Source organism: Megascapheus bottae, chromosome 22 (genome assembly GCF_031878675.1).
Source record: "Megascapheus bottae isolate mThoBot1 chromosome 22, mThoBot2.hap1, whole genome shotgun sequence".
Classification (NCBI taxonomy): Eukaryota; Metazoa; Chordata; class Mammalia; order Rodentia; family Geomyidae; genus Megascapheus; species Megascapheus bottae.
The window spans coordinates 30,779,391-30,833,400 of NC_143530.1; the positions used below are offsets into that span (position 1 = coordinate 30,779,391).

The 54,010-nt window shown below is 40.1% G+C and overlaps 1 protein-coding gene and 2 pseudogenes across 1 annotated transcript; 1 reads left to right on the forward strand and 2 right to left on the reverse strand.

The window, feature by feature from the left end:
• Window positions 1–7,632: 7,632 nt before the first annotated feature.
• LOC150048466 (large ribosomal subunit protein uL15 pseudogene) lies at window positions 7,633–8,079 on the forward strand (annotated as a pseudogene).
• A 998-nt stretch (window positions 8,080–9,077) lies between these two features.
• On the reverse strand, window positions 9,078–48,940 carry Bloc1s5 (biogenesis of lysosomal organelles complex 1 subunit 5). Its single transcript, XM_090356450.1, has 5 exons — window positions 48,787–48,940; window positions 39,431–39,513; window positions 29,047–29,176; window positions 23,784–23,842; window positions 9,078–11,030 (listed from the first exon to the last, which is right to left on the reverse strand). Exons 1-5 carry the CDS (start codon window positions 48,902–48,904, stop codon window positions 10,851–10,853), a joined length of 570 nt encoding a protein of 189 aa, XP_090212576.1. The 5' UTR covers window positions 48,905–48,940; the 3' UTR covers window positions 9,078–10,850.
• On the reverse strand, window positions 34,882–36,971 carry LOC150048468 (adenosine 5'-monophosphoramidase HINT1 pseudogene; annotated as a pseudogene).
• Window positions 48,941–54,010: the final 5,070 nt, after the last annotated feature.

Consider the following 54,010-nt stretch of genomic DNA (forward strand, 5'->3'; position numbering starts at 1 on the left):
GTTTGGTAGAGTGCTTGCCTAGCATGCATGAAGACCTAGGTTCGATTCCTCAGTACCACACACACAGAAAAGCTGGAAGTGGTGCTGTGGTTCAAGTGGTAGAGCTCTTGCCTTGAGAAAGCCCAAGGACAATGCTCAGCCCCTGAGCTCTGTCAGGACTAGCAAAAAAAAAAAAAAAAAAAGAAGCATATATATGTATACACACAAACTATATATAGTCTTCATGTATCTTTTTCATTTCATTTATAAATTATAAAGCATGGATAATTTAATTTTTTCTTAACCAAACTTATGATCAGCCTTATCATGTGGCAAGAACTTCCCTTTTAAAATATAATCAGCACATGCCCAAAGTATGGGATATTTTTTAAAAAAGCAAAAAATATTCTTTGTCTTTGAACAATCCGGACATCTGGGAAAGGAAGCAGGAAATTCTTTAGTGGGCAGCTGTTTAATAAAAACCCTATGGCATTTTCTCAGCCATTAAGGAAAGTGAAATCACTTTCTCAAAGACATAAAGGCCCCTAAATGACTTTCTGGATGGTGTTCTTAAAAGCAAAATTTCAATCAACAGGGATTAATGATTACAAAAATACATAAAAGGAAAATAAGGTCATTATCTAAATCCAACGTAGGGCCAGTTATTGTTAGAAATATAAATAATATATCTAAATGTGGATGCTAAAATTCCCATAATTTTACATTCCAAAGTAAGATCTCCATCTCTATTCCTAATCTGTCTAGACTAGGAATAGCTATTTTCAGCTACATTCTGAAAAATCCACATACAAGCTAGTAATTTCCTCCTTGCATCAGTCACACATTTGAGTCCAGAATAACCTTCCTGGTTACTTTCCGCAAGTTATTGAAATTGGAACTGATGTCAAATGATCTAAGGGATGTGGGGCTAAATGCAGGGCTCTGACTCTGATTGAAAAGCACACAGGACTCAGTTTCTCCTGTTATCTACCATGGTTTCACCATTTGAGAAGTACATGAACTATTGTCTGGATTTTTAAGAGAGTATTTCTAACTGGGTTTTTGATAAACTAAGGGCAGAAACAAAGCATTAGTAACCCATTAGTTCAAGTATCTATCCATAAAGACAAATACCATGGGGGTATCTGCCATCATATTAATTATCTAAATGTGAATGAATTCAAGCTTTATCAGTAGTACAAATTATTTACCAATCAATTCATAAAGATAGGATTCACTCATTCTAACCATAAACTGTTGCTTGGCACATGGTAGTCTTTCAAATAATGCCATTTTGGGGACCTTATATTTTGTTATATGGGTACAACCTCGATTGCAGTTTTCTTTATAATAAGAGCACTATTATTCCCTACATTTCTTCTGGAGCAAAATCATTGGATTTTCTCCAATGAACAAATGTTTATTCTACTAAGGCTTTCAAATTAAGACAGGAAAAACACCTAGACGCTGACTTTCTAATTTCTATTATTTTCACATAACTCTATTTTTATGTTATTTCTAAATGCTTAGAAATCACAGTATGTTATTAACATGGAGGAAAGGACCAATGGTATTTAAGAACTGTATTTTTAATCCTGTAAAACCTCCACATCACTTAGTTAAAAAAAAAATCTGAGGCCGGGAGTTTGGCCTAGTGGTAGAGTACTTGCCTAGCATGCACGACGAGCCAGGTTCAATTCCTCGGTACCACATACATAGAAAAAAGCCGGAAGTGGTGCTGAGGCTTAAGTGGTAGAGCTCTAGCCTTGAGAAAGTCTAAGGAGAGTGTTCAGGCCCTGAGCTCAAGCCCAGGACTGGCAAAAAAAAAAAAAAAAATCTGAAGGTTAGACATGAAAAGGAAAAGAACCTCACATGAATGAAGAAACTCACAACCTCATATGAAAAAAGGAAAAAAAACTCAATTAACTCAATTTCAAAGCACTCCTAACCATGACGAGATACTGTATAACTTTTGTTATCTATTACACATCTTTGTCCATAGGTTATAAGGTATACCTGTATGTGTAACATATGGGCATCTACACAAACTTCTACAATAGCGACACCTGCTGGCGTTCAGAGACACCTGCTGGAGTTCAGCTATAAATCACAGATTTTAAGTGAAGGATAAGCCCATTAGGCAACTTTACTTAGTAAACTTACTTTATATGATGACATATAATTGGTTCAAAACCAACTTTTACCCACAATACTTTTTGTATTACAGGTTTCTTAAGAGAATAGTTCGTTAAATTATGTAAGAGGACTATTGAAAAAATACAAGGGGCCAGGAGTTTGGCCTAGTAGTAGAGTGCTTGCCTAGCATGCACGAAGGCCCTGGTTCGATTCCTCGGTACATAGAAAAAAGGCAGGAGTGGTGCTGTGGCTCAAGCAGTAGAGCTCTAGCCTTGAGAAAATCCAAGGACAGGTCTCATGCCCTGTCTGTCCTAGAGCTTGGACTCTGGGCCTGGGCGCTGTCCTTGAGCTCTTCAGCTAAAGACTACCAGCCTACCCCTTGAGCCACAGTGTCACTTCCAGTTTTCTAGTGGTTAATTGGGATGAGTCTCACGGACTTTAGTGCCGGGATGGCTTTGAACCGTGATCCTCAGATCTCAATCTCCTGAGAAGCTAGGTGTGAGCCAGCGCACCTGCCAATACATGTTTCTTCTACAAAAAGCTTCATACTCAGAAATGGTGATACAAAAGCTAAATAGCTATGTGCATATGATCATATAAATATTTATCAAAATGAACTCCAATAAATGGAAACAAGAGTTTTCTTTGTTGCTGCATTTTTTGAGGGGGAGGCTAAGGGGAACAAACTGTGGGACAAAAGATGAACAAATGCAGTAGTGATACTCACTAGACACTATGTTGAATATGAATTGTACAACTTGTAAATGGGGACAGGAAGGCAAAACTGAGCAAAGGGAAGGGTGACATTGATCAAAAAGAAATTAACTGTAACTCCTCTGTATATTACCTTTACAATAACAAAAATATTTTTTAATGGTGATAATGTTTGATGTGGGGGCCAACTTTTCCTCTTTCTTGGTTTCATTTACCTTTTTACTTTAATGAGAGAAAACAATTTACTCCATAAAAATGATAAAATACAATGTCCCTTCAATTTTACCAAGCATATTAGCTGCTTATGTTGGCCAGACTGGACTGCCAACCATGGCACTGACACACTGTGAGAGGCTGAGTCTTGGCATACCTCTCACTTGCTGTTACGGTACTTGTAACACCATATGCTCCAGATTTGTCTGCTCTGAGCAACCTCCAGTCATGTACTGTGGCACTTATTTGCCTTTTTATCAATGCTCATGTTCATTTCCTAATTGCTAGACCATAACGATATAGTTATGGATTCAATGTGGTTTCAACATACATATGTACATTATGGAATGACCAAACCGGCTAATTAACATCCATCACCTCATGTTGTACTGTCTTGTGACCAGCGTAACAACCCATAAATGATGAAACACAGTATTTATTTATTGGTCAGTTGTGGGGCTTGAAAGGGCTTGGGTATGTTCCCGAGCTTTTCTGCTCAAGGCTAGTGCTCTGTCACTTTGAACCACAGCTCTAATTCTAGGTTTCTGGTGGTTAATTTCAGATAAGCATCTTGTAGACCCTTCTACCAAGGCTAGCTTTGAACTGCAATCCTCAGATCTTAGCCTGAGTAGCTAGGATTACAGGTATTAGCCATTAGTACTTGGGTGGTAATATTTTTATTAATCAGGATATTTAGGAAAAGCAAAAATTTACATTAACTGTTTATAGTATGTGAAGCTTTCTTTTAGAAAGCTATGTAATTATAAGGAAAAATAGAGGGTCTATCTGCACTGTTTTTTTTTGATACTTTAAAAAATATTTCATTAGCAATACCTAGTCTATCCATTTAAGGTGTTGCTATTAGCTCAATAGCGATGAACAAAACACTGTCTTCCTCCTCCTCCCTCACCAGTCCTAGGGCTTGAACTCAGGACCTGGGCATTATCCTTAAGCCTCTCCAGGCTTACAGCTAGCATTCTACCATTTGAGCCATAGCACCACTTCTGGCTTTTTCTGTGTAGGTGGTACTGAAGAATCGAGCCCAGGGCTTCATGCATGCTAGGCAGGTAGGTACTCTACCACTAAGCCACATTCCAAGCTACTATATTCTCCCCTGCCCCCCAGTCCTGGGGCTTGAACTAAGCCTTGAGAAAAAGCATCCCAGAGACTGTACCCAAGCCCTAACACTATCACTTGAGCCACACCACCACTTCAATTTTTTGGTACCACATACACAGAAAAAGTTGGAACCCAAAATGCTAAGCAAGCACTCTACCACTAAGCCACATTCCCAGCCCTTGATTTGTTTATTTAACAATTGTAAAAAGAGGGCTGGGAGTGTGGCCTAGTGGTAGAGTGCTTGCCTAGCATGCATGAAGACCTGGGCTCGATTCCTCAGTACCACATACATAGAAAAAAGGCAGAAGTGGTGCTGTAGCTCAAGTGGGTTTTGAGAAAGTCCAAAGACGGTACACAGATTCTCAGTTCAAGGCTCAGGACTGGCAAAAACAAACAACAAATTAAATTGTAAATAAGAGGTAAAGAATATGGAAAAGATAAGAAGACAAATTTGATCAAAGTATATTATATACATGTTTGGAAATATGAGAGTGAAATACAAAAATATGTAATGTGGCCAGGCATGGTGGCTCATGCCTATAATCCTAGCTACTCAGGAGGCTGAGATCTGAGGATCAAGGTTCAAAACCAGCCTGGGCACAAAAGGACCTGAAACTCTTTGTCTCCAATTAACCTCTAGAAAACGGGAAGTGGGGTTTGGCTCGAGGGTAGGGAGCTAGCCATGAACTGAAGAGCTCTGGGACAGCACCCAGGCCCAGGGGTAAAGGCTACCACCTTTAGCTGAAGAGCTCAGGGACGGCCAAGTTCAAGCCCCATGACCCACAAAAATAAATAAATAAATAAATATGTATTGTGTTAACTTGATTTTTACTAGTTCAGAGAGTTCTCATGAAAATCAAATATTAATTATACTTATTACTAAGTATTGCTCCATGAAATGAATCCCATGGGAATTGCTGTGGAACCTACATGCAAATGTCAGAGGAAATATGGCTCAGTTGTTAGCAATGCTTCTAGCAATTACACTTCAAAAAGGATACTCGAGAATGAGGAAGGACAATGGCAAGTGGTGGGTCCAAATTCCACCCTCCACTCACTGGAAGACCCTGGGTTACATCAAGTCCACTGAAAAGCAACAGTCATCTTTATTTTATGGGAGATGAAAATTAGTTAATTCTTACTCTCTTGGAAAGGTTTTGCTAATATAAATGCATTTTCTGTCATTGTAGCTCCAAATACTTTGTACTTTACGATGAAACATTAATTCATTCAGATATGTAGCCCCTATGGTACAATTTCAGGAAAGGCAGTATAAATTCTAAAGCAAACACCCTTGTAAATTTGCATAACTAGAACTCAATGTTATCACAACACATGACCCCAGATGACAGTTCAGAACCAAATAGAGATGTTCATATAGAAGCCTAGGTACTGCCTTCCTGGGAGGAAAGAGTCTACTCTGCCTCTTACAGCCACTTGTGGCTCTTACAGAGTCCTATGGTATTTTGGAAATGGAAATGGGGGTAGTGGGCTTAAAACCATAGTAGTAGCTGGGGACCCTGGCAAATCCTAAAAAATGAAGGTGTCTACAACTAAGTATTTAGATAAGTTAGACAGATTAAGAACAAGACTACTGTACTTTTGGCTTTTACCAGTTCATGAATAGTAAAAGGAATCCAATGGAAGTAGTGGGAACAATCAAATTAGTTCATGGGTAGTAAGAAATAAAATAATAGAGAAGATTTGACACAACTGAAAGAGCTATCAACTTTTAGAGCAGATGGACACACAGGGAAGATTTTAATAAAATAAAATCACCACTTGCTTAATGTACCATCTCTAGATATAAAGCTACTAATAAAGCTACCAAGTAACAAAAAGAGAACAAGAAATTTTTCATTCATCACTGAGCTTGTAGCAAATTTATTGAAAACTGAAGGCAGACCTGGAGGGAATATAAATCTATAGGGTAATTTATCTCTGGCATCCCTAGGCCTGTGGTCTAGAGGGGTCCCAGTTTCAAGGAACCTACCTGCATGAGGAACAGGAATCCCAGTCAGAGACAGTCTGCTCTGGCTGCCCCAACAAAATACCAAAGACTCGGTAGCTCAAACTGCAGAAACTTATTTCCTCCATAGATCTGGTTGCAAGAAGTCCAAGAACAGGTGTTGAAAAGGTAGTTTACAGATGGGTGCCTTCTTGCTGTGTCTTCATGTGACCTTTCCTTTATGCTCAAGAGGGAGAAGGGGGAGAGGATGCAAAAGTGGGAGCCAGAATATGTGTTCTTGTATCTTTTCCTTTTCTGGTAGGGGCACTAGTCCATGGATGAAGGCGCCACCATGACTGCCTTTGCCTTTAACCTACCTACCTCATAAAAGGTCCAGTTTCTAAATAGTCACTCTGGGAGATAAGAGGTCTATGAGACTATGAATTACGGGGAATACATAATCCAGTCCATAAAAGGGATTGAGCTAGACAATCAGCAGGACTAGGAACCCACCAAGGGCAATGTCTTTACAGATAAAACTAGGAAAGTACCTACCTTTCCTCCTTTGCTCCAAGTGAAACTACAAGAGGTCATCTCTTTGGGGGCAGCCTTATCACAGACACACACAGAAACTTAGGCCTTATGCCTCTCCTCTCCCCCAATGTGCAATTCCATGTGAATTTCAGCTCTAAGATGAAGTAGAGACTGGCAAATCCACTTTTCAGAAAAGGAAATTCTAATACATTTTAGAATCAGAGAGACCAAGAACAGCAAAACAGAATTTAAGCGATACAAATAAGCATCTTAGTCTAATGGACAGCCAAATGAAAAATGTGTATACTTCTCATGAAACACCATTGAAGTTTGCTTTGTAACCTAGAATGTGGTTACTTTTGTCAAATTTTAACAATTCCGTCTCACATTTACCTACTACCTGACTACAATTCAATTAAAGGAGGAATAAATAAAAAAAAAACAATTTAAAAATCTATGTATGTTAGAAAATGAAGAAAACAAGCCCCAAAACATGTATAACTCAAAAGAAATCATAATGAAAATCAGAATACTTCCAAAGCAACTATTTTTGTATTGACTTAAGATGATCAAATGAAAGATTTTATAATTATAATAATCAGTGCAGACCTGGACAAGATGCGTAACATCTCTGATCAACACAGCAGTATGTTATAAATTAGGTATGAACTTGGGGCCTAGACACTGCCTTGACTGAAAAAGCTAAGGACAGCTAAGGACAGAAATCATCTACTATGTGAGCCACCCCTCTTCTTCTGGCTTTTTTGGTGGCTAACTGGAGATAAGAGTCCTGGACTTCCTGCCCAGCTGGCTTCAAACTGTGATAACTATGATCCTCACGTCTCAGCCTCTTGAGTCACTAGAGTACCAATCTTGAGCATCCAGCATCTGGCTAATTAAAATAAAATTAAAATAAAAATTAAATTAAATTAAAATTAAAATTAAATTAAAATAAAAATAACAGTGACTCTTTGGTCTCGGCCACCGACATGCCTTCTTGACTGAGGAAGTCCCGAAAACTTCGAGGCCACATGAGCCATGGCCACGGCCACATCGGCAAACACCAGAAGCACCCAGGAGGATGCAGTAATGCTGGTGGTATGTATCACCACAGGATCAACTTTGACAAATATCACCCAGGTTACTTTGGGAAAGCTGGTCTGAGGCATTACCACTTAAAGAGGAATCAGAGCTTTTGTCCAAGTGTTCATCTTGATAAGTTGTGGACATTGGTCAGCGAGCAGACAAGGGTAAATGCTACCAAAAACAAGACTGGAGTTGCTCCTATCATTGATGTGGCTTGATCGGGCTACTACAAAGTTCTGGGGAAAGGAAAACTCCCTAAGCAGCCTGTCATTGTGAAAGCCAAATTTTTCAGCAGAAGAGCAGAGGAGAAGATGAAGGGTGTTGGGGGTTCCTGTGTCTTGGTGGCTTGAAGAAGCCACACTGGATGTTCATTCAATACTCACATTCTTTAAAAAAAAAAAAAAAAAATTCTTGTTTCCCAGGTTCCAAGTCACTGTGTCCACTACTATGAAAACCAAAAGGGAAACCGGGAAACCAATTCTTACAGATATATCTGTAATACCTGGCAGAAATTCTGTATTATATCTATAAATTAAATCTGTATTATAATACAGAATTTCTGGCATAGTATGAAAATTAAATGTTTAAAGATCAAAAAATGTTAGCAATTAATTTGGGTCTAGGGCCCTTAAATTCTTTCTATAACTATAAAATTTACAAGGAAAATGTTTATTCAAGTGAGGAATATGAAGGAATAAGAAGGATCAGAAATCCTTCTTATGATAAGCACAGACACACTCCTACTCACACATACTATCCCTGGGTCCTGGTGACAGCATCTGCTTGATGGTGTGGTGGAAATTAATGGCATTCCAAGAGTGCCCATAATACAAAGAGAATTTTCATTTACAGTTACCCTCCCCTTTCATGGATATTTTTGGAAGTATTTCTTTTTCCACCCACGGAAAGAGAATTAAGAAAATTCCAACATGCCTTAGTGTCAGCAAGTGCTCTTTTTGGTTCAGGTACGAGAGGATGATTGATGAACCTGTCAAGCCTACAGTAGCAGACAGAGAAAGTTGGCAGAGATTCAGTGTTATTGAAAGAAATCTCAATACTTATTTCATCTCCTCTATTAACTTTAATCACATTTTCAACATGTAGCCAAGAATGAAGCTTTGACAGTGGGCCATAAATTTACACAGGCAAGCATTGTCAATTTTGTCCAGTCGCAACACTGAGATAACACAAGAGAGTTGGACAGTTTCCTTCCTTGTGCCTTTTTTTTTTTTAACTGAAGAGCAATAAAAAATGTTATGAAGATTTATCCATGCCTCAAATTGCATGTACTTTTGGTAAGGTTATGGCAACTTAAAAAAGCAGCTTAAGTCTTCAATTAGATGTTTGATGTGTATTAGTGTGTGTGTGTGTGTGTGTGTGTGTGTGATTTGAACTCGGGGCCTGAGTTCCTGTGCTTTTGTACTTAAATGTGGATTTTTAAGATCACAGTGCTGACAGACTTGGTACTGTTTCATCATAATACACCTGCTTATGAGAACAGACATTAACACTAAAAGGGATTTACATTTAACACAGATCATTTGCCGTGCGGGCAAACACTTCTGGTTTAGTCGCAGCCAGAATCTTTATACGGTTACCAAGGGACTCCTTGGCAGATTTTGCTGATTACTCATTAAACAGCTGAACTACGCAGAGACATTATTTGCCTTATAAAGCTTACCCACAGCAAAACAGACACAAAAATGAGGTAAATACTATGGGCAAGATTATAATTCCTGAAAAGGCTAAAAGTAAAAAATATTTTTGGTAAGCATTTCCTCCTAATTGTTTTGAAAGATGAAAATATTAAGGTGAAGGGGCCGGGAGTTTGGCCTAGTGGTAGAGTGCTTGCCTAGCATGCACGAAGACCCAGGTTCGATTCCTCAGTACCACATACATAGAAAAAAGCCAGAAATGGTGCTGAGGCTCAAGTGGTAGAGCTCTAAGCTTGAGAAAGTCCAAGGACAGTGCTCAGGCCCTGAGCTCAAGCCCATGACTGGCAAAAAGAAAAAAAAAATATTAAGGTGAGAAGCCTACAGAACACAAATGTCTTGTCCAATGAAACACCACCATTGTGCTACACTGAACTACCTATTAGGAAGGCTTGCAAACTTTTCAAAGCCCACCACGGCCACCTTTGCCAAGGGAGGGACAATGTTCGGACTCTTACCTCGTGAACAAAATGAGAACATATATATTCAAATTACTCATGCATGAATACTTTAAGCATTCTTATTTATCACCAAGAAAGCAATAGTTACCATACCCCCTTTTTTTTCCCTTCCCATAGCACCTTGTATATGTGTGTGTGTATGTTGGTACTGGGGCTTGAACTCAGGGCCTTGTACTTTCATGACTTTTTCCCTTACAGCTGGTGATCTACCAGTTGAGCCACAGTTCACTTCTGGCTTTTGTTTTTTTTTGCCAGTCCTGGGGCTTGAACTCAGGGCCTGGGCACTGTCCCTGGACACTTTTTGCTCAAGGCTAGTGCTCTGCCATCTGAGCCACAGCAACACTTCCAGCTTTTTCGTTGTATGTAGTACTGAGGAATCAAACCTAGGGGGCTTCATGCATGCTAGGCAAACACTTTACCACTGGGCCACACTCCTGGCCCACTTCTGGCTTTTTATTAATTATTTGGAGATAAGAGTTCCACAGACTTGTCTGCCCCAGATGGCTCTGAACCTTGATTTTTAGGTTTCAACCTCCTGAGTAGCCAGGATGACAGGCATGAGCCACCAGCATATAATTCATATCAGCCTGTTAAGCCACAAACTAATATTAACCCTGTAATCCTGTGTGAGAATGAATTGTCTAAGAAGTCTACACTTGAAGTTCCTCTCAACTAATCATTGGAAAAGACCAATTCTGATGACCACAGAGTGAATCTATCCTATTTTCCCTCCTCCTCTAAATGATCACATATAGGCACTTAAAACAGGAACAATGTGGTACTCTTCTTCCCTTGGACATCTGACTGCTACCAGCAAAAACTTCTGCTGGAGCCCAGAGTGTCACTGAATGTATTGCTAAGCAGAAGCAAAGGGTAGGCAGCTGGTGGAGTATTTTGAGGGAAAGTCAATGTCTTCTCACTTGTTTATCCTTGCTGTAGTTCAAGTTCTTAAAAGGTGGAAAACTTCGTAAGGTCCTTCTCCATCTCGGCATACTGCTCTTTAAGCCTCTTCATGGCTCTCCGGTGCTCTTCTTCCACCTGGGCCAGTCTGTAAGGCTGTTCTTTCATGAAATCCTCCCACTGGAGCACATGCTGCTTCTCACTACTTACTAAATGGTCTTGATACATCTAAGAAAAGAAAATATGAAAGTTGGCTAGGGAGAACCAACATAGTGAAAATGGCTATACTGCCAAAATTGATATACAAATTCAATGTAATCCCCATCAAAATCTCAAAGACATTCTTTACTGAAATAGAAGATATAATCCAAAGATGCATATGGAACAAGAAAAGAGCTAGAATAGCCAAAACAATTCTAGGCAAAAAGAGTAATGCTGGTGGTATTACAATACCAGACTTCAAACTCTACTCTAGAGCTTGGTATTGGCACAAAAACAGACCAGAAGACCAGTGGAACAGAATAGAAGACCCAGAAGTAGAACCACATATCCATAGTCAACTTGTATTTGTTCCACTGTATATCTTTGGCTCCTTTGTCAAACACTTTATTGAATTATTGGTGCTGGCAAAACTGGGCAGCCACATGCAGAAAACTAAAAATTGACCCTAGCCTTTCACCATGCACAAGCATTAACTCAAAGTGGATCAAAGACCTCAATGTCAGACCAGAAATCATGAAACTGCTATACGATAAGAGTAGGAGAGACACTGGAACTCATAGGCACAGGCAAAAGATTCCTGAACAGAATCCCAGGGTCACAACAGATTGGAGAGAGACATGATAAATGGGACTACCTAAAAATAAAAGGTTTCTGTACAGATAAAAACATAGTCGCAAAAGTAGAGAGACAGCCAACCAACTGGGAAAACATATTTACCAATAATACATCTGATAAATGCTTTATATCCAGTATCTACAGAGAACTCAAGAAACTAGTTCCCTTGCCCATTTAGTGAATGGTTTGTTGGGTTTGGGGGGAGGGGATTAAAGAGAGACTTATCAAAAGAGATTAAAATGGCAGAAAAGCATATGAGAAAATGTTCATCATCTATGGTCATAAAGGAAATGCAAATAAAAACAGCCCTAAGATACTACTTTACCCTAACAAGAATGGCCAAGATTTTGAACTCAAACAATGACAGATGCTGGCGGGGTTGTGGAGAAAAAGGAACCCTACTACACTGCTGGTGGGAATGCAGACTAGTTCAGCCACTCTGGAAAGCAGTGTGGAGGTTTCTTAAAGAGCTGAAAATAGACCTTCCCTACGATCCCGCCATACCACTTCTGGGAATCTACCCTGAACATCATAACCCAAGATATGATAAGGACACCTGCTCAGCTATGTTCATCTCTGCACTATTCACAATAGCCAGGCGATGGAAACAATCCAGATGCCCTACTGCTGATGAATGGATACAGAAAATGTGGTATATATATATACAATGGAATTCTACATAATCAACAGACAAGATAAAATAATGGCATTCACAGGGAAGTGGATGAGTCAACAGTGAATCATGTTGAGTGAGACAAGTCAAGACCAAAGGAACAAAAGGCGCATGGTATCCTTAATATATGGCTATTAAATCCAAAGAGTACAAGAGCGAGGACTCAATATTTGCATACCCAATGCCATGGACATGGTAATGAAAATATAAACATAACTATATAGATATAAAAACCTATGACTCTATAGACATAATGTTTTATTTCATAAATTAATGTTTCTATGACATACAAACCCTTAGATTTTAGAACTTAATCCAAATTAGGCTAAGTCCCAGTGATTGTATATAGAGATTCCCTTCTTGAACACTTGTTAAACTTGTCATTTGAAATATGATATAAAAATCAATGTTAATAAATTCTTTAATTAAAAAAATATGAAAGTTACATCACATCTTTCAGGCAATTGTTTCTATGTACAGAAGATATAACCATAATGTTCTTTTTTTTTTTTCCTGTGGGTCATGAGGCTTGAACTTGGCCTGGGTACAGTCTCTGAGCTCTTCAACTCAAGGCTACTACCTTACCCTTGAGCCAAGCCCCACTTCCCATTTTCTAGAGGTTAATTGGAGATAAGAGTCTCAGGTCCTTTTGTGCCTGGGCTGGCTTTGAACCTTGATCCTCAGATCTCAGCCTCCTGAGTAGGATTATAGGTGTGAGCCACCGTGACCGGCTCCATACTGTTATTTTCAATATTTTGTTCTTTAACAATTAGTTGGTATGTTCAGTGATAAAATTGTTTTACAGACGGGAGCCGAGCCAGAAGCTCCCATCTGTAATCCTAGATACTCAGGAGTTGGATCTGAGGATTGTGGTTTGAAGCCAGCCAAGGTAGAAACTGTCAGACTCTTACCTCCAATTAATCAACAAAATCCTGGAAGTGGAGGTGTGGTAACATACAGCCTGAGCAAAAAAAAAAAAGTTCAGGGATATTACCTGGGCCATGAGTTCAAGTCCCAGGACTAGTGTACACACACACACACACACACACACACACAAATATCTTAGAGGGCCAGGAGTGTGGCCTACTGGTAGAGTGCTTGCTTGCCTAGCATCCATGAAGCCCTGGATTCGATTCCTCGGTACCACATACACAGAAAAAGCTGGAAGTGGTGCTGTGGCTCAAGAGGTAGAGTGCTAGCCTTGAAGAAAGCCCAAGGGCAGTGCTTAGGCCATGAGTTAAAGCCCCAGGACTGGCAAAAAAAAAAAAAATGCATTACAGTTTTTTTCTTTCTTGAGACACAATCAGGCAGGCTACAGACTCGTGACTCTCTTGCTTGTCTCCCTAGAGCTAGGTTATAGATGTTGTTACCATGTCTGACTGCGTAATAGTTTTAATGACGGAAATATTTCATATTAGCCTGGTGCTGGTGGCTCCTAAGGTATTGAAGAGGCTGAGATCTGAGGACTGCGGTTCAAAGCTAGCCCAGGAAAGAATCTCCGTGACACTCTTATCTCCAACAAACTACTATGAAAAAGCCAGGAGGGATGCAGTAGCTGAAGGGGTGGAGGACTAGCTTTGAGCACAAAGAGGCTCAGGGATAGCACCTAGGACCTGAGTTCAAGCCACAGGACCATCAAAATAAATAAATAAATAAAGTTCCTCTTACCATATTGAACAGGAATACTCACATTCTGAAATTCAAATGAGTATCTTTTAGGATTGTGTGTGTGTGTGTGTGTGTGTGTGTGTGTGTGTGTGTGTACATGTACATCCTGAGACCTGAACTTGGGGCCTTAGGTTCTCACTCTGCTCTTTTTGCTCATGGTTAGTACTCTATCACTTGAGCTATACCTCAACTAATAGCTTTTGTTGGTTAATTGGAGGTAAGAATCTCAGGAATTTGTCTGTCCAGTCTGGCTTTGAATTTCAATCCTCAGATCTCAGCTTCATAAATTCTAGAATTAAAGATGTGAGTCAGTGGAGATTAGCAAGTGTATAGTATCTTTAACAACAACAAAGCAATTTTTCACACTTCTATTAATCCTCAAGTTCCAATTAACTGTACATAGATACAATTAATCAAATCTAAAGAAAATATGCTAAAAGAATCACTATAAGAATTAAAATTCTGCAATTACAATAAAAAATATATGAAAAAAAGAAAAAATTAAAATTCTGCATTGAAGCATTTTTAGATACATTAGGTAAAACCAACCATGAGTCATTGTAAAAGATCTAGCCCTTAAAGCAGACCAACACCTAAAACTTCTGTGTCATGAATCTATGGTTTTCTTAAGATGGCCCTTAACATTTCTATATAAGGAAAAAACTTCTTTCATTTGAACACCAAACAATAGAGATGAAAGACTTTCTCACAAATGTTCCATTCTCTTCTGTTTAGCTTTTTGTTTTTATCAATGATAATGATGGAAATGATACAAGTAAATTTATATTCATACTGCTAATATTCTACGTCTAGAAGTTTAGATCCAGTCAGTCTTAAATCCTATTAAACAAGCTAACAGAACCTGAGACAGGCACAAACCATAAAAACCTACAAGGCATCTGAGGTCACTATTAATTTCTGTACAAGAATTCCAAAACTGTAATGAAAAAAAGGACACCTGTGTACTGAGGCTAGACTTCAGACTAAGAGGTCTACTACCAAGAAAATAGCTGTGAGGGAAGGTTGGAGACTACCTTCAGGCAGCCAGCTCATAAAGTGCTCCTTGCTGAGTTCTCTTCACCTAGTTCACGATGACCTGAGAGCATATTGGTTGATCTAGTCCTTCATCAGACAGAGTGTAGCTGTTGCTAGATGCTTACACCTCTTGGAGATCCTCCTACAAGGTTACACTGTTCTTGTTTCACAGAGAGATAGCTAAGGGCAATTCTTTACTGCTCCAGTGGCATTCATTGAATAGTTGGGCTCTTGGTTCAAACTTTGGTCTTTCTGTCGTGGAGTTCACAGCAGGTACTTCAGGGGAACAAACACAAGGCAGCTAAATGTTTCTTTCACAAGGCAAAAAGTTGCTGGGAGTCTGTGCATGCTAGGCAAGCACTCTCCTACTAGGCCAAAGACCCAAGTTTGATTCCTTGGTACCACATACATAGAAAAAGCCAGAAATGGTGCTGGTGCTCAAGTGGTAGAGCTCTAGCCTTGAGAAAGTCCAAGGGCAGTGCTCAGGCCCTGAGTTCAAGGCAGTATTGGCAAATATAAACAAACAAACAAACAAAAAACAATCCATGATATTATATCACAAAGTAAAAAAAGCTTTGAGACCAGCTTGGCAGGACAGCTCTGCCAAAGTCCTAAGTACCAGGACACATTGAAGTGAATCTAAAATTTGAGTTCAGTCAAACTTGCCCTTAAAATATGTCCCACAAAAACTGGAGTGTGGAGGTAGCAGAGATGTGATGGGGTGCCAGGAAGGGTGGGATCAGCCAATAACATATTCTTCAGCTTTATGGGCTATAACTCCCAAGGAATAAAATTCGAGTTTATGAAATTCTTCCAATGGAACCCCTCCAAATCAGTCTTTCTACTAGAAAGAAAGGAAAATACAAATGTAGTTCATCAAAACACTTTGCTTTAATTTTATTTTAAATAACACACAAGCTGAGGTTTTTTTTTAATTGAACTCAGGCCCTCTAACAAGTATTCTACAACTTGTCTAATAGCTCCAGTCCTTTTGCTTTTAGCTCATTTTTTAGATAGGGTCTCATGCAAAATTCAACTTGGAGATGGCCAAGCTCCCAGGAACTAGGATTACAGGCATGTACCACTCAACCCAGATTTAGCTGGCGTTTTGATTACTTCATGAGGCTTGGGTTCCCCCTCCTACTTTACCCAATGTAGCTCAATGAATTAAAAATACAGACTTGGGAGGCATATACATCTGTCTCAAAGTCTGGCTCACTCATTAACAGTTGCATGACAGTGATCAAATTAAAATTTCTTTAGTTAAAAGAGAAAAAAACAGGGCTGAGAGTTTGTGCATGCTAGGCAAGCACTCTACTGCTAGGCCAAAGACCCAGGTTCGATTCCTCAGTACCACATACATAGAAAAAAGCTGGAAATGGTGCTGAGGCTCAAGTGGTAGAGCTCTAGCATTGAGAAAGCCCAAGAACAGTGCTCAGGCCCTGAGCTCAAGCTCAGGACTGGCAAAAACAAACAAACAAACAAACAAACAAACAAAAAAAGCTAGGTGACTAACTCATACCTGCAATCCTAACTTACTCAAAAGGCTGAAATTTAAGGATTGAGGTTTGAAGCCAGCCTAGGCAGGAAAGTCATGAGACTATTATCTCTTCAGTACAAAAGACAGGAAGTAGAGGTGTGGCTTAAGTGTAGAGCACTAGGCCTTGAGCAAAACAGCTCAGGGACAATAAAAAAACACAAAAAAAGAAAATCTCAGGGACCGAGGCTAAGCTATGAGTTCAAGCCCCAGAACTGGCAACAATTTAAAACAGAGGAAAATAAGCTAGATATAGGTGGCTCATGTCTGCAATCCTAGCTATTTGGGAGCCTGGGATCTAGGTTAAAGTCAGCCTAAGAAAGGAAGTCCATGAAACTCCATCTCCAAATAACCAAAATCAATGTATGCTGGAGTTGTGGCCTAAGTGGTAGAGTGCTAGCTGAGCAAGTATGCTGACCAAGTGTGAGGGCTATGGGTTCAAACCCTGGTACCCCCCAAAAATGGGGCAATGTTTTACATTCATAAATATTTATGAAGACTGGAGACAATGCAGGCTAGGTTCCTAGCTCAGTGAGGAAGCACTTAATAAAAGGCGAGGTGGCTTGTGCCTGTAATCCTAGCTACTCAGGAGACTGAGATCTGAGAATCAAGGTTCAAAGCCAGCCCAGGCACAAAAGGACCTGAGACTCTTATCTCCAATTAACCTCTAGAAAATGGAAGTGGGGTTGGCTCAAGGTAAGGTGGTAGCCTTGAGCTAAAGGGCTCAGGGACAGCACCCAGGCTGAGTTCAAGCCTCATGACCCACACACAAAAAAGGGCAAATATTATTGATATCACAAGTAAAACATCTAGTAGATAAGTTCATTTTTTTATTCCTCTCCTGCCAGTTAACTGTAGCAATAGTGTGTGTGTGTGTGTGTGTGTGTGTGTGTGTGTGTGTGTGTGTGTGTGTGTGTGTGTGTGTGTGTGTGCGCGCGCGCTCTGGTGCTGGTCGTCGACCTTGGTATTGTACCTGAGCTTTTTACCAAGGCTAGTGTTGTACACTTGAGTCACAAATCTACTTATGCCTTTTTAGTGGTCAAATTGAGAAAGATTCTCATAGGCCTTCCTACCTGGGTGGGCTTGGAATTGAGATCCTTAGATCTCAGTCTCCTGAGTAGCTAGTCCTACAGTTCAACCAATACAGATAATTCAAATGAAAGTAATGGTCTTTTTCCACCCACTTTTACATTCAAACTCATTTCTCCTTAATGTATCCACTGCTAACCATTTGGCTATTACAAAAAGACTTCACTTAAGATGCTATTTGTATTTTATAGTTGCAGAATACTATGTCTAATGATGAGTATATTCATGTGGTATTTCACACAGGCCCTGCATATTTTGTTTTGGCCTTTCAAATTTAAGCGATAGTAACTAAAAGCTAACAAGTCAAATGAAAATCTTATCTTGCTGATTAAGATGCTTTTCAAGGTCTACTTCATTTTTTCTTTGTCTCCACCTTTATACGTAGCAACTAGGCATTTGTAAAGAAAGATGGCATGGTGACTATACACGTACATACAGTATGTACCATGATGTAAGATTTGGTATTTTCAATAATGCCTAATTCATGTTAACCTGCAACATTTCAAATGCTCAGAAAGACACTAAAAATATAGAATAACTTTAAAAGATAATTTTTTTTGTAATATAAGCAATGTTGTTAACTAGGATTTCTCTAAAGCTCTTTTTTTTATCCATGATACCATGATATAAATGAAGAATTAAAGCAAGGATGTGAATATTTATACAGCCACACTCACAGCAGTATGCCTGAAAGGTGGAGACAATGCAATCCCAGTGTATAGAACAGAGTATACATATACTGTCAATAGTCAGTCTTAAATAGGAAAGACTGCTGCATGACATGAGATGGATGATTATGAGGAATATTACATTGAAGAAATCAGCCAGTCAAACACACACACACACACACACACACACACACACACACACACACACACACACACAAACTGTATAATTTTTAAAGATACTGTTCTGTTTTTGGAGTAGCTAAATTCATATAAACAGGAAATAGAATGGCAGCTGCCAGGGTAAGGGTAGAGGGAGATGAGAAGTCAGGGTTTAATAACTGGTTCAATTGTACCCATTAAATTGACTTTTATTGGACACTTGTATTAAGAAAATAACACACCAGAAAATAACATACCAGCTTATATAATGTTTCATACATTTAGAACTAGTTCTGTAAGTAAACTCTAGGCTGCACAATAGAATTATTTTGCATGTATTAGTTTTAAGTCAGTGATGCAGAGGGTGGAAAAGGTCTTTCTCGAGTGATACCTGGTTACCATAACCCCAAGTCAGAGGAGGTACAAGTGGCAACTAGAAGGTAGAGGCCGAAGATCTTGTTAAATGAACTACAATGGCCAACATGGCACCAGAACAAATAATTCTGTCTCGGCTCCAAAGTATCAGCAGTGCTGAGGTGAAGAAACCCTAGTTTAGGGGAAAATCCTGACTTATCCAGCTAAAGCTTAAAAGGCCTTTTGGGAGCCAGGCACGGTGTCAGCATAGGTTGGGGGATTTAGCTCAGTGGAAGAATGCTAGGCTTTGAGTTCAGTTTTTAGCATCACCACAAAAAAAAAAAAAAGGCAGCAGTACTCATTTCTCATTTTCCAACCCTATGAAGATCACAGCTTTACACGATCACTCTGCTCCACATGAAGATCACAAAGGAGCATCCTAGCTGTGGACACAATGAAATAAAAGCACACACGTTTACTTCAGTATTGTTTCTAACATGCTTCAAAACCCAAGGCTTGCATGTGAGCTGATGGATGCTGTGAACTACCTTAAGCCTCTTGACTGAGTACTTTTAAGAGCAAGTGAACTTTGTCTGCTAGCTCACTTCATTTCATGACTCCTAACTGCCAGCACCCAACACACAACTTTGCCTTGGTGGTAATTCTCAAGACATGCCAACCAGGGAATGTGCATTTATTGTTCTTTTGAATGTACTTTGAGATGAATTGTGGGAAATGTGATTTGGATGAATGATGCTTATCAATTTACTTCCCACAGAATTCCACAAATTGTCTTGACATAAAAGAATTCATGATTAATCGCAGTAGTCTATTTTATTCCATTGCTACTCCCATCTTTCTTTGTTCTGAAAGCCTTTCCAACACACACAATGTGCCAGCAGGATAACCAAAGACAACAATTAACATTAGGGAGTAAAATGAAAGCAGAGGTCATTTCTGCTTTGAACAAATTTGCTGCATGAAAAATTTTATCATGCAGTCTAAAACCTCTACCACATCAAAATTTCAGAAAAAAAATACATTTGTTAGAAAAAAATCCCTTAATGACTCATACTTCAAATGCTGTATTTATTAGATAAGCACAAAAGAAAAAAAAACACCTTAAGAATGTAAGGAATCTTCACTATTTGCTGTGCTGTGAAAATGTATCCCATCAATGACTCTGAGAAGGCTAATTTTATTAAACTAATTAAGAAGAGAAAACCAGGGCATGGGACACTGGCTCAATCATAGAGTGCTAGCAAGTACCTTAGTTCAAACCCCAGGGAGGGAGGGAGGGAGGGCGAATAAATGTAATTATGCTATTTTGTATACATTGTGTAAAGAATGACTATGTAACTTGTGGCAGGGATGGGAAGATGAAATTGGGGGAAAGTAAAGGTAGAGGTAACAACATTGTCCAAAAAAAGAAATACACTCCTTACTTACAAAATTTGTTTTTGTTTTTTTTTTAAAGGAAAGCCTGGTGCATATGGCTCAAACCTATAATCCTAGCTACTCAGAAGATCTGAGAACCAAGGCTCAAAACTAGCCCAGGCAGAAAAGTCTGTAAGGCTCTTATCTACAACTACCCAGGAAAAAAGCTGAAAGTAGAGTTATAGTTCAAGTGATAAAGTGCCGCCCGAGTGAAAAAGCCAAGTGTCATGGGTTCAAGATCCAGAACTGGCACAGAAAATCAGAGTAGCTTCCTGAAAATCTAGGTTTAATAAACTCTATACTAAATTTTCAGTGAACCAGCATTTCAGCATATTGTAAAGCTTTTTTTTTTTTTTTTGCCAGTCTTTGGCTTGAGCTCAGGGCCTGAGCACTGCCTTGGACTTTCTCAAGGCCAGAGCTCTACCACTTGAGCCTCCGTGCCACTTGCAGCTTTTGTCTATGCATGTGGTACCGAGGAATTGAACCTGGGTCTTCATGCATGCTAGGCAAACACTCTATCACTAGGCCAAACTCCCTGCCCTAAAACACTTTTAATATTCCATGAAAAAGGCCAGGAGCCATGGTATATGCCTGTAGTCTTAACAACAAAGGGAGCAGAGATCAGGAGGACTGTGTTTGAGGCCTCCAACATGTTGGGCATGATGACCCATAATTGTACTTAGTTATGATGGAGCTATAGGTGAGAGGATTATGGCTGGCCCCAGGCAAAAATCAGAGGCTTTAGCTAAAAAATAATTAAATTGGATAAAGGGGTGGGAGCAGGATATGGGTCCAATGGTAAAGCTTCGGCTTAGCAAGTGTACGGTCCTGAATCCCAGTTCTATTGCAAAAAAAGACAAAAACACCTTAGATAATTTTGTCAATAACAAACTAAAATAATCTTCTTGAGAGGTTTTTTTGCTTGTTGGTTTGTTTTTTTTGCCAGTCATGGGGTTTTAACTCAGCCTGCGCATTGTCTTTGAGCCTCTCTGTGCTCAGATCCTAGCTTCCAGGTGTGAGCTACTCATGTATGGCTTGTTTTTGATAGACTGCCCAGGAAGGTCTTTAACTTTTGGGCTCAAGCGATTCTTCCACCTCAATATCTCAAGTGCTGGGATTGCGAGTATGTGCTGCTATACCCAGCAAGGTTGTTTCTTAAAACCATAGGACAACATGTTTTAAAATGAAGTAGGTAGGTTTCCCACCTATGGAAACCTCGGCCTGGTGCAGCATTCAGCCTGGAGCAGCATTCTGGCACACAATAAGATAGTAAGCTAGTATGGTGCCTGACATTTGCAAAGCCATTCAACTGTAGAAGAGTTTACCCCATCCACCTATGAGGAAAGTAAAACAGGCAATTATTTTACGTGGGAGGAGTTTAAAGCCCAGGGACTTGTCTAAGGACATACAGTTTCCCAAGCAAACACCAGAAATGGGAGAAACCACCATGTGATTTTACCCAAGCTAGTTATCTTGCTACTGAAGCAGACGTACTGTACCACATGTGAACATAGCCAATGTGACAAGAACTATCTAGACTGTAATGTAATAATTTTAGGCTCATTCTGTCCATTAAAGGCAGAATTTTTGGTAAATGCAATTCTTAATTACTTTGGTAAGGTCTTAGACTTAATGATCTGGCACTCACATTAACTTGCCTTGAACATGATGCCCTATGACTTTAGCAGACAAATACTCTACCACTTGAGCCACAGTCCAGTCCTAACCCCACCGCACCCCCCCATACACATTTTTTTTTTTTTGCTTTTCAGATGGAATGTAGAATTTTGGCACATCTTCTCTCTGCCTTGACTACAAATTATAGGTATATACTACTACACCTAGCTTTTGTTTTTTTCTTTGAAATAGGGTCTTTTGCCCAACAATACCCTGCATTATTCTGATTTTCAAAAACAAAGGTTTCTTGCATCCCCAATAACAAATTATTTAACATAATATTCCACTACCTCCACAATTACATCAACAAATATCCAAATACTCTATACCCCAGGTTCATGAGAATACTGATTTGGCTCCTCTTTTAACCTTTGTACTATATTCCTTACCAGACAGAATCATTTTTCCTATCTTCCAGTAACTGGAAGTTACCATTTTACTAATAAGTGACTCCTCTTGCTAAGATTATACAGTCTTTTGTAATATAACCCCAGCCCTAACCTTATCCTACATTCTACGTTTCATTGGTACTAGTGTTTGGGACTCCTTAACTTTTATCTCTGTAAGTGTAGGAACTGTCTTAAAGTTAACAAATTATATTTGGAAGGTGCCAATTGGAATGAGAACCTTAAAGTTAAAAATTATATGCTGTCCAGCCTGGTAGGGCTGCTGAAGCCCTGTGCTTGCCTTCTGCAGTTCCCTCTGCATGGTAATGGTGCTGACATTATACCAGATGCATCCCCTGAGCAATCGGCCTTGCCACTCCATCCATGCACCCCATAGGCCCTGCTTTTTGACCCAGTCTCTACAGTCCTGCTGCCTTCCCATCTACCCTAAAGCATTACTGAAAACACCCTGGAATTAAGTCATCAAATTGTTGAATTTTCAAAGTTTATATCAAAATCTAGAATTGAGTGAAGGGTACAGAAATGAAAATCTTGCAAAGGTTCACTCTATAATAGAGTTATACAGTGATAGGTCTGAATTCACTACAACACATTCCAAAGCATTTGCTGATAAAATACTAAATCACTCTGGAAATACTCCCTTTTTGCATGTATGTTCAACATGTTTTTAGTACATATAAGATATATGTTTTCTGCTTTAGAGAAATGGGTAAGTTACAAAAACTGATAATTCGATGTTTTTACTTGCAGTTTTCATAGAAACTTAAAATTCTTATACTGCTTTTCCACATCTGAATTTAGTTAAGATATAATTCAAATAAGCACAGCACTGTCCAGCAAGTGATTCATATATTCCTATGAGTATTCAATAAATAACCCATCCCCAGGCATGAGTGCTTCCTTTTCTAGAAGAAATATACATAATATAGTTTATACTTCAAGCTCCAAGGAAAAATTCATATTTCCAATCTGGTGGATATTTTTTGCTGCATGTAAAGGTCTTACTTTTTTCTCCTTTCTATGAGACAAATACCACTTTCAGGGAAAAGATGGAAATGTTGAAAAGGAAAAAAGAGGTCTGAAAACTTGAATTCTAGAAATAATTGATGGTGATGAACTAGCCATTTTAATACATTTTTTAAATCATTGCATAAAAGAAAATAAATTTAGGTCCAGGAGTATGGCCCAGTGGTAGACTGCTTGCCTAGCATGCATGAAGCCCTGGGTTTGATCCCTCAGTACCACATACACAGAAAAAGCTGGAAGTGGTGCTGTGGCTCAAGTGGTGGAGTGCTAGCCTTGAGAAAGCCTGAGTCCCCAGGCCCTGAGTTCAAGCAAAAGAAAGAAAAAAAAATTTGGAAAATGTTCTGATCCAAAGCAACGATGCTGTATGATAGGAAGTGCCAGGCGTTACCTGCCTCAACCAACCACCTTCCTCACCTTTTTCCGTTCCTGCTCCCTCTGCTCAAGTCTACACACAGCTTCATTAGCAGCTTGCACTGAAATAAAACAGACAACAGTTTTCAATCAGCAACCTTTTTTAAGGATACTTACCTAAATATTTTTAGTACCAAAAAACTGCAAAAAAAAAAAAAAAAGACCAATGCTATTTTGGTGGCTGGTGCAGTGGCGAAAAGGGGAAAAAGTTTTGTCAATACAGATTCAAGAAACTTGAGCAACTTTTTTGGAGCTTTGAACTGCAGGCCGTAGGACATTTATGTACTGACTTCAATGACAAGTTGTGAAGAACTAGCTCAGGATTCTCTAAAAAGACAACATATGTAGTTAATCATATCTTCACAAGTCTCTTGGGTTCACTCCCTCCACTCTCATGACTTTTATACTGCTTTCTCTCACACAGGCTGTACTTGACAGACACTTCAACAGCTTTCTACACATCTCCAGGCCTCTGCTCTCATCTCCTGATCTGTCCTGGCTGCCACTGTAAGATTCAGCTTTCTCTGGGTCATTTTCATTTGGGCATTTCTACTTCTCAAAAATTAAAACTACTCATACAGGTTGAGGATCCTCCATTAAAACAGCAAAATCTCAAATGCTCCCAAATCCAAACCTTCCAAACACTGACACGATATACAGTGGAAAATTCCACCTCAGAATTCATGTGATGGGGCTCAGGCAAAATTCAGGCACACTAAAAATTATGTATAAACTCATCTGTGGTCTCTGGGACTAGGAAACAAATGAATTTTATGCTTTGACTTGGGTCCCATCCCCAAGATATCTCATTTTATAATGTAAGTATTCTTGCTCAATCACAATCAGTCCATTTCAGATAAAAGATGTGATATTTATTGAGCTATTGTGATATTTATTGATTTATATTTATTATATTTGCCAGCCAAGACCTTTGCTAAGAACTTTACATACATTACCACTCTTATTTTATTTATTTATTTATTTCCAGTCCTGGAGCTTGAACTCAGGGCCTGAGCATTGTCCTTGGGATTTCTCAAGGCTAGATAGAGCTCTACTATTTGAGCCATAGCACTACTTCTGGATTCTTCTATATTTGTGGTACCGAGGAATCAAACCCAGGTCTTCATGCATGGCAGGCAAGCACGCTACTACTAGGCGAAACTCCCAGCCCCGACCACCCTTATTTTCATTTTTTGCTTTTGCCAGTACTGGGGCTTGAACTCAGGCCTGAGTGCTGTCACTCGAGGCTTAGTCACTCGAGGCTGATGCTCGAGTGACTTAAGCTACGGTTCAACTTCTCCCTTTATTTTTTTCTGATTAGAGATAAGAGTCTCAGGGACTTTCCTAGAGAGGTGACATTGTCTTTCAAGGTGACAAAATAAGTACAAGAGGGGCTGGGAGTTTAGCCTAGTGGTAGAGTGCTTGCCTAGCATGCATGAAGACCCGGGTTCAATTCCTTGGTACCACATACATACAAAAAAGCCGGAAGTGGTGCTGAGGCTCAAGTGGTACAGCTCTAGCCTTGAGAAAGTCCAAGGACAGTGCTCAGGCCCTGAGCACAAGCCCAAGACTGGCAAAAAAAAAAAAAAAAAAAAAAAAAAGTACAAGAAATAGCACTTCAAATTTTTTTCAAAAGGCTATGTTAATGGTAATCATTAATTTTAGTTGTATCAGTGATACTTAGGGACTGGAAATTTGGTTCCTGGTCTTGACTTTTTTTTCTAAGTGAAAACAAAGTAGGAGTTGACTAGCTCTGCCTGCTTTCTGGCATGTTTGTATTACATCATTCTCCCTAAGTGCTGGTTCTATCATTTCCTGATGGTGTTTTTTCTTTTCTTACTGGCTTTGTAAATGTAACTAAAATCCAATTTTGCTTCATTTTCAGATCATTCTGAGTTTAATCTAAAGAAAGAGCTACACGACTAGGTTATTCAGTCAACTCTTCGAGCCTTCAAGAATTCAGCTAGAACTTTGTTCTATGTTTGGAAAGAATATCCATTTTTTTGGAATTACAGACCCGGTGAAGTAATCTGCATTTTAACCTTTCAACATACAATACTTTCTGAATTTGTAAACTAATAAAATTTGCTTCCTTTTTTTAAACCAAGGGCAATCACTCGACTATGGAAAGCAAGTCCCTTCCTTTATGAGTGACTTCCTAAGGAAAATGCCCTCTCCTGGGATGGGGCCATCTGGCTAGCACAGCTTGGAGCCATGGCCATGAATTGCTACTGTCTCAGCAGCCTATGTGGACAATGAAGAAAACTGAGGATTTGTCAGTTTTCTCTTAACCAAAACTTTTCTCCAGGAGCACCCCATAGTTATTGTCTTACACATGCACATGCGTATTCTAGTAACACACACAGCTAAAACTGTCATTCCTCATATCTATGAAACTTCAGAAACATAAAATAATACCTCCCTCCCACCTGATCATCCAGTTACCTTTAGTCTATTCTGTCTATCCTTCTATAAGAATCTATGTAGAAATATTTGGGATGAAGTTCACCAAAGTGAAAAGACAATGGCTGCTTTTAGGTAATTATTGTGATTTCTTTTTTGTTTTCTTTCTGTTAAAAATAGTTTGGCTGGGGCTGGGAGTTTGGTCTAGTGGAGGAGTGCTTGCCTAGCACACACAAAGACCTGGATTCTATTCCTCAGTACCACATACATAGAAAAAAGAACTGCGTCTGTCTCAGCTGCCTAGACAGATCCATGTGGGTCACAGCAACATTGGCTCTTCTGCAGGTATAGCTGGAGATTCATCTATCTATCTGAGATGAAGTAGACACGGCCATCTTGGCATCCACGACGCTGGAGCACATGCTGATTTGACAGCTGCTGCCATGTCCTAACAGTTTCACCTTCAGTGGGGTGGGAGCACTTGGTGTCCATCCACCACAGTTGGCACCTAGGATTGGCATGGAGGAGTCAGAACAGTGTCTGGATCCCTGCTGTCCTGGTCTGAGCTGCCTGGTGTTACCTGCTATAAAGTCTCTATAGAAAGGGTCAGAATCTTCTGGGTCTGATTTGTGGTTGGGGTCTGGGTCTGGGGTGGATCCAGTGTCTACAGGCTCTCTCTGCAGTATCTTCTGGAGTCTGAACTGGTAAAAACCATAAAGCAGCAAGAAAACATGGCATTTCCCCAGCTATCACAGGACAAGTTTGTCAGTTGGGACCAGCGCTAGAATGTGGCTGCCTGGATACCTGGATTCCAAGTTCACTTTGGTCTTTTGCAAAGGATAAGGTCACTTCCTGGGGGTCCTTTTACTTAAGCCCCTTCTCTAACAGCACTGCCACAGGGTACCCCTGGACTTATAACTACTCTTCATAATACATTCACTATTCGTACATCTGGACACAGCTTTATCAGCATACTCCTCCATTCAGAATGGATGTGAATTCAGATGATTTAATATCTAGTTCATGAGATCCCCAAGGCTTGGTATTAATGCAAAAAAATAGAGATAAGGGGGTAACAATGTTTGACAAGAAATATCTCACTACCTCATATGTACCTGTAACTCCTATGTACATCATAAAAAATAAAGTAGAAATTTAAAAAATAAAGTAAAAAATTTTAAAAATATAAAGAAAATGACAATAGGAAGTGACACATCAAAACCCTTCAAATTCGTAGAAGCCCTGTTGTCTAGTTGAGTGACAGAGTACTCGCCTAGATGCTATATAAGCTCTTTCCTAGATTAAAAAAAAAAAAAAAAACAACTTGAATTCCATCTTGTAGCCAATAGATAAATTATATAGAAAAGAGATTTATTTTGTTCATGACTCTGATCCAAAGTTAAGAGATATATCTGGGCTGGGAGCATAGCCTAGTGGTAGAGTGCTTGTGTAGCATGCACAAAGCCCTGGGTTCAATTCCTCAGTACCACATACACAGAAAAAGCCAGAAGTGGCACTGTGGCTCAAGTGGCAGAGTGCTAGCCCTGAGCAAAAACTGTCCAAGGACAGTGCTCAGGCCCTGAGTTCAAGTTCCAGGACTGGCAAGGGGGAGAGGATAGGAGGAATGAGGGAGGGGAAGAGGGGGATCCATCTGCATATCCTAGTTGAGGGCTGAGTCCTAAGGTGGCAGGTATCCCATGGCCAGAGATCCACCCAATTTACTTTTATATACCTACCTAAAGTATGGGAAGAAGTTATAGGCACATCAGTTTCCATAAACATTTTGATGAATAAAAACATGAGTTTTTCTTTTAGTCTAGGATCTAACTGCTTGTAAGGGTTAAGGATATGGCAGAATTAATAAACAAGAGCATGTCTGTAATAAAATGCAAAAGCTTCAAGTCTATTTTATTAGATTTTTTTTTTTGCTGTTCCACTCAAAGAAGCCAAATGTGATCTGGAGTTACTTAGCTTTTCCAGCCTCTTTTAGCATTAGAATATAAAAGACCACTAAGCTGCACTAACACATAGACTTATTGACCTCCATTATTAAAAAATGTCTCTCTGCTACTTTCCTGTACAATTAGTCTACTATAGGTCAGTCTTGACATCCTCCTGCATTCTGCACTTCAGTAATCCATCATTAATTGCCAGTGCACAAACTGAGTGCCCTTAATATAACATGAGGCCAAACCTTAAATTTCTGCAATAAGGCTAACATTCTTTTGATAAATCATCTTTGCATAAAAACATTTTGCTTATTGGAATAAAATGATAAATAATTATGGAAAGATTATGTCTTGGAAAAAGCTAAAAACCTTTAGTAGAAGATTTGAAAAAGAAGCTTCATTTATGTCCTAATTCCTGCTCATCAAACACTTTCTTTACCTTAAATAAGTTATCTATAAGAAACATTTCCATTTTCTCACATCCAAGGAATGTCTTGTGAACTTTAGATACACATTGCCAGTCCTGGGCTTGAACTCAGGGCCTGAGCACTGTCCTTGGGCTTTCTCAAGGCTAGAGCTCTACCACTTGAACCACAGTACCACTTCTGGTTTTTTTTCCTATGTATGTGGTACCAAGGAATCAAACCCAGGTCTTTGTGCATGTTAGGCAAGCACTCTAGCACCTGGCAACAATCCTGGACCCTAGATGTGCATATCTTGACGATTAATGTTTTTAACATCAGTGGAAACACACAACCACCACTACATAAGCACTTTTTGTGACTGGACTTCTCTCCTACATAGCCCCATTTGGAATTTTCTCTTCCCATTTCTCACTGTAACAGTCAAGAAAATGTTTCTAGTGTAGCAATCATATGAAGTCAGAATCAACATCAAAGAAGCTACTGGCTTACGTCTCTGGAGAACTTCCTCCAAGTTGTCGTTCATTGTGTCTCTGCATCTGGGAAGAGTATGTTCCTTTGTTTCATGGATCATGTTCTTCAAGTTTTCAAGAACCCGCAATTCTCGCAGATTACGTTTTTCCTATTAAAACGAAGCAAATGACTAATACAGATTGTGTCTTCAGTCTTAGTAATTACTTTCTGAAGTTCCCACCCAAGTCTTGGTTATGTTGTTACTGCTACTGAAATTTTCACAGCCTTAGCATACTTATTTGGCAATGAGGTCGCAACCTAGAGGCATTTTTTATTTTTATTATGAAATGCTCCCAAGAGTTGCAATATGACTAATATTTTCACAGCAATGTTTACAAGGGCAAGAAAAACATTAAAAGAACAAAAGCAGCATTCAGTTTCTACCTATTGCACTAAAAAGAAATCAGATGCCCTTTATCTGATTTTGAAACTCTATTTGCTTCTGTTATTATGTATTATATTTTTTATTCTTTTTTTCCTCTCAAAATAGGAGTGGTTTGACAAAAGTAAATATATTATAGACACTTTCAAAAAATGAACAGTGAAAGGCTATGCTTAGAAAGTTCAGGGCTAGCCTTGGCAGAGACTGGAAACTCGAGCAGTAAACGATTCCCCACACTGGCACAGAACTTTCCACGAATTATAAGGGGTTCACTATGCCTAAGCTGTTTGTACAAGAATGTGGTTAGTGCTGAACATCTCTTTACTCTCGCAGCATGGAATCCTGGTACATGCAAATGTGCAAACAATGCCTATATGATCAGCCTGATACAAACACTGGCTTCCTAACCTCAGGCAGGCTTCAGGCTTCCAGAGAGACTGCACTTTATGTGGCCTGCCATCACAAGCAGTTTCTGAGGGTATAGTGCACTTCCTCTGGGATTCTATTGGGAAGAGCCTCTTGGAAGATCCCCCTTGGTTTGCTCCAAACTTCTCCCATGTATCTCTCTCTTCCTTTGCTGATTTTGATCTGAATCCTTTGCCATGATAAAACTTAGTCATGAGTATGTTCATATGATGTGTCCTGTTGAGTTCTAGTGAATCACTGAAACTGAGGGTGGTTTGGGAGACCTTGTCACAGCCTCACCCTCCCAAAAGTAAGGCTTAAGCACCCTCCAGTGTCCACAAACTTGGGTACAATCAAGAATTTGCAACTGGCTTCCAAAGAATAGCACAAGAAAAGGGAGGACAAAATCTTCAATTTATAGTGGAAAAAATCTGGCAAATACTACCTCAACTGTACAATGAAGACTCACACAGTCAGGTAACATCTTGTTGACACAGCATGAGCCCCCACATGAGACATGTGTCTTTAATCTCTGTGGTATTTTTTTCTGAAAATCCATAATTCTTAGAAAAACATCAAGCCCAGATTGGGAGGTATTCTGTAAGATAACCTGCTCAGTACAAGACTATCAAAGTAAGAAAAGCAAGGAAAGACAGTGAAACCCACAGAGATCAAAGAAAATCAGGGAACATGACAATTAAATGCAAGGGGGTACCCTGAGTAGATGCCAGAACATTAAGACTGTAATGGAAAAATGGATAAAATTCAAATAAAATCCGGTGTCTCATTAACAGTAACATATCCACATTAATTCTTTAGTTTTGACAAATGTGTCGTGAAAAATGGATAAGAAGGAAACTCTGTACTATCTCTGAAATTTTTCTACAAATATAAAACATTTTATATAGTGAGAGTAATCCTGGATTTTTGCTTTGTTTTTGAGTCATTCTTGTGAAAGTGTTGTGGCCAGCTTTTTATATAATTTTCATAATGAAAAATTTAGAACCTAACAAAAGTTCGGAGAATAACATGAAGGGCCCTTAAAGACTCATCACTAACCAACAATTCTGAGCTCATGACTGATTTTGCTCCCTCAATAACTGTCTACTCTTCTCCTCTAGAGAATCTGATGAAATCCCAGATACTATATCATTTTACTATAATTATGTCAACATATGTCTTTCTTTTAGGAAGGAAAAAAGACACAATAAGGAGCTTTCTCTCTCTCTCTCTCTCTCTCTCTCTCTCTCTCTCTCTCTCTCTCTCACACACACACACACACACACACACACACACACACACACACACACACACACACACACCTATAGACAATCATGAATTCTTTTAAAATTTTCTGCCGGTCCGGCATCTTGAACTTTGGGCCTGGGAGCTCTCCCAAGCTAGCCCTCTATCACATGAGCCACAGTGTCGCTTTTGTTTTTTTCTATAATTAATAGGAGATGAGAGTCTCATAGACTTTCTTGCTGGGTTGGCTTCAAACTGCTATCCTCAGATCTCCTGAGTAGTTTGGATTATAGTTGTGAGCCACTGGTGCTCAGCCAAATTCTTTAATATAATTAAATATGAAAGCAGTGTGTGTGTGCACCCTCAAATGACCTATAAATGTTTTTATTCCTAATTAGGACACATGTACACTGCACCTGGATAATATGTCTCCATTGATCGGCTGCTGCTCTCCGAATGACCATCAAGGTTTCCAAATATGCCTCATGAGTTTGGAGGTTTTTCTAGTACTCCAGGCCTCTTTAAGTCCCTCTTCCTTCCCTTCACTTCTTTTGGTACTTTTTGGAATCATAGAAACCTTGAGGGGGGCGGGTTGGAGGTACGAGTCCTAGGGCTTTTGAACATCAGTCCTCAGATCTCAGTAACATCCTATGTAACTAGCATTACACCTGTGAACTACCAATGCCCAGCCAGTCCCACAAGTTTTTTTGTTTGTTTTGTGCCAGTCCTGGCTTTGAACTCAGGGCCTGTGCACTGTTCTTGGGTTTTCTCAAGGCTAGAGTTCTACCACTTGAGCCACAGCACCACTCCTGGCTTTTTCTACATATGTGGTACCAAGGAATGGAACCCAAGTCTTCATGCATGCTAGGCAAACACTCTACCACTAGGCCAAACTCTCAGCCCAGTCAGCTTTTTCTGATTTGTATCTTTTTCTTTTTTTTTTTAATATTTTTATTTTTTTGTCAGTCCTGGGCTTGAGCTCAGGGCCTTGCACTGTCCTTGGGCTTTCTCAATGTATGTGGTACTGAGGAATGGAATCTGGGTCTTCATGCATGCCAGGCACTCTACCACTAGGCCAAACTCCCAGCCCTTAAATTGTATTTCTTTTTTTTTGTCTTTTCTTTTTTGGTACTGGGGATCGAACTCAGGACATTGTACTTGCTAAGCAAGTGCTTTGCCACTGAGCTATATCCCAGCCACTCCACAAGCTTTTAAAACCATGTTATGCACATACTAAGTTGTTATATACTATATGGAGTAACTACTCTAACAAAAGTTACACGCTTGGGCTGGGAGTGCCCGGGTTCGATTCCTTGGTACCACATACTTAGAAAAAGCCAGAAGTGGTGCTGAGGTTCAAGCGGTAGAGTTCTAGCCTTGAGAAAAATCCAAGGACAGTCCTCAGGCCCTGAGCTTAAGCCCAGGACTGGCAAAAAAAAAAAAAACGTTACACTCTGGGGGCCGGGAGTTTGGCCTATTGGTAACTGCTTGCCTAGCATGCACGAACACCTATGTTCGATTCCTCGGTACCACATACATAGAAAAAAAACAGAAGTGGTGCTGAGGCTCAAGTGGTAGAGCTCTAACCTTGAGAAAGTCCAAGGACAGTGCACAGGCCCTGAGCTCAAGCCCAGGACTGGCAAAAAATAAAATTAATTAAATAAAAGTTACACTCTGATTATTTATTCTAATAGTTTCTCTAATTAACTAAAACAGATCAAATTGAAAAGTGAAATTCTAATTTGTGCTGCCTCTTAAGAAATTTTGTTCATTTTTACTGCATTTGAACTCATGAACATATTCCCTCTGAATATATCTAGTATACACTTAATCCTTTTATCTATATTTACTATACTCAACCATTTAAACTACACATTTAACATTTTTGTCATTTTTTTCTAATATTTATTTTTCTTAGATCAAACACCACGGCTTCTCTGACAGTTTTCTGCAACACTCTGCTAGGAGTTCTTTCCCCCTGTTCCCACATATTTTGTGCTTATTTATCATAATAACTACAGCAGTACGTTCTTTATATGAATTTCTTCTTGTAAACTTTGTAAGCGGGTAACTGTCTATATTCCTGGCGGTGAGAAATGTTATTTGTTCATCTGTACATAGCTAGTGAGAAAAATATTTCTGTAGCCATTCTCTTCTTTTATCAACCACCCTATTGTATTTGGAGTACTAACACACCCTAATCAGGCCTGCTTGCCCACTGTTTCCCATATGCCTTTCTGCTCACCACATGAGAAGGAATTATAATGATGGGCTCCAAAAGCCACCTGTAAGCATAAGGCAATATGCCAGGGAGACAGAAGGTAGAGCTAGAAGAAGCTGACTTCAGGGTTATCAGTTTGAAGCTGACTAGATCTGGTCCCTGGAGATATGCAAGAAAAATAAGCACTCATTGAGGCCACTATTTTCCATTAATCTATTACTAGCAATTAAACACATGTCTACTGATATACCTCGGTATTCAATAACTATTCTTCAATAAAGGAGTGAATGAACGAGGCTTGCCAAAAACTACATAAGGAACTTTTACAGGAATATTTACCCTATGGGTACATCATAGATACTGGCTGACTAATGTATGTCTCTTTAGCTTCATGTGAAAAGGTCATATGGAGGTCTTTTTCTTTTTTTCAATATGGAGGTCTTTCTACAGCTAGAAAGATAATGGCTCAGAAGACAGTGTCCATCTTTACAAGTACTGTAGTATTCTTTATAATTTTCATTGGAATTAAGGACAGACTATGTAACATCAGGAGAAAGAATGTTCTTAAATACTTCTGAAAATAGTACTTCAGAAGTTAAGAAATGCTGCCACCATGTGGTATTCATTCTTTCACAAATGAAATTCTTATAAAGAAAAGAGAATTTGTTGCCATTCACATTAAACCTTAATAACTTTACTTTTTAACTGCAACCCCTTTTTTTCCTGAAGAGGCTCACTTCAATAGCACTGCTTCCTGTCTAGTAGGCTCTCCAGGGAAAGGTCACTTCTACTAAACATGGAGCAACAGTGAAAGTAACTACTCAGAACTGAAATTTCTAAAATGCTTTTAAGTTTTTCCAATCTAATTGGAAGGGAAATTGTAGAGGGTGACAGTCAGAAAAGAGAACAAAGCTTGATGTACAGGAAAATGTTGCCAGTTGTGGAGATCAGTGTAGAGGGTGGCTCTATAGTCAATATCTAAGTATCTTTAGTTCCTGCTTTATACAAATAAACACCTCAATGCATTTTTGTTATTTTTAGACCAAGTCTTACTATGTAACTCAGGATAGCCCCAAACTGTCCTCCTGCCTCCATCTCCCCAGTGTTGGGTCTACTGGTAACACCATGCCCAGCTGACCAATACATTTTGTTAGAGTGAGTCTATTGTGCCTAATGTGAAAATTTTATTTTATTATTATTTTTTTTTTGGCCAGTTGTGGGCCTTGAACTCAGGGCCTGAGCACTGTCCTTGGAATTTTTTTCAAGGCCAGAGCTCTACCACTTGAACCACAGCACCACTTTCAGCTTTTTTCTATGTATGTGGTACCGAGAAATGGAACCCGGGCCTTTGGCCTAGTGGTAGAGTGCTTGCCTAGCATGCACAAACTCCTGGTCCTATTTTTATTTTTTACCATGCAACGTTTTTTATTTTTTTTTTAAATTAGGCATAGGTTTTTAAATGACTTTAGTCATACATAAGAAAAAAAGACCTGTCATTTAACATATTGGAACTTGCAAGCCTCATCTCCACCTAGAGAAGGAAAATTAACCTGAAGCATGCTTAACCAGGAGGCCACTACATCTGCCGACCCCCAAGAACGTGGAGATGAACATAGTCGACTGCCCACCATCCATACCTTCATTCACCACCATCCCACAGCCCTTCTTTTAGGCCCAGATCAGCAGCACATTTCTTGGCAACAATCAATAAATGTCCAAGATGACTTTCATCATCATCTTCAGCTACAGAAATCTGGGATATGTGTTTCTCGGGGATCACCAGAAAATGGGTTGGTGCTTGAGGAGAAATGTCATGGAAAGCAAAATTATCCTCGAAAATTATTTTGGCAGGGATGTCCTTGTGGACGATGTTCTCAAAGATATCGTGTCTCTGCCAGGCGGAGTGACCTGAGCCTTGCAAATTTCATAGGCCAGCCATTTTGGCCTCCCTCCCGCATGGGAGGAGAAATGGAGGGCCAAGGGGGGAGTGAATAGCCAAGAGGAATCCTGGGGGTCGGAGACAGTGGGAGCACTCGCTCTCCGCCAAGCCCCTTGTTTTTTTTACTAAATATTTTTTAAGATAATGCTTATGTCATTTGTTTAGATAATAGTTATTTTATGTAGAAATATAAAAAACTGAATCCAAACTCATTATAATTATTGCAAATTCTGACCTGGTAAATTTTTATTTGCTTGTATTGACTGCTACCTCTCTTAATAATAAATAAAATGTTTAATGCCTATATACCATGAGTTAAAATATCAATACTCATAAAAGTTCAAAAACTCTGTAGGGTTATTGTTCTTGTTTTAACGATGAGGAAATGGAGCCTTGCAAAGCAAGTAATCATGCCAACTGAGAGAGGTGCCAATATTTGAACATAGATATATCAAGTACTGAGGCCTGTGTTTCTCATACTCTGCTGTTCTGCCTCCTTTCCAAAAAAAAAATTCTTGGAAGGCTTAACGACATAGCAATGCAGGAAATTCAATTCTCATTTTCTCTTGGCAATTATCTTTTATTTCATTTTCAATGTTTGGCTTCAGAAAGAAGACACTTTAAATGTAACATACTCAAAAGCATAAAAGAACACTTATTTCATCTTTTTTGCACATCAATTTCTTAGTATAAGGTGTTTTTAGAATCCAACTACAATATTTAAGGAATGCCATTGTATCCATATAATTATACTTGTATTTCTAGGGATGACTCAGCCAGCAGTCAGCCATCTGACTTACTGTGTTTGTTCTCTGCACTCAGTCTACAAAAAGAAAGGGAAATAACCAACCTTAATTCCAAAATCCTATGCTTGTCAATATAAATTAGATCTTTGAGAGTATATTTATAAATACTGTTTCAATAAAAACTAACACCTGGGTATTTCAAGCTGACCACACTAACAAAAAATGGGCAGTAGATGTCAGAAAAACCTAACTTTTAATCCAAGCTCTACTACTTTTTCTCTTGAATTATTATTATTATTATTATTATTATTATTATTATTATTATTATTATTTTTTGCCAGTCCTGGGCTTGGGCTCAGGGCCTGAGCACTGTCCCTGGATTTTCTCTAGGCTAGGGCTCTACCACTTGAGCCACAGCACCACTTCTGGCTTTTTGCTATGTATGTGGTACCGAGTAATCAAACCCAGGTCTTCGTGCATGCTAGGCAAGCACTCTACCACTAGGCCAAACTCCCGGCCCCTCTCTTGAATTATTAAACATCTACAATGCCAGACACTGTTACAGGCATTTTTACAATAGAGTATGGAAGACAACAGAGTATGAATCCATAGAATTCCAAATGGAAGACAACAAAGTATGAATCCATAGAATTCCAAATGGCCTCCTCTAAGATCCCCAGGATGCACTTTTCCTAGTGAATTCAACCAACACCTAATCTAGGTATGCAATAAAGGGATCCTCAGGATACAGTCAGGTGACTTTTAGAACTACAGATTGTTTTAAAAGGGATTGTCTACAGGAGAGTCCTAAGAGCTCTCTTCAGAATCAACAGCTCTCTTCTATCCAGAGAGCTCTGAAGCAGAAAAGCCGATGAAGAACTGGAGTTTCTCTAATTCTGGCTCTGAGGACAGTAGGAGCCACAGGACAGGGTAGTTAAGTGAGGAACTAAATCTTGCCATAGCCATGTAGCCCTACATGGGCAACACTTTGATTTTAGTGTTTTTTTGAGATCCCGAGGCAAGTTATGCTATGCCCAGACTTCTGACTAATAAAACTTTGAGCTAATAAATGAATACTGTTTTAAGCTATGAAAGAAGAGTCTTTAGATAGCTATTTTCAACAGCATCATTGTTATTGTGGAGTAAGAACAATTAAGACATATAGAAAACTAAGTTATTCTTAGATGACACACAATAATCTAGGACACAAATATATTACAGATACACAAATATGCTTGCACAAACACATGTGCATATATCTTGATCTTGACAACCCTGTAAAGACAGTTACTACAGTTTATTAGCCATAGTTCTGCTCTGCTTCTGTTTTTTTGGTGAGTAACTGGATATAAGAACCTCAGGGACACTCCTGCCAAGGCTGGCTTTGAACCAGGATCCTCATATCTTAGCCTCCTGCATAGCTAAAATTACAGGTGTAAGCCACTGGTACTCAGCCTCAAGTGTTTTCTGTTTGTTTTTGTTTTTTGGCTGTTAGTATTGCTGCTGCTGCTTGCTTTTGATTTATGAAAGGAGATGCAATAGGGACTAAAGTAGTGTTAGGGCTTGAGGGGTATGAGTATTCCAGACTTATTTTCTTTACTGTCTGTTAGAGTACTTGCATCCACTCAAGCATTCAGGTTGAAATTTGAGTTGGTACTGTGAGTGAATTCAGAGCCTTGCATTCTCATTTGACTCTTTTTTGCTCTAATTCTGGTTTATCATTAGTTAAATGGAGATAAGTCTCAGAGATTTGTCTACCCACATTGGCTGAAATATAGACTTGGGCCACTGGCACCTGGCTAAAGTTACCTTTTTTTTGGAGTCTTGGTGCTTGAACTCTGGTCCTGTGCACTGTCCCTGAGCTCTTCAGCTCAAGGCTACCGCCATATCCTTGGAGCCACAGCCCCACTTCAGTTTTCACATGGCTAATTGAAGAGTCTCATGGACTTTAGTGCCTGGGCTGGCTATGAACCGTGATCCTCAGATCTCAGCCTCCTGTGTAGCTAGGATTATGGGTGTGAGCTACTGTGCCCAGCTAAAGTTACCATTTTTTGAGTTTGAGTCTACTGAGGCCAGAAATGTTTAATCCTATATATTGCTCTATTATGAATACTCTGTACTTCAGCATTCCTGTGGAATTAAGGGTTGATTAAAAGGCTTATACATCCTGTTTGGGAGAACCTTACTTGAAACTAGAACCTCAACCTGCTCAAAATTACAACAGTGTTTAACACTATTTACCATTTATCTATCAGTAACTTGGAAAGGCACTAGTATACATGAACAAAACCAGAGTGAGCTCAAAAAGGGTGGCATGCTGTAGAATACAGCATGCAAGGTAGGGAATGGCAGACAGAAGACTAGAAAGGTGTAGAAAGGTGTAGGCTAGGCACAGGATGACGTTTAGACCTTATCACATAAGGTATCCTCTATGGCTTCAGTGTTATAAACTGATCTGGTTTTGTTGATAGTAGAGGCACAGTGGACAGAAGAAATGGAAATCCCCTGGTAAGGGATCATATAGCAGACCTGGTCACTAAATGAGAGCCTTAAAGGAGATGGAATGACCAAGAATGATTCTCAAGTTTCAACCTGAGTGCCTGAGTGGACAGAGGTGCTCCAATAGACCGTTAAGAAAATAAATCTGGAATACTTATGCCCTTCAGGCCCTAACACTGCTTTCCACTCCCCCCGCCATTTCATTTCATAAATCAAAAGCAAGCAGCAGCACCAATACCAACAGCCAAAAAAACCAAAAGAAATCAAAACCCACTTGAGGTTAAGTGCCAGTGGCTTGCATCTGCAATCTTAGCTATGCAGGAGGATGAGATCTGAGGATCTTGGTTCAAAGCCAGTCTGGGCAGGAGTGTCCCTGAGGTTCTTACCTCCAATTACTCACCAAAAAACCAGAAGCAGAGCAGAACTGTGGCTAAAGTGCTAGAATACTAACTAGCCTTTAGCTAAAAAAAAAAAAAAAAAAAAAAAAAAAACTCAGGGACTTCACCCAGGCCCTGAGTTCAAGCTCAGGACTGACAGACAAACAACAAACAACAACAAAAACCCCACTTGCAATGAACAAATATTAGACTAAGACCAGAGCTTGAATTGAAATATCCTGATCTGGTTTTCCTCTCATACTATTAAAAATAAATGCTTTTAACTCTGTAATTTTTACTTTGTGTTCTTTATGAACACTGAGATGAAACCAGATTTGGAAACTGATTTTTACCTTCTGTATATTAGCAGAATATATACATATATATATATGTATATATGGCAGAGTTTTTATAAAATAATTTTTTTTCATATATTTTTATTGTAACTAATAGAAGGGTTACATTATATTCACCAGATAGAAGGTGCATTACTTCACATATATTGATACCCTTTCTCATGTCTTGGTAAAATAAATTTTAAGTACTCACTTCAAATTCTTTTACAAAATAACGAGTTTCACCTTGAATAACTGGTCTGTGATCCAAAAGCCTTGAATGAATTTCTCCAAGATCTGTAAAGATGCAATGAAATTTAAGGTCAATATATGCTGAGAGTCATAATTTCTAGCTTGTTTTATTCTTTTCCTTTCTCCTGAAAATGAAAATCCAGTTTAGGCCACTCATGAGGAAGAAATCACATCCACTGCTAATGAATATATAATTAGTACAATTACTTTTGATGCAACGTGCAATCAAACTAAGACATATTTCTTGCCTTGATTTATAAGTAGAAAGTCTTACATGAATGTTAAGACCCCTGTAAATTTTTACTTAAGCAAGGCTAGAATATCAAATTAAAACTGTGCCGGGCACGGTGGCTCACACCTATAATCCTAGCTATTCAGGAGGCTGAGATCTGAGGATCAAGGTTCAAAGCCAGCCTGGGTACAAAATGACCTGAGAATCTTATCTCCAATTAACCTCTAGAAAATGGGAATTGGGACTTAACTCAAGGGCAGGGTGGTAGCCTTGAGCTGAAGAGCTCATGGACAGCACCCAGGCCAAGTTCAAGCCCCATGACCCACAATAAATAAATAAATAATGCCCTGAACACATTCATATGGTGGAATACTACTAATCAGACATTAAAAATGAATTCACTAGTTACACTTATCAATACAGATGAATCACAGAAACACATTATCGAACAAATAAACAAGTTTCATCATAGGCACAGGCAAAAGATTCCTGAACAAAAGTCCAGGGTCACAACAGATTGGAGACTCAATAAATGGGACTAACTAAAAATAAAAGTTTCTGCACAGATAAAAGCATAACCACTAAAGTAGAGAGAGAGCCAACGAACTGGGAAAAGATATTTACCAATAATACATCAGACAAATGCTTAATATCCAGTATTTACAGGGAATTCAAGAAACTAATCTCCCCAAAACACAACAAACCATTCACTAAATGGGCAAGGGAACTAAAGAGAGACTTATCAAAAAGAAGAGGTTAAAATGGCAGAAAAGCATATAAGAAAATGCTCATCATCCATGGTCATAAAGGAAATGCAAATAAAAACAACCCTAAGATACCACCTGATCCCAACAAGAATGACCAAGATTTTGATCTCAGACAATGACAGATGCTGGCAGGGTTGTGGAAAAAAAGGAACCCTACTACACGGCTGGTGAGAATGTAAACTAGTTCAGCCACTCTGGAAAGCAGTGTGGAGGTTTCTTAAAGAACTGAAAATAGATCTTCCCTACCATCCTACCATAACACTTTTGGGCATCTACCCTGAACATCATAATCCAAGATATGATAAGGACACCTGCTCAGCTATGTTCATCTCTGCACTATTCACAATAGCCAGGCAATGGAATCAATCCAGATGCCCTACTGCAGATGAATGGATACAGAAAATGTGGTATATATATACCACATGGAATTCTACATAGCCAACAGACAAGATAAAATAATGGCATTTGCAGGGAAGTGGATGAATCTGGAGCTAATCATGTTGAGTGAGACAAGTCAAGAACAAAGGAACAAAAGGCACTTGGTATCCTTAGTATGTGACTATTAGATACAAACAGTACAAGAGCAAGGACTCAATATTTGCATATCCAATGCTATGGATATGGTACTGGAAATATAAACACAATTACACAGACATAAAAATGTATGACTCTATAATGTTTTATTACATAGATTTTAGAACATAATTAAAATTAGGCTGAGGGTTTGTATGTCATAGATTCATATTAATCTAAGTGCCAATGATTGTATATAGAGATTCCCTTCTTGAATACTTGTTTTTTTAATTAAAGAATTTATTAACATTGATTTTTACATCATATTTCAAATGATGTAATACAAACAAGTTTCAGAAAAATAGAAAAATTAAGCTACACACTTCAAAGATTTTTTTTTCTCCCAATCTTGGGGCTTGAAGTCAGGGCCAGGGCACTATCCTTGTACTTTCTCAAGGCAAGTGCTCTACCACTTAAGCCACAGCACCACTTTCAGCTTTTTCTTTTTTTTTCTTTTTTTTTCAGATCAGGCATGGGGCTTGAACTCTGGACTTTGGTGCTGTCCCTGAGCTCTTCAGCTCAACACTACCACCCTACCCCTTGAGCCACAGCACCATTTCCGGTCTTCTTGTGGTTAACTGGAGACAAGAGTCTCAAGGTTTTTAGTGCCTGGGCTGACTTTGAACCATGATCCTCATATCTCAGCCTCCTGAGTAGCTAGGATTACAGGTGTGAGCCACCATTCTTGGCTCTATATTTTCAAATTCTTTAATAATTCACTACCAGATCATTTTTGGAAGATATAAGGCTTCTCTTTCTAAGTGAGACCTAGTGTATGCTCATGTTTATGCACTTTATCAGAGCACAGAAGCTACTTTACAAGGAATACCTTTTCACATCTCAAGGACAACAAGTCTTTGCAGTGTAACTGGCCAAATGATACAGTCTTAAGTTTCAACCTGACATTCCCCATGACTGGCTCCAGCCTCATTCTCCATGTCAGCAATTAAAAGCACTTGCTGTTTTTTTCTTTTTCTTTGCTGGTCCTGGGGCTTGAACTCGGGGCCTGAGCACTGTCCTTAGACACTTTTGCTCAAGGCTATTGCTCTGCTACTTGAGCCATAAGACTACTTCTGGCTTTTACGGTGTATGTGGTTCCAAGGAATCAAGCCCAGGGCTTCGTGCATGCTAGGCAAGCACTCTACCACTAGGCTATGCTCCCGGCCCTGCACTTGCTGTTTTTTAAACACACTATGCTGCCTGAAGTGTCCTTGCTACTACACATACTGCTGTCACTGCTGGAAACAGGAAAAAAAAAATATATATATATATATATATTGTTTTCTATACATATAATATATATGCTCATATGTGTGTGTGTGTGTGTATGTATGTATGTATGAAGGATCATGAAGGACACATTATCACAGAAATAATTTCATTATAAAAATATAACAAGTGCTGGGAATTTGGCCTAGTGGTAGAGTGCTTGCCTAGCATGCATGAAGACTGGGTTTGATTCCTCAGTACCATATACATAGAAAAACTGGAAGTGGTGCTGTGGCTCAAATGGTAGAGTGCTAGCCTTGAGGAAAGCCCAAAGACAGTGCTCAGGCCTTGAGTTCAAGCCCTGTGATCAGCAAAAGCAATAATAATAATAATAAAGTAAGCTACTAACACTAATTCATATGGAGGCCCCCCGAATATTACACATAAAATTCTGCTATCTTTCTATCTATCCGTCCGTCTGTCTGTCTGTCTGTCTGTCTGTCTGTCTGTGCTGGTCATGGGGCTGAAACTCTGGGCCTGAACACTGTCCCTGAGCTCTTTGACTCAAGGCTACCATGTGGAGCCACAACATCACTTCTGGTTTTCTGGTAGTTAATTGGAGATAAGAGTCTCATGGGGCCAGGAGTGTGGCCTAGTGATAGAATGCTTGCCTAGCAGGCACAAGGCCCTAGGTTCGATTCCTTGGTACCATATACACAGAAAAAAATGGAAATGGTGTTGTGGCTCAAGTGGTAGAGCACTAACCTTGAGAAAGCACAAGGACAGTGCCCAGCTCTAAGTTCAAGCCACACGACTGGCAAAAAAACCCAAAAAGAGTCTCATGGACTTTCATGCCCAACCTGGCTTTGGACCTGGATCCTCAGATCTCAGCCTCCTGAATAGCTAGGACTACTGGCGTGAGCCACCAGCATCAGGCTTCTGTTATTTTAATAGTAGAAGGTAAACTACAGATTTTCACAAATACCCAACTCTAGTTATGCTATATGCATTCTTTTGTTGGACATACAATGTTATTAAAATATTATCTTTTCTGCCCTATATCTAAAGTGAGAGGCCTTTAACAAAATATACAGGTAAGCACTTTAATGGGAGCTCAGTGTGATTATGGGACAGGAAGAAATAGTGAATTACAGACCTCATAATCCTATAAGAGAAAATTAGGTGTCTATAATCCTAGCTATTCAGAAGGCTGAGATCTAAGGATCCTACTTCCAAACCAGAACTGGCTGGAAGAGAAGAAGAGAAGGAAAGAGAGGGAGAGAGGGAAAGACAGGGTGAGAGAGAGGGAAAGACAGGGTGGGAGAGGGAAAGACAGGGAGAGGGAAAGAGGTGGGGAGAGGAAGAAGGAAAGAGGGGAAAGGAGAAGAGGGGAGAGAGGAGGAAGAAAATTCTTTTTGATCTTGAATGCAGAAACTTTTCAATGAAATACGTGGCTCTGCATATCACGGAAGACTACTCAGTAATTAACATTTTTCTCGATGATGCCTTGCTATAGTTTGGATGTTGAACATTGCCATCAAAGTCTTATGTGATCCCAGAGTAAAAACTACTGGGAGATGGTAAAATTTTTAGCAAGAGGGACTTAAAATCATTTGGTCTTCAGGAACACACTCTCAAATTCACATGTACAGATTCACTACACAAATAATGTTCTCCTACTTAGACTATTCAACACAGATAGTAAATCTTCTCTATAACCCATGTCATATATACACAGTTCTCATTAATTTCAGTTGCTGTATTTTACAGTGTTTTCCAAGAATGTTTAACTAATGTCAACTATTGCTCATAGAGAAATGCAGCATTGGGTCATAACATTTTTGCCAACTAGAAATGCCATTTGTGTCACACTCATTAACTAATACCTTTTGTCTTATTAGAGTTCTTCCACAGAACTCTGTTCCACTGTAACACCTAACAGATACTTAAAAATAAATTTTCAGTAGCCTCCTGATATTCAGAACCTGACTCTCCTGAGAGTTCAATGTCTTTCATACTAGCCAGCACTGAGGCCTTAACATTTGCATGACCCTGGTAACCTGACCATGCCTTCCTTAGCTTTCCACTATAAAACAATACTCTCCTTCAGTTTTCCATTTCTAAAGTAAGCTCACATCATGAATATACAAACAGCCTCTTCCCCCTCTTCCTATGACTATATCATACACTACAGACATTACAAGAGCAGTCTCTTGTTCGTACTGTCAATTTTCCTCTTCATTGTAGACTCAGAAATACTGAACTGACAACCAAAAGCACCAAGGCTCATACTGGCCCAGTATAACAGAGGTATATTCCATCACAAGGTATGTATTTGCTTTCTGTTCTTAGAATACTATACAGTATTTCAGCACCATATTGGGGCATTCTTCCTTTGGACAGACACAAAAGAATTATACATATTCATAAGATACAGTGTAAATGTTTCAATATGTACATATTATGTGAATCAGATCAGGAAGCATTTCTCTAACTTCGCACAACTATCATTTCTTTGTGCTGAGAACATGAAAAAAAGCTGTTAGGTATTTCTAAATATTCAATCAATTTTTGCCAATCACAGCTACTTTACTGTGTGAGGGATAGAACATTTGGAGTTATTCCTGTAACGTGAATGTACGTCAGTATAACTTCCTCTCTCCATTCTTAGGGACTATTTTAAACAGCAAAGTCATTGAAAATAAGCCTTTTGCCTCATGAAAAACACGTCACTAATATAGAAAGTGAAAAAGATACCATAAGATGAGAGCTGAGAAAACAGGAACCTCCTTGTTTGACTTCAGTTGGGAATGTGCAACGGGTGTCTCAAACGTCTTTGTACTGGTACCTGTGCAAATGACTGATTCGGGGATTACACAGGAATTTTAGTGAATGAGTGAATTCACAATGCCAAGTCTCCAAGCAAGGAAAGAAACCAGACATCCCATTCTCCAGGAAGCCTCACCAGATTTCAGTCTTCTATTTGTGACACACAGCCATGTGCCAGACACTCTCAAAGACCCAGGGTATAAGTATTACAATGAACTGTTTATATATTCATTGAAACATGGCAAATATTCAACAAATACTCAACAAATTTATGCTTCAAGTCTTAAGCTAAATGGTATTTTAATAATGAAAAGAATCTGAGATTTGGAGGATCACTGCTTCAGGACAGCTAGGGTTAAAAGTTTGCAAGATCTCATCTCAAGGGCTGGGTGTGGTAGTACACAAATGTCATTCCATTTCCCATGAGAAAGAAGGCTCCTGGTCCAAGCCAGCCCAAGCATAAAGCAAGACCCTACCTCAAAAGCAACCCATGGCAAAAAAAAGGCTGGAGAAGTGACGGAAGTAGTAAAACACCTGCCTAGCAAATGCAAAACCCCAAGTTCAAATTCCAGTATCTCAAAAATCAAGCAAACAAAAAACAGTAATCTCATTTAAAAAACAAAAACAACAACAACAACAAAAAACAATGGATGCCAGAGGATGGTGGCTCACAACTGTAACCCTAGCTACTCAGGAGGTTGAGATCTGAGGATCACAGGAAAGTCTATGAGACTCATCTCTAATTAAACATGAAAAAAAAAAGACAGAAATGGAACTGTGGCTCAAAGTGGCAGAACAGTAGGCATGAATACAAAAGTTCACAGACAGTACCTATGCCCTGGGTTCAAGGGCAGGACAGGCACCAAGAAAAGAAAAAAGAAGGGATGGAAAGGGGGACAAAAACATGAGAAGGGGTATCAAGATACAAGAAGTAATGCACACACTACCTGACAAATGTAGCCCCTGTGTACATTTACCTTGACAATAAAATAAAGAAACCAACAGAGCTGAGGACATAGCTCTAGAGCAGAGCACTTCCTTAGTATGTGTGAGGCTCTGGGTTTAATCCCCAGCACAGGAGGTTGGGAGAACCAAGGATACTCTAAATATATTTTCAGTTACAACATACTTTCAGATTAACTTGAAAAACTTCCCTGGAATTCTGTTTTTTCTCATCTCTCAACTTTTATTTTTACTACCCCCACCCCACTTTTATTATAACATAAGCTGTATATCTTAATTGAGTAGTTTTTGGTTTCTAAAGTGCTTTTGTAAGATATTTAAATTGCTACTGCTGAAATACACTGGCCTTTTTGTTGGCCCACAAATGAACAAAAAGCAGGAATAAGGCTTGTCACACCTGCCTCCATGTTGTATCATGTTCTTTGCTCTGATCTGGTCTCTCTGCAGATGCCTTACTGACACCATGGATTCCAGAAAAGATGGATTTATCAAGAACAACTTTGCAGGAAACCCAGGATAATGTACCCAAGGAAAGACACAGCAGAACCTACATAGGCTACCCACTAGCCAACAATGCTTAGTTGCCCTGACTGGGCAAGACTTCAATCACTTTCTAGAACCTCTCCCTAAACAAAGACTGAGATGATGACCAATCAACCCAGTTTAACTGGACATGTTTAACTGTAACTCTTGCCTCTGCTCAACCCAGTTTAACTGGACATGTTTAACTGTACCCTCTTCCCTCTGCTCCAAATATTCTCTATTTAAACCAAAATTACCTTTCTCTGCCCTTCACTGCTATGCTTTTAAAAAAAATGGGGGTATAAAGCAAATTGGCTGGCCCTGTCATGTGGAACCCGGGATTCTGGGTCTGAAGCCTAAAATTCCGGTTTCCAAAACATTGTATACTTAAACAGTTGAGGTGCTAAGTACATTTTTCTGCTGTAGTGGGGAATTTGTAGTAACCATTTAAAACACACCCCCACAGCCTTTTTTGCTGTTATTTTTCAGATATTGTTTGGCCTTTATGTAAAGGCCACCTGAGAATGACCCACCTCATCCTCTCAAATAGTTAAGATTACAGGAAGGGGACACCATGCCTCATTTAAGATGTTAAGTTTCTAATGTTTATTTTACCACAACTATAAAAACGATTTAGATTCTTCATTGCGAATGCATGTGAATAATGCTAATGTAGTTGTAATGCCCATGCAATGCTTCTGGGCTCCTAATTAGACTTAAGGGGCATGTTGAAAGGCAGTCTAAACACAGGCAGCTGGGGCTGGGGCTGCTTACAAACCAGATAAATAAAATTAAAACGAAGCAGGCACCAACCAAAAGATACCATTTCCCTAAAGAGATCTGGGAGAGTTAACAGCTTCCACACAGAAGAACGGTGAAGGTGGGCAGGTTTAGCACTTTGCTCACGCCTGTAACCCTAACTAGTCAAGAGGATCGGGGTTCTGTTAAGGAGAGCAAGGAGTGTTAAGAGGAGCAGGGACTGGCACCATCCGGAATGCCTAAGAGTTCCCTGCACCATTGTGGAAGGTCGACAATGGTACAGCCCAGCCACCTTTGCCCTTCTAGGGAGGGGCGACCTTGAACTTCTCCCCACCCCCCATGAGAAGGGATGTCCCCTTGGGTGGGGGTGGGGGTGGGCCTGCTTTGTGTGGAGACCTTCCCAATTTGTGAGCCAACTCCAACTAAGGTGATAGGTAAATTCAAACACTGGGCTGTAACCCTATTGGCTACCTGCGTGTGGCTGCAGCTGGCAATGGTCCCTCTGTGTATGTGACTATCCCATTGGCCACTTGTGTGGCCAGGTTCAACCGCATGGGTTTTGCCCTTAAAAACCCAGCGTGAGAGCCGCTCGGGGGTCACAGTGTCAGCTCCCGAGTCTGCACTGTGTCCCTGGCCGGTCAGTTCATCATCTACTTCCCCAATAAATTCACCTTTTTATATGAGACTGTCTCTGTGTGGTGGACTCTGGTGGGACATGGAATCCCCACCTGGAGGGATGTGGGATCCCCTTCTCTTGACCCCGTAACAGTTCAAATCCAGCCTAGGCAGGAAAGTTTGTGAGACTTTCATCTCCCATGAACCACCAAAAAGCCAGAAATGGAGCCGTGGCTCAAATGGCAGAGCGCTAGCGCTCAAGGACAAGACTGCAGGCATTGAACAATGCAGTTTCTCTATGGCAGGTGGATCAGCGGTGAGCTTTGGGAACTAAACCTCCCTGGGATTCTGTGCAGATCTAGGTCTTCTCTGGGCTCAAAGCTGAACCATCAGGCACGTGTAGGGAGGGAGCTTTTCTCACCCTAAACGCTAAGTCTTCCACTCCTGGCGCCACCTGTGGTGGGGGGGGGGGCGAGGGCAGATAAGGTAAATCAGGTGAGAAGCATAGCTAAGCGGCTGCCTGGGGGTGCAAACGCTCCCCAACTCCCAAGCCTGAGGTCTTTTTACATTCCAGGGCTAAGGCATTCCCTGAGTGCAGGCAGGGCTTGGGGCTGCCCGGGTGTGTGTGTGGAGGGGGGAATAGACTTGGGGAGCCGGCCTGGAAAGCTCCAGGATGCAGAGGAAGGTGGATCTGGGGGAGACTAGGCGGGGTGACCACGCCCCCTCCCGCTCCACGCTGCGCACGCGCATCGCGGCTCCGCCGGAGGCGAAGGCCGGGTCAGAGGTTGCGGCCCGGGAGGCGGGACTGTGCTGGAATTCCCGGGGGAGGAAGGCCCTGCCACTCCATACCCTTAATAATGAGATGTGCTGAGCTCGCAGTCCCCAGAGAATCTCTCTTCTTGGCGCCGCCGCCACCGCCCGTGACGGCCTCACGACCCACAGGGGCCTCGGTCGCTCCGCCACTCATCCCGACCGGCTCCGCCCACCCGCGGCCTCACTGCGCCTGCGCACTCTTCGAAGCCGGCTTTCCAGGCGCCAGGCGTTTGCGTCATCACAAGGCGTCGGAGAAGTTGCGTGTACTCAGTGCGCAGTTCCGGAAGGTGCGGTGGTGTAGCTGGCGTCTCCATGTTGGATTAGGGCAGATGCTCCGGGGAGGCGGAAGCTTGTGAGCGACAACTCCGTTTTCCACCCTAAACTAGAAGAAGGAATGTATAATAGTCTCTAAATGAAAGAATGGAAGAAGGGACAGCACTCCTGATTGTATACCCCCAACACGGTCAGGAGAGACTTTCCACATGGCAAGTTTTATCCCCAGGCCTCAAATGAGAAAGCATATAAAGTATGGGATGGGATGGATGGAGAAGGAGCTGGGAAATTCCTAGCAGAGGTGCTAGGTCCAAAGGTAAAGAAGCATATAACAGAAGAGTTATTAATGAGTTAATACAATGTAAGTTTGGTAATTCCAAACAGGCCTGACTTACAACCTCTCTAGTCTTTTGTTTTCTTATCTATTATCAATTTCAAGACAATTTTCTTTTTGCCACTTATTCTCCTTACTTCTGGGCACTCTACTCATTGAAACTTTGAGTCTTTATAAATCTGAATCTCTCATAAGCTTGTCTTCTTAGTGTTTTTGAACCTCTGAAAAACCTGAGAAGGCTCACTATAGTACATTAAGGTTGAATCGTTTCCCTACATTAATGTGGCCATTAAAAAAAAAATACAGATTCTGGGTTCTGCCTCAAAAATTTGCTAAGAAATTCTGGCCAAGTTTCAGTGGCTCATTCCTGTAATTCTACCTATGCAGGTCACTGAGATCTGAAGAATGAGGTTCAAAGCCAGCCTGGGAAGAAAATAATACTTGTAAGACAGTTAATTCGAGCCTAATACATAGTACATGGCTTACAAATATTTTTATTATAATGGCTTCCCTATCTGCTTTTAAAATGCTGTATATTATGCTCCAATATTTCTAGTACTCTTAACACCACTAAAATACCTACTTGCTTAGCACTTTTTTTTACTTGTATGAATTTCCACACATTTTCACTAGCACATATTAATTATACTTGCTTAGCACTTTAAACTTTATCACACACCACACACTATGTGTTCATTCTTTCAATCTGAGAATCCAAGATGAGTCAATTGCAGAATCTCCCTCAACCAATAAAAGGCTGATACGTGCCTGTCATCCCAGCTATGTGGGAAGCATAAATGGGAAGACTGAGCTCCAAGCTGGCCTAGGCAAAAATGTGGTAGAGCATCTGCCTGGGAAGTTCAAAGCCCTGAGTAGAAATCCCAGAACCACTAAAGTAAATAAACCATCATATGCATGTTGAGAATGATTTAAATTCACCATTAAAAGATAAGCTTAAGTGACAGAAGAAGGAGAAACAGTGGTTACTACCATGTTTAGGGACTGGAGGGAGGTCACCTTGCAGTGCAAGCTGAAGTAACAGTGGAATCTCATCTCCCCAGGCGTCTGAGAACTAGGGATTGATCCTTGCTTTGATTTCCCACCTCCAGAACTGACAAAGGTATCTGGGAAGAGGATAGCAATGGTAGCAAGAGAAATAAAAAGAAACTGCAAAATCCACTGGAATCATAACATTACAGAAATAAAACAATGATCGGATCAATATAAAACCTGCAATATCCTTGGATAAAAAGAAATTCTGATTTTCTGACAGGATTCTTGTTAGCCCTGGGCAAGCTAACTTCCATGTTGTAAGGACATTCAAACAGCCTGCAAAGAGGTAGAATAGGTGAGGAACTGAGGACTCTTGGTGAGGGGTGAGGAGCCACACCAGCAACAAAATGTCCAGGGTGACTACAACTTCAGTGGGTACCTCCATGGCAACTGCAATAAAAATCTTGAGGCTGAGTGGATCTGGTAGCTCAAATCTGATTCTAGTCACTTGGGAGGTCGAGATTGGGGAATTGCAGCTTGAGGTTTAACCAGGGCATAAAAATGTGTGCAAGAGGGCTGGGAGTTTGGCCTAGTGGTAGAGTGCGTGCCTAGTATGCACGAAGACCCAGGTTCCATTCCTCGGTACCACATACTTAGAAAAAGCCAGAAGTGGTGCTGAGGTTCAAGTGGTAGAGTTCTAGCCTTGAGAAAAATCCAAGGACAGTGCTCAGGCCTTGAGCTTAAGCCCAGGACTGGCAAAAAAAAAAAGAAAGAAAAAAGAAAAATGTGTGTGCAAGACTCCATCTCAACCAAAGGCTAGGCCTAATGGCCTGCACCTGTTATTCCAGTTACAGGAGAATCATGATAGTTTTATGCAGTGGCAAGTGCCTGCGACACAGGGAAAAGCAAGTAGGAAAATCACAGCCCACAGCTAGCCAGGGTATAACTCAAGATTGCCTTGAGTTATACCTGAGCCTGAGCCTGGATGCATGATCAAGTGGTAGAGTACCTGCCTGGAAAGTATAAGGCCCTAAGTTCAATCCCATAATTACCAAAAGAAAAGAAAAGCTGGAGACTGGTGGCTCACACCTATAATCCTAGCTACTCAGGAGGCTGAGACCTGAGGAACCTGTTCAAAGTCAGCTGGGGTAGGAAAGTCCATAAGACTTTTATCTCCAATTAATCATCAAAAATCTCTGAAGTGGAACTGGGGAGGACAGGAAGAAGGGAGAGGGAGAGAGAGCCAGAACCACATAGCTAAGTTGCTTGCAAATTCCCTACAAAATAGAAATATGAAGCAACATGTAATTAGTTGATATACATCAATCATCAATAAGGAGGAAATTATTGCTTAGCAACTTAATTCTGATGATAAGAATATTTGCAAAGACTATGGAGTGAAGGACATGAAGAAACAAAAGGTGAAGAGAAACTTGTTTGGCACATTATCTATTTGGAGAGTTTCTGTTTAGAAAAGAGCCTGAGGAAATTCCTATGTTTTTAGGCCAGGATTCCATGGGGCCATAAACTTGATATTACCCTCCCTGGTCCCCAAATTAATAGAACAACAAAGAAAGGAATGATCTTCTTTGTTACTGAATACATCACAAGTAGTGATTAAAATGGGATGTCTTGTTGCTTGGATGCCAGGGTCTCATGCCTTATGAGCCTGGTTACTCAGGAGGATCTGAGGATCATAGTTCAAAGCCACCCTGGACAGGAAAGTCCATGAGAATCTTATCTCCAATAAAGTAAAGCTCCCCCTTTCCCATCCAGAATTGGTGCTGTGGCTCAAATGGTAGAGGTGTTAGCCTTGAGCAATTGAAACTCAGTGTGTAGGTCCTGAGTTCAAACCCTAGGGCCAACACAAAAAACAGGATGTTTTTCCAGTAAATGACTGTAGCCACTTTTTTGGGGGGGCTCGGTCATGGAACTTTAACTCTGGGTCTGAGCATTCCAGCTCGAGGCTACCGCCCTACCCCTTGAGGCACAGTGCCACTTCCAGTTTTCTGGTGGTTAATTGGAGATAAGAGTCTCACGGACTTTTCAGTGCCCATACTTTCATATATGTTAAAAAATGGATACAGCTGGGTGTGGTGGCTCATGCCTGTAATCCTAGCTACTCAGGATGCTGAAATCTGAGAATCATGGTTCAAGTCAGCCAGGCAGGAAAGTTCATGAGATTCTTTTTTGTTGTTGTCTTCATTGGTCATGGGGCTTGAATTCTGGGCTGGGGTGCTATCCCTGAGCTCTTCAGCTCAAAGCTAGCGCTCCACCACTTGAGCCAGGGCTCTACTCTACCTTTGGTTTGCTGGTAGTTAATTGGGATAAGAGTCTCACAGGCTCTTCTGCTGGAACTTAAATTTGAGGAGGGGCAAAAATTTTTTAAATGCAAAAGAAAAATGCTAAAGGGAAGGGAAAGGATTGGATAGTGACTTGTAGTACAGTGCTCCACAGTCTTCTATGTTTTAATGTTTTGGCAATTTACATAGTAGATGAGCTGCGTGGACATCAGCCTGGTATGAAGTGCTGAGACTTAGTATCAGAATGCTGGGTGACAGCATTTGTATAGTTCTATACTGAATCCTATATCTAATGCTGGTAGACCCTAAGTGGAGCCTCTGGTGAAGCTATATCACTTGAAGAATGGGAAGTGCTTTATTTGCAAGAGCTACAACAGAAAGTCCTGTGACTCAGTCATCCTATTGGAAAAACCATGAAAGCATGAGCTCTTGAATGCATTCAGCTAGCTCTAAAGTCTAGCTGTCCCTGACACTTCAATAGGAGTAAATTTCATACCAATGGCATTCCTTAGCAGTTTCTCAAGCCCTACCCTCAAACTCCTGAATCAGAAAATTCAAGTAGGAGCCCAGACCAGAAATCTCCTTGCAGAAGTAGAGTTATGGCTCAAGTGGTAGAAACTCAACCCTCTGAATAGAAAAAGCCAAGCAAGAGTCTAAGGCCCTGAGTTCAAGCCTCAATACCAGTACCCACACACAAAAATCTACTTGAAAGCTCCTCACTAATACCCATGCATGCTGAAATCTGAGAAGCCTGTCTTGAGGGCATTCAGTCTGTTCCTTGTTCCATAAGCATCTAGTGAGGGTGTCACTTTAGTACTATTTGTTTCCTAGGGTTTCAATTACCCAAGGTCAACAAAAGTCTGAAAATATTAAATGGAAAATGAAAAAAAAAAGATATTTCATAGTCATTGCTGTCATTATACTAATGTTATAATCGTTCCATTTTACATTATTAGTTTGTAAACTAAACATCATAGGTATGTTTATATAGGAAAAGAGTCTTCCTAGGATTCAACACCTCTGTAGTTTTATTTGGAATGTCCTTCAAAGGCCCATGTGTCCTTGGTTTGGTGCTCAGCTTGGAGCTGTTGGTAGATGGTGGAACCTTTAAGAGCTAGAACCTAGTGGGAGGGGCCTAAGGTCAGTGGAGACAAGTCCTTGAAGGGGATTGTGGGATGCTTATTTTTTACTGGCTCTTTCTGCTGTCTGCCATGAGGTGAGCACCTTGCTTTACTACATGCTCTTGCATGTATGTTGCTTCGCCATGGGCCCAAAGTCCATGAGGGTCCATGAAGTCATGGACTAAACCCTGCAAAAGAGTGAACCAAAGGATTACAGCCAAACTGTAAAGCTTTTT

Coding starts and splice junctions, on each gene's coding strand:
- Bloc1s5 (XM_090356450.1), bottom strand. CDS start 48,904: ATGAGTGGCGGAGCGACCGAGGCCCCTGTGGGTCGTGAGGCCGTCACG. Junction 29,177..39,430: donor ATTTTGTAAAAGAATTTGAA/GTGAGTACTTAA, acceptor TCGTTTTAATAG/GAAAAACGTAATCTGCGAGA. Junction 23,843..29,046: donor GGAGGAAGTTCTCCAGAGAC/GTAAGCCAGTAG, acceptor GTTTTATTTCAG/TGCAAGCTGCTAATGAAGCT.